Consider the following 72,089-nt stretch of genomic DNA (forward strand, 5'->3'; position numbering starts at 1 on the left):
GGTTGAATATGATAACATTTTATATTAAAACCGTCTTAAATTAGATTAACGCACAACAAAACTATCCATTTTCTAGACAATATTTTTTTAATAGCTTATGATGATTACATGATAATATATATTTAGAATATTTTTTAATTATTAGCAATGCACACATACTTTGTAGATACAATTACTCAACTTAAACTCTTAGAGAAAATAATATTTTCATTCATTACTGAGATCACTTGATGATTTTTAGAAAATTTTTGTTTAACACAAAAACATTTCCCTTTCCCGTAGTGAGAAGATAAATGTTGGAGGAAATTATTGGAAGCAGTACTCCACGAGTAACAATGAACTGGATCAGACTGCAATAATGCAACAAATATTTCCAAAATTGACAAAAAGAAAAAAAAGAATGACTTTGCTGACTCTTGTTCCCTTTTAACAGTGATAAGCTTGAGATTTTGAGGAAGTTTGATTTCGCCCTAAAAATAAAGATGTGTTGTCAAAATTTGCTGGAATAAAGGCAGCGGTGCTGTTGACTTGTTTCATGGAATGGATGTCTTCTAGAAACAATCATCATTGTGTCCTTTAAATAAATAAACAATAAGGCATAGTGAGGAACAGATAACTACTGCATTCCATTTATCTTGTCCTACCCTACCCTACCCTACCCTGCCCTACCCTACATATTGTCTAATACACATGTTTATGCCCTTAATCACCAAATCAAAATAACCCCAAAAAAATCAAGTAATTAAAGTTGGATTTTTACAAAAGTTCAATTCAAAATTGTAAAAGTACAATTTCAATATTAAATTATTTGGGTTTAGTTTTCATCAAAACATTAATTATTTTATATTTTATAATTAAATTAAAACAGAATATAATCATTCAATTCAATTAATATAAATACGTTATATATGTGTCATCGTGTGATGTACATTTTATTAAGAAACTTTAAGTATATGAATGTTAGATGAGTCTGCCTACATATTGTCTAATACACACAGGTTTATGCCATGAAATTCGCTGAACTATTTTACCCACAAAAGTCATTATTTATAAACGTATGGAATAAGTCTTTACTGCCTTTTACATATCTTAATAACTTGTGCAAAATAGTAATAAAAGATTTGTGTCCAACCCTAAACCGTTAAAACTGTGAAATTAAAATTTCTAAATAGATTTTTAAACATAAACAAAAAATGAGGGTTAATATATTATTATTTTTAAATAATATAAGACGATTATAAATCAATATTTGTTCATGATTTTTTTAATCATTGATAACACACATACATTCTACAGACACAATTACTCCAACTCAAAACTTCATAAAAGAATAACAGTCCTGTTAACCGTTATCACTTATGACTCGAGTAGCATAGGGCATGTGAAATAGGACCACCTTATAAGGTTAAATATTCCAAAGTAGCAGATAACAAAATAATATCACAGGAAAACTGTGAAAAAACTGTCAACAAGTGAAATATAATATGAATTTAATGTTTCTTTTCTTGGAGGTACGATAATATTTCATTTTAAAATTTGGTTTTAAGTTATAAAGATAGGTGTCTAATGTCACGGGCCGCAAACTTATAGGTTAGGTGAGCCTACATCAAACTGCCCAGCCTATGAGGCTGCAACCAACACTAAGCAGGCTATCCACACCGTGGTGTCGATACCAACACCCACTATGACACACAAAGGGGCACGAAATACGCGCCCCAAGCAGCCCACAAGGACCACACCGAGATAAAGGTGCACACAATGCCGCACAGGGCCAAGACACACCCGCCCCAAATTGCCCACAAGCATTATCGTCGCACATCAGGAAAAGTCTAGGATCGAGACCGACGCACATCAGGGTGTGTCGAGGGCTCTAGCTGGCACGCAAAGGACACACCAAGGATCGAAGCCAACGCACACCGGGTGTGCGCCTAGAACAGAGACGAGCACACAAATGAGGCCACTTAGGGGTGAGGGCAGCGCACATCGGGGTGCACTGGGGGGCCAAGATCAGCATCAACTTAAGGTCTGTCTACTTAGCAAGGCCTGACATTACTTGAAAAATAAGCCAAATAACATAGTCTTTGTTTGAATAAGACTTAAATATGAGAGTTTTAACTAAAGTAATAGTTTTACATGTAGTTAAACTACGTTTAGTAATTGAATGTAAGGAAATTTCATTATAAAATGAGGTCTCTCAACTTTCAATGAATATAGAGAGTTTTGTGTGAATAAACTTAGACATTCGTGCCAAAAGTTTCTCTACATACGTTTACTTACGTTTTCAATGTTTTCTCATTGTGCTTATCGCTACAACATCAACCGAGCGAGACATTTAAGGGCCGCACGGACCAACTAGCCAATAGTCTAACCCCGTGACACTAATTAATTTATAAGTTTAAGAAATATTTTTAAATATCTTATTATTTATTTTTAAAATTAAAATCTAAATGGCAGAAAAAGAAGAAATGCTTTTGAATTGCCAGTAAATGGTTTTCATTTAGTAATTATGATTTTATTTACTGTGAAACAGTAGAATTGAAGGATTCATATCTTCTTCTTTATGCATCAGCAGCCAAGTACAAAGGCGAAAAAAAAGAGCAGAGCTCTAACTCAACGGCTCTGATTTCTCTAGCAAAACCCACCCTTCATTCATTTTGGTTTTTTTTTCGTTAGTATTGAAAAACATCGCAGATGAGATCAACCTCCAACTCGGTACCATGATGAAGTGAGTCAACACATTTACCAGCACTGATCGGTTTCCCAGCTCCTCCCCGTATAGCCTGAAAAACTTGAATCCAAAGTCAACGGCCTTTGGCATCTCCAGGTAAGCTTACTATCATATACCGCTCGTTTCTCGGGATCCGATAAAGTGCTGTAGGCCGCATGGATCTTCATGAATTCGTCGGCCGATGAGTCTTTCAGATCGATTGCCACCACGTCGGGATGAAAAACCCGCGCCAATCGGCGGTACGCGGCCTTGATTTCTTGGCTCGAAGCGCCGACAGAAATCCCTAGCACCTCGTACAACGACGTGCAAGATGCCATTCCTGGACGGCTAAGATAACCGCTCGAAGTCGAAGCTTTTTGTTGGTTTGAAGTAAAAGTGGCGGTGGCGGAGGAGGCAGCGAGAGTTGGCCGGAGTCTGACACGAGGAGTTGACGGAGGAGAAATTGAATAACCGGGGAGAGAGTTGGAGATGGGAAGGGGAGAGAGCATGGTGTACGAATTTTTCGGTTATAGAACGTCTTTGTTTCGAGAAACCGATGGTGAGGGTTAGGGGAATATATAGGGAGAACAAAAGTAACGGAAGTTTTTCTTTAAGAAAAAGGCATATTTAGTTTTTCTTAATTATGGTTAATTTATTCATTAATAGCAAATTATTGTAAAGCTTATCCGACATTTGGATTGGTCGAATTCTGGTTCCCAGTTAACTCTGCCATATGGCGGTTTTCTTTTATTTTGCTCTTTATTTTTAAGAAAAAAATATTATTCATCATAATTCATGAGTAGAATAGAATAATATATATATATTATAACCTTTTTTATTAAGTAAATAACTACTATATTTTCAAAGAAAATGTTAAGGTTTGATGATATTTGATACATTAATTTTTCAATAAAATTGATTTTTAGATTAATTTTAAAAAAAATTAAATTCACCATTGAAATTCAAGAAGTAACGTTTATTGCATTTAGATTTATGATAACGCAAACTTAATTAATTAAGTTATAGAAAATTTAACCTTAATATAAAAATGTTTTTTTTCCATTTTTTGTTTAATTTTTAAATAAAATAACTAAAAAAATCAAACTTTAAGCATCAGACCAATAGTTTGTATACAAAATTCTTACTATTACACATGGGCGTGTTTAGGTTAGAAAGTTATATTGGTGGGGTTGTTATATTTTTCTGAATTCAGCCTTTAATGAATATGTATATAAGTTAATGTTAGAAAATTATATTTATCGAATTGAAATATAGTTGTTGGAGAAATAAAGTGTTACTGAATCATGAGAAACTTTGTTTGTAAAGAAAAACAAATGGACAGGTAGATAAGATTTACTAGCCTATCATGCTTAAATTTGTTTATTTTTACACATTTAGAGACTACACTAAGCTTTATAGTTTATTCTCCGTTTTCTTTCCTTTTTATATTGATATTGATTACTAATCTAAAACTCGACATTCTTCGAAGACTTTTATATTTATTCAACTTTTGTTTTCATATATTATATTATGTTCTACAGTTGTTGCTTTGTAATTATTTTACCGGACAATAATTTTTTTTTTTGGATTTCATTTTGTGAAAAGAAATTTCTTTTTAAGTTTTTTACATCTTAGATTCGACTGTAACGTTTAGATCAAATCTTGGATATATGAGATATTTGGCTCATGAAATATAAAATTACCTCTAAGAATAGCATTGTATGAAAATGTTAAATATCATCTTTGATTCATTTGAACAAAATATAATATTACCTAAGTTAATATTTTACTAAATTGTCTTTATAATAGATTTTATTAAATAATATTAATTTAAAAGATGTTAATATGAAAGCTTTTAGGACTATTTCAATTGGATTCTATATAAATTTTACATTCAATATAATTTAATATATTAAAAAATTTAGGGGCGAAAACATATTTTTAATAGAAAATATAAAAAAATATTTAAAATATATAAGAATTTAAAATTTTAAGGGGACGACCACCTCCACCCGCCCCCTCTTGGTACATCCCTACTTTTAGTGTTGGATTTTATTTTTTATTCCCATTTGATTCTTCATTATCCTAAAAATTTAAAAATAAACCCTCAAAAAGCCACAAAACGTGTTTCCCATTACTTATTTTTGTCTTTTATCAATTTAGTCATTTAATGTATTATGAAAGTCATTTCATCATGTATCCTTTGTTGTTATTAGTGTTAACATTATTCTTATTGTTAATGTCATTGGATGAGTTTAAAGACGAATGTTTGAAGTATATGGACACGATTTGGAGGTTTAAGGTTCCTGTAAGACAAATGTGAATTGGAAAAATGATGAAATTTATATTCTAAGATGAGCTCCAATATTAAATCGGTAAAAGGAAAACAAGACAACTTAAATAAATAGTAAAGTTATACATATATATAATAAAAAAATATTTAAATTGAATTCAAAATTTAATACAAATATATATATATATATATATATATATATATATATATATATATATATATATATATATATATATACACAATACTTAGGATATCTAGAAATTATTAATTGAGTCAACCATCCAATCATGTTTGCATGTAAGTATGCTTAGTGATCATTTTGTTTATTCTAAAACTTCGGTTACTTTTGGTGTCTTAACTTTTTTAATATTTAAGGTTAGTATTTTAAAAGTTATATAAACGTAATGTGAAAAAATATTTTTTAAAAATTGATTTAAGTTTTAATTATTTATGATTGATGTAAAAAAGTATTTTTAAAAAGATTAAAAATACATTTTAAATATTATATTATAAAATTGAAATGTATTAATATTATTTTTTTCGTTCATATTATTTTACATTCAAAAATATATTTTTGATAAAACAATACATAACATATGATATAATGATGATACATAAGATATTTCTTTTATTCGTTTTGCTCGTGAGAAATCATCAGACTATGCCTTTTACAAACGCATAGATTTTAGGTTACATATGAAAACGTTTTTAACCTCTGATATTAAATTCTATTAAAACAAAAGAGGATATAATGTAATTAATTATAGAAAGAATTTTAGGAATTATGTAATCAATAAAATAAAAAATAAAATAAAATAAAATAAAAATTTAAAGGTGTATTAACAATCAAAATCTTATTTTGAGTCTGACGCCCATCATCTATAGTAATTCAGTAATCGTCAATAGTTCTCATTTATCTCTATCCATCTAGACACTTTAAAGATGATGGAGTGGCGAGTGAACTAGAGCAAACTTAAATATTGATTCATAAAATAAATTTGAATACTTCGACAAACAACTATAAAAGGGAATCTAACTACTAAAAGACTATCGACAATTACAAATCAGATAAGAGCGATGTGAGAATCTCTACACAATCGTATATCTGCTTCAAAGATAAGCAAACAACGTGTTATGAGATAGAAGAAACGTGTCATAATATCATAATAAAGAGTGTTACAAAAATAAAGTTAAAATATGTTAAAAAAGTAAACAAACATGTACAAAATATAATAAAATTAAGAAATCGAACAAATTTTTTTTATTGAAAATTAAAGTGAAAATTGATTAAAATAATAAAAATAAATTTCAACATTTGCTCTAATATTAATTTTGAAAATGCAATCATAGTGGATTTCAACGGTGGTTTCATCGGGTCTAGCATACGCTTGTTTAGCAAAACAATATGTTATTACTCATGAAGAGTGTAGGAAATAGTTGGTCAATGAGGAAGTCATAAATTAATGGACTTACCAAGCTATAGGCTGTAGAGGCAACCAAGGGTCACATATTATATTATACTATAATGTGTACACTTGGTGTATGTACATTGCGCAATTTCTTTTATTTAGTACTAATATTTTAATAATATTACAGACACATCCGAGTTGCCTGTGGCCGTTCAACCATAGCCCAATTTGATCCCCCATTTGGCAACTTCCACATATAATCAAGCCAATATGACAGAGTTTATTTAGTTAATATGAATGATTTTAATAATACTTTGATATTTCATTGAATTTAAATATTCTATTTGATAATATTAAATTTTATATGAATTTTTGTCCTCAACATAAAAAATTAAAGGTTACTTTGGCTTTTAAATATATTTTTTGTTTTTATTTTTAAAAACATTTTTTATTTTTTTAAACTTTATAAAACATGTTTGGTTAATATAAAGGCTTAATATAAAAAAGCATCCAAACTATATGTTTCTTTCATTTAGGTGTCTATTTTTTTCGGTTAATGGTGGATAATGTTACAAACGTTATTATTTTAAGTGCCCCGATCGTGATGGCGTTAAAAAATCTCATTAAATAACACGTGTCATGTTTTGTTAATTTTTTAAATTTTAATTTTAAAAAAACTTAAAATATTATTATATTTAAAAAATTCTAAAATTTTCTAAAGTCACAAAAAAGTCTCAAATCTCTAAAATCCCTAACCCTAACTTTATAATCTCCCTTGTTGACCGTGGCCGCCGCCACCGATGGCGCCATTGTCATCTCCATTTTCGGTCTTCATTATCCTTTTCATCTTTCGCGATGTTGGGTCAGACAAATTTCACGATTTTTTCTTGTCACTCGTATGGTTTAAATTGTGATTGGGGCTCATCAATGATTGTTCGTCGGGTGGAGGCACGGTCGTAGGTAGATTCGGTCGACGACAATGATGGCAACAAAGCACGGCGAGTGGTGTGTATAGGGATTGAAATTAAAGTTTTTAAAATATTGGGGTTTTTTTAGATTTGAGAAAATTTTAGTTTTTTTAAGCATGATAAGTGTATTGATGCATATAAGTGTGCTTTATACTAAATTGTTGTACGGTGTGTAAGAGTTTGAGAATAGCTCTTAAAATTGTCTGAACTATTATGTGTGTATTGATGTGAATAACTTACGATATTTTGTATACACGTTGATGATCTGAGTGTATAATAATAAAATCATATTTAGTATGCATACGTGCATGATATAAAAGTATATGACATTTGTAATGGTTTGATATATAGTATATGAAATTAAAAACATGTTTGCTTTGTTAATTGGACTATATGAATATGCTTAATTTATCTTTGTATATATATGTTACATGTATATATTATGTACAATATATGATTTTTAATATTTTTATAATAATTAATAATTTATTGTTTTACCGTTTATGATATATTTTAGAATTTTTAATAGTGTTTTTAAATGTTTAGTAATTTTAATTTTATTTTTAGCATTTTTATATTTAACTTTTTTTAAAATTTAGACCCTCAAATTCGATAAAAAAAATAAATTAAGTCCATTTGTCACATCATCATCTACTATAGATTGCCATGTAAGCATCATGAATCATCACGTCAGTTTCATAATAATCAACTTTTGATTTCTTTGATCAAAGAGCTACATTATTTTTTTTTCAATTTAAGGGCTACAATGAGCGTAAGAAAAATTCAAGGGTCACATTGATTCTTTTTTGTAAAAATTTGACAGCCTTAAATATTATTAAGCCAAGAAATTTGTTGTTAGAAAAACTTGAACCGTATAAGTTAAATTAAAAACTTAAATATTGTGTTTTTTTTATTTTTCAAAATTTCAAAACATATTTTTTATAAGTAGGTTATGCTTATATTTTATCTAAAGTAAGAAGTCAAGCTGCTACAACAGCCAACCGCACCAGGCTTCAAGTCCCAGCGCAACACAGACCACAACCAGACACACCAGAATCTCAGTCTGGCCAACAAAAAACAAGCACCCCTACAAAATTTCCCATTCAGCACATAATACATATTGATTCTATCACTTCTTAGAAATCATTTTCTAATTTTACAAGTAAACGTATGTTTTTAATGTTTTTTATTTTCTAAAAAATAAAAACTTCTATTTTTCTAGAGCAAAACACATCTTAATGTCTTTTTTTTTTAAGAAATTAGAGGTCAATATTATAATTGTTTAACCATTTTTAAAATTTAAAAAAGTGTTGATTTTCGAGTTTATTATCAAAATAATAAAGAACTTGTATTCCAGTTTTGAATTAATACTTGTCTGGAATTCGATACACGAAGAATCCATTCTCATCCCGATCAAAAAATAATAATAAAAAAAGAATTAGACATATGTATTACGTATACCAGTACCATAGAGAGCCAATGGATGAAGCTGATTATCACTATGATGCCTTTGAGTCCTGCAATTATCAGACCTCGCCGATTGTAGACAATGCTCCAGCACTCGATCCCTACAAATTGGACAATGCAAAGACGGAACCTCAAACCATTCTTCGATACACTCCTTATGGAACATGTGCTTACACCTCGGCAACACCCTCACCTTCTCTCCCTTCACATACTCTTCCAAGCATATAGCGCAGCTTTCGACCTCCGAAGTCGATTCCCCATATACGAGGACGGGAATCTGCTTGAGTTCGCTGTCTACGGACGGCCTAGACACGGTGGGATTCTCGTCCGAAGAGCAGTCCGATCGGCAAAACCGTTTGAAGAGTATGAAAAAGATGATGCTGAGACTTATTGCCGCTACCATGATTGCGAAAACAATGCGGTCGAATCTTATATTTCTGGAATGGTGATTGTAATCAGGTGAGATATGATCTGTGAGCAGAAATCTGTGACTGTATAGAGTGGGGCTATTGGAAGAAGACTCCATTAGAGAGGATAGATGATTCGAAGAAGTGTTGCCACTTAAAAGTAGATTTTAAAAGATTATTAGGCAGGAAACAGCTCATTAATCATTTATAGAAAATTACTCAGCCATGATTATTGATTAATACGACGCGGCGAATTGTGTTTTTCATTGTAATTACAATGACCCAGAAATGGGTTACTATTAACTGATGTTTCTATTTCTGAAAAATGACAATTAATTGTTTAGATATGTCAATTTTGATTCGAACTCTAAAAATCTTAACTAATCAATAAGATTTATTTATAAATATCAACGATTTGAATCCGTCTCATTTAAACCTGTTCACCCTAAATTTAAGCAGAAATTTGAAAAATCTAAAAAAAATTAAACATGTATTACCATAATATATATTGACTCAACCTAAATTAACCCAACCTATTTAAGTGACATTATCTTTAAGTCTTCAGGTGGATTACGGTTCAATGTTTCTAATGAGATGGGATACAAAATACTTCTATGATACTTTTACAACTCTTGATGCCTATAGGTGTAGGGTTTAGGCATAATTTCTTTAATAGTTTGGTTTGGATTATAAGTCAATATTTGTTCTAAATCTTTCTTAATCATTGATAAAGTGCACATACCCTGCAAACGCAGCTGTTCGAACTCAGGATCTTTAGAGAGAATAATATTAACTTTTATCGTTAAGATGGTTCAATGGGTTCGTGTTTAGGTATAAGTTTGAATGAATGAAAGAAAAGATAGTTTATTGATAAAGAAAATTTCCCATCTTTGATCCACATAGGATTGTCGATTGACGAAGACAAATTTTCTTTGATCCATCTAAGCTAATCTTAAATTTTAATTTCTTTTTAATTGATTTCTTAAGGTATTCGTATTGTTTCATTCAAATTCTTATTGACCATAATTGTCAACTTCAACATTAAATTGTAGGTTGGATCTTAGTTGAACAAATTTAAAATATGTATATTAAATTTTAAGTGTGTTTATACTTATAGGTAAAGCTAGGGGCAAGTAGTGGCCTTGACTCTTAAAATGGTGACATTGTTTTCGATTCCCTTTAAAATCATGAATTGTAAGTTGGTGTAATGGTAAATTTGCACCTTGACTCCCCAAAAGAATTATAATTTAATTTGGCCCCTTTTTTCTGCTTGTATACTTATTGCCTAGACAAGTTTTACTTAATATGTTCAAAAAAATAGATAGTTCCATTAAAATTTAATTTTTTAGATAGAAGTCATTAGTTTTATTAAAAATAGAAAATATCTAAATTACAATGAAGGTTTACAATTACAACCAAAAACTGAAACACATAGTATTACATAATCAAATAAAGAAAAAATAATGAATATCAACGGTCGAAGATAAGCACTAAAACTAGTGTCGTCGTTGGTTATAAAGATGAAGAAGAAAAAAGACTAACAGCGACACAAGAAAAAAAAAGAGAAAATAAGGGTATATACGAATAGATTTGACGCATCAGTAAACGAATCACAAAAAAAGATTAAACTATTGAAAGACCACTGATAAATTGCAAATCATAATCGAGCGACGTGAGAAAACTATCTACAAACCTAAATTATGTATTTAAATCCAATCTGACGGTCCAAAGTAGGGAAGATCATCATGATAACAAATAAATGTCGTTTTGATCAGTCGTGACGATGTCAAATCCAGCCATGGGAAAAAGGATAAACGAAAATGAAGACTAAACGACCGAAAATGTTTCGAAAGGCAGAAGAAACGTGCCATAAAGGCAGAATTATTGAAAAAAAAAAATAAAACAACATAATGAAATAAAAAAATAATGAATATTTGCGGTTGACGACCATTACTAAAATTGGTGTCGTCTTTGGTTACAAAGATGAAGAAAAAAATGACAAAATAAAAAAGAGAGAAAACAAGGATTGAAAATCCTCAGTAAAATTTAATGTTATTTCCTTTTTCTTTAAATATTTTATATTTCAGTTGTGTATTTGATGGGTGTAGAAGTATCTAAAATTTGATCAGTATATTTTAAAAATACATACACTCATCTTCAATTTAGCGTTTATTGCTTAAATTCAGTTTAACTTATAGCTGACAGGATGACTTAACTGATATAATATTAATAATTTAAAGGTTTAATTAAAATATTATAATTTGAGATCAATTTAGAATCCATCTCATAGTTTGAGCTGTATGTTGCGATTAATCCTATAACATTTTCAATCAATTAAATTAAAGGGTAAATTACGCATTTAGTACCTAAACTTTCAATTGTTTTAAAAGCATACTTAAACTTAACTTTTTGTTTCATTTTAATACTCGTCGTTAAAAACTTAATGCGTTTAGTACATAAATATCAATTTTGATCTATTTTAGTACCTAAATTTTCAAAAAAATAATCAAAACTTAAATATGATTTTGGTACTAAACGTGTTTTGGTACCTAGACTTTCATTTTTTTTCAAAACTTAACAGCGGGATACTAGCACAAATCAACTTATTTAAGTGGTTAAAGGAATCATTGTTGTTCCTAGAGGTCATGGGTTCGAGCACTAACAACTACAAAGGTGATTGAACGTTCATTATCAAATGGTTGAGAATACTTAGAACATATATTACCTTGTAATTACCTTTAGCTTAATAAAAAAAATAACGAAGGATATTAAAATGAATTTTTTTTTAAGTTTAAATACTAAAATGTATTAAAATTGATAGTTTAAGTATTAAATGTATAGTTTACTCTGAATTAAAAGTCAAATGGATCCTAGGAAATTTACGGTGGTATGCTAACCACTTGAAAATCCTGCCTTTTGTGAATTTAATTAAGTCCAGGCCCCACGAATAGGTTTCGGCACGTGGTCGAGGCTCGTGTAGAACACAAGTTAGTGTTGTCGTGGTTTGCTCTTCGTTCCCCATTTCAGAATTCACCAAAAGAAGAAGAAAAGAGAATTTTGGATCATCAGCTAATTTCTAAAAGAAAACCAGTGTTGAACCCTAGCTTGATTTATATAGCTTTAAATGCGAGCTGATTTAAATCAGCAATGGATCATCATCAATGGAAGCCTAACGATTTCTCTAAAGCTGTGGCTGCAGATTTTGACCCTTCAGACCCAGAACTCAGGTTTTTTCTTTCCTTCTTTGTGTTAAAATTTTCTTCTTTCTTGCTTATTCCACGGTTTAATTTCCATACTTATTTAGTCTTGGTCAACCTTCGATCTCTAAACAACCGAAAGTAATTACTGATTTACTACCGGTATTCTGTGTGTGTTATTTGTTGATTGTGATGGATATCCATTGTTTATTTGGCAGGCAAAGGCAGGATATGGAAGGTAAGGATTCCATATCTGCAAGGAAAGCTCAGAAGGCAGACCGTGAAAAATTGAGGAGGGACAGGCTGAATGAGTAGTTTCTTGAGTTGGGGAACACACTAGGTAAAATTATGGCAATGAATTTACCATTGTTACTAGGAAAACTCGGCCTTTCGAGTAACTAATGTGGTCTCTGGTGCAGTAACAATTTGAGCTGTCTAACTCGAAGTTCGATGCTGTGTCAATAGTTACGGATGCTGTTGCTTTGATGATAAGCAATTTAAAACTTTGAATGCCTATTAACTAGAATTATCATGGTTGAGTTCTGGACATCTACTAAACTTGGCTAAATTAGAAGCTGCTGATAGAAAGTCTTGAAATTTGTTTAACATAGTTAGCAATGTGCGTAAATGCGTAAAACGTTCGGCGAACATAAGCAATTCAGGAAGTGCAGAAACGTTGAAGTTTATTTCGGAAGCTTTTTCTATTTTCTTTAACTGCATTATACTTGATCTCTTGGAAATTGCAGTGTCCAACTCATTTCCTCTAATCCGGATTGATGTCGAGTTCGTTCTTTGTTTCAAAATTTTATTTCCTTAAAGTTGGATGGATACATTTATACTCCTTTACTTGAATTTTCTGATCCTATTTGTCCCTACGTCAAGAGCACTTCTCTTAAGCATAATTATTGTGAATTGCACTGTTTGCTAAATCTTGAGTTTTTGATTTATGAGAATACACAATTTGAACTGCAGACCCGGATAGACCCAAGAATGATAAAGTAACCGTACTCGTGGATACGACCCAAATGCTTAAGGATTTAACAGCCGAAGTCAACAGACTAAAGGCCAAGTGTTCGTCACTTACTGAAGAATCGTGTGAGGTGACATTATCTTAATATTAAAACCTTTAGATTACGGTTTACTTTAGTTGCTTTGTCAATTTCAGTTTCGTTCCAAACATCTGGACTCAGGAAGGAAAATGCTTCTTTAAAAGCTGATATCACAAACTTAAACATTCAGTACCAGCAAAGGCTTAGATTCATGTTCCCATGGACCGGTATTGATCCTTCTGTTGTTGTAGCTCCACCTTATTCATATCCAGTTCCTCTGCCCGTCCCTACAGGTCCATTCGCAATGCGACCCTCACTGCAACTATACCCTGTTTTTGGAAATCATAATCCAGCTGTTGTTGCCAATCCATACTCAACCTTCATGCCATATTCAACCACAGCACCTCCTCCAATGGAACAACCATCATTGCAACGTGCATCGTCTTTCAGTGTTTCCTTCCAAAGGGAATCAATGGATGACTAAAGAGGAAGTACTGCAGACAAATGTGATGGTTCCAACGATGTAGTGACAGAACTTGAACTGAAAATGCCTGGTTCATCAACAAATCAAGTATATTTTGTTATACTATATCCTCAGTTTCGATCTTCTGGGATGCTGAAACATAACCGGATGTCGTATGCAGGATTTGTCGGCTGGAGAAAAGAAAGGCAAGCAAACAGACAAGGAGGAGAGAAGTATGGTGAATCAAATCTCTTCAAGCCAATACCATTCATCTCAAGGTCCTCAGGATAACGCCTCTAACAACATAGACGATATTTCAAAGTGCAACAAGTAAATAACTGTTCGAATTGCTACTCCTGATATATTCCGAGTTCCAAGCATCTTGAGTTCTGCTTGAACATGTATTCTTTGGCATTTGATCTGGAGATCTTCCATTTACGTCTTAAAGCAGAAATTCCGGTAAATGCTTTTTGAACTTGTCTTAAACTATCAGTTCCATCATCTAGGAGTTTGTGAACTGCAAATTCTCAATCGTTAATGCCAGTCAACTATCAGTATCATTTCTCGAGTTCATTCAAAATTAGAACTTCCTTTTCTTTCTTTGTCTGAGTCAAATTATTCTCGATAATGGTATTTTTACGGGGAATGCTCACGTGCGGTAGTTTTAATATACGGCTAAAAAAAACGTTACTGGTTTTGTTATTGTTTAAATAACAAAATCGGTAAAAAATGACCTGAAACATTATTAGGCGCTAAAAATGACCGGTTTTGTTATATTATTGGACGTTTTAACCGGATTTTCGAAAAAATGACCTGAAATATTATTAGGCGCTAAAAAATGATCGAAAATATTAAAAAAATGATGTTTTAGGTAAAAATAATAATTTTACCGGTAATTTTTTACCTACTTTATTATTTAAAAAATAACAAAACCAATAGCGCCTTATTTTAGTCTTATATTAAGGTGTCGCACTGTAGAACCTATTTTTACTGAGTAAAAGGTAAGTTCAGAGCAAAAGAAATCAAAATACATAGAAATTAGAGGTGTAAATGAATAGTGGTCGGCGAACTATTTGTATAATATTTGTTTATTAAGCTAAATAAATAGATATGAACAAAAGTTTGTATGTTTATTTAATAAACGAACAAATACGAACGAATGTTTGCTTGATTAATTTATGTTTACGAACAAACTCATTTATTGGCTCGTTTATAAATTTAATTATGGACTTGTTTATAAGTTTATTTACTCGATTTTAATTTTTCGATTTATTTTTTTACATTTTAAATATTGGAGATATAGACTTAATTGAACATAAGGTGAACTTAGGAGTTTAAATTGTGAAGCTTAAGGAAATTAAGGACTAATGACATCATTTCACTATATTTCTTTGACTTGCAAATAAAAAGATAAAGAGATAATAATGGTTGTAAAACATTAAACGATCATTTTTACGAATGTTAAATGAATAAACATAAACATCTTCAGAAATAAATAAATGAATACTATTAAAAATTTAAAAAAACACAAATCAAATATAAATACCTTCAAAATAAATAAATAAACACGAATATAATTCATTCAGAGTAAATAGAAATCCATTGAACTAGACACTGTACAAATGCTTGTCCCCATACATAGACCCACCTGCCATAGTGGGTGAATGATCTCGGCTATGCAATTATTGCAGTAAAATGACTGGCCACTAGCCCAGCCGCCTTCAACATGCGACAAGTTTGACTAAAAACTTCCCAGTTAGCGGTCATAACCAGCCAAGCTTTCCTTTTCTTTGCCTCCAGATGAGAGAAAGTAGCATGAAGCAGCAAGAAACTTGTCAAATCACATTAATAACGAGGCAATTGCTTGGTAGTTATTAGGCATTGTATTGAATGGAGAAAAGAGACCCCTGCCCACGTGAATGCCAGCGACAATAAAATCTACAGGAGGGACATGCAACGCTGTTGGTTGGATAGCTAGTCATGGAGTTTTGCTGCACTCCTCATCCGCCACAAACTGTGCTCACTGTACTCAACACAAAAGGAGAATGTAATGAGGCAACCAAGCTACTGTTTTAATGTTGATGATAATATTCTCGTCGACGGAGATGAAGAAGTTACTATAAACACTCGACCGGATTCCAATGCACAATGTATTCATCGATAAATTACTCAGTCACATGTTACAAATTTGGAGGGTAAAATACAGAATGACCATATGATATACCTGGAGCTATCTTGCTACCAGAGCCAACATCAAACTCTTATATCCAAGACCTTTCGGCATTGAATTCATTGAAACAGATGCCATCTAACAGAACTCAATAAGTTTCTCTATAATGCTGATGGAGACAGGTAGACCGACAGATGCTCCGCACAGATACAAGCAAAGCACAAAATCTGGAGAAAAAAAAATTCTCCGTTCTCCTTGCTCTATGTTTGTTTCTCCACCGATCAACCCTCACAACATTCTGTTATAAACTATAACTTCCGCCGTTGATCGGATGAACAAGGTACATTCCGTGAACTAATGCTTGCAGTTCGTAAAAGTCGGCGAAATTCTAAAAGGCTTATTTTTCCATCTTTATCGATGTCAGCCTCCTCGAGCAAAGGGTCAATGGAACCTCTTAAGCCCGTGTGCTGCAAAACAATAGCACAATACTAGTAACATTCATCACAAAAAATGTTGATACACCAAGCAATTTACATCCGCTACATGGGAAGCAAGTGCATTCCACAAACATATGAATTCAAGTTTTTTATATATTATAAAATCAAACCTATTGTTTGCTTAATTTTGCAGGGATAAACTTTATGTCCTTTGTTCTGAGATGAAAAAAGATCACCGAATGTGATACTTACCATTCTAAGTTCCTCCGGAGTTATAAACCCATCTCTATCTACATCAAATTTCTCAAAAGCAGCTTGTGAACGCAATTTCCATTTATCACAATCATGTTCCTCCATTTGATTCACATGTAGAGCTGCCGCAACGAACTCGGTGAAATCAACAAGCCCGTCCGTGTTGCTATCAATCTGCAATCATAGGAAATAAACAATTTGACAACAATCAGAACCACCGAGAGGAAAAACTAATTACAACCGAATGACCTCCAGAAGAAAAACAAGAAATCTGTACTCACCGCATGCAGAATCTCAAGGACACCTGATTCCTTCAGCTTCCAAGGAAGATCTTTAGCGAGAGCCTGCACCGTCACCATCTTCATTAGAACAAAAACAAAGAAGCTCAGTGCAACCAAATAGAAGCTATGTAATAGAAAGGTTTACCTGTCTCATCTCTTCAAGACTAATCGAACCATTCTTATCCACATCTATTGCATCAAACTGATCCCGAAGATCAGCTATCTCCTCTTCATTAAGTGTACTGGCCAATGCCTACATGGTCATAATAATTATATTTAACAAGACAAACAATGGAGACAACAATGGCCTCTTATGCACATAAATAATCCACTAATATTCCAAGAGGAAGACAAACTATATTACCCTCAGAGCAAACTGCTTCAATCGACTATACTTCACAAATTGCCGCAGGTTGTTTAGGACAGAGATATCAACAGGAATCTCAGATGCATTTCCTCCTTCTCTAACCCATGGGTGTGCTGGAGAAGTTGGAAACAATCAGAGATTCATTCTCGAAACAATAGAACAATGGAATGATAATTCAATAAGAAAATTTTCTTTACTAGCTAATAGAAAACTTCCCATGTAACATCCATTTCCTTGGAGCTTAAAAAAAAAAGGGAAAAGGCTATATGAAGAGAGATGCAAACACATACATAGGGCCTGAGCAGCTGTCAATCTGGCATGAGGATCCTTCACCAATAACTTTTTCACAAAATCTTTAGCACTATTGCTGATTGTTGGCCATGGTTTACGATGAAAATCAGGCTTGTTCTTCAGAACCTGAGTTTATTGACATTTGCACATGAATTCTCCAGAAAACATTAACATTATATTAATAAATAAAACCAGAAGATAGTATAACTTTGACATATATAAATTGTCAATGGATTTAATAGGCAAAAACATAATTATTCAGGGAACACAAGAAGACAGCTAAAGTAACTAGTAAGACGAACAAAATTTCTAGATTTTTTCCTCATGGATATATGCATAAGAGAGCATAAAGGATTACAAAGAGCATCAATTCATTGAAATGCTCAAGCATAGTAGGAAAATGTACCACACCTCCTTAAATATACCATCCTCCGTCTTATCCCAAAAGGGCCGCTTCCCACAAAGCAAAATGTAGGTAATTACACCAATACTCCAGACATCTGATTCAGGTCCTGACCTTCTTTTCAATACTTCCGGAGCAACATAGTAGGCACTGCCAACAATATCATGAAACCTCTTCCCTGCATATAGTAAGTCAAAGTTAAGGATTGTGTGGATTGGATATTTGCAGCATGAGAATAACTTAGGAAACACGGAGATGGCACACAGGTACAGTAGGACATGGCACACAGGTACAACAGAACATGGCACACAATGATACGACAAATTTTGAAAATAATATTGACATGAAGCAGCAAGATACGAAAAACATTTACATCAAATTTAAATAATATGGACATGACTCAAATGCCACTCACCAGGTCTGATAAAATCTGACAAACCAAAATCTGTAGCCTTAAGAAGTGAATCCTCTTTGGTTGACTTAAAAAGGAAATTCTACAGGCAAGAAAATATAAAGAGAACCATAAGCAAGTGGCGTGACTACCACAAAAAAGAACAAGCCATGTTAATGTAGTTCAGCATACCTCCGGTTTCATGTCACGATGCACCAAGCCATGCAAATGGCACTCGGCGGCAACTTTGAGCATCTGCCGTACAACTATTGCTGCGTCTTTTTCACTATAGCGGCTTCCCTTTCTGATAGAAAATAGTAAGAATATGTTACCACAGGTTGTGACAATATTAAAACATCCGTAGAAGTAAAGTACTAATTAATTACTACATGTTGACCATAAATACAGAAATAGTGTTCAAAGATTAATGAAGCACCCTTACTTGGCCAATATACGGTCCAGCAATTCTCCACCTTCACATAACCTAGCATCAGGCAGAGACAACACATAATATAGTCAAGAGATAGAAGGATTGGTACAAAAGCATATAACCAAGGCAAAGATGTTTGACCAACTAAAAGACAATTTTTTTTTTTTTTTGCAAAACTAAACATCAGAAACAATATTTATAAAACTTACTCCATAACGATGTATACATATGAATCATCCTCAAATGCATTATAAAACTGAACCACATTCTCATGTCCTTTCAAGGCTTCCAAGATCTTAACCTCGCGCTTGACATCCTCAACAGCAACTGGAAGCACCATCTGTACCGCACCACGAAAGCAAAGCACAAGAGAAGTTAAACTTATTGAATTTAGAATAGTTAATTGAGTGCAAATACATCATCTTCTATTCAATATTCTTCTATGCTTCTATTGAATTCACTGTCGGTTAGAATCACAAAAACAATATATTGGATTGCAGGTTGCAGCTTCACATTGAAGCTCAACTAAAATGATAGTCAAATCATGCTATCACAAAATTGCTATTACAAGATCGCCATACTAATGTTATAAAACTGTTATAAGATTGTCGAGCCGAAGAATAATGGATGCAAAATCCTCATAGCTCAACAAGGTTGTAACAGATCCCCCACCTAATTTTACCAAACTTAAGACGATGAGGCTTCTAATTAAGACCAGTCAGAAGGGGGAAAATAACGAACTCTTCACATTGGATTACAAATCAGAGAAGGAAAACGCTCCCACAACCATGTTTCATGTTCAAGAGTCAAGACCAAGCAAATTAACACGTAAAAAAGCATTAAGGAGCGAGAAGTACAAACAAAGGATATAACGAAAAAGAGAAGTGAGTCAAAATGATCCAAAGAACCCCAGAAGCATAAACAAGCAAAGGATTAGAAAAGCATAAAAAAGATACCTTATTTTTCTCAATTTTCTTAACAGCAACACGATCCCCATTGGCTTTGTCTGTGGCAACATACGTGTAGCCAAATTGTCCATGTCCCAACAACTTCCCAATGGTATATCGGTTATCAAAATCTTTGTTGTACCCAAAACCCGTACGCTTCCCGCATGGGATGATCCCAGTTTGTTTCCTGGAACTTGGTTTCCCTTTGACCTTTAAAGGCTGAGAACTCCTCACCTGCTGCTTCTGCTGCTGATCCTGTTGGTGTTTTGGCTTTTGAGATCCTTTCTTCACATTGGTGGTTGCGGAGGATTGATGTTGTCTGCGGTGGTGGGCGGTGGCCTTGCTGCTTGAGCCAATAACTTTGGTGGTGGAGAGACAGGCTCCCATGATACTAATAAAGAAGAAGATACTAAAGGAATGAGCTTTAGAGATAAAATTCCATAGGAAAAAGAATTGGAAATGAAATAAATAGAAAAAGGGGTAAATGGTGAAGTCCCAAAGACAAAGATAATGGCAGAAAGAGAGGAAACAAGGTAGGAAGACGGTAAGGAGGAGAGGGATGATGGTATTTGTGCTGCCTGCGCTGCTATGGTCAAAACAAAAGTGGCTTTTATTTTATTTATAATGATTTTAATTTTATAACTAAAAAGCAACATTATAATGTTTTTTGGGCTAAATTAAGTATATTATGGATAAAGAATTTAAAAATATATAGATAATGGAAACTTATATAGAGAATAGAGTGAATGTTATTTTAATTATTTTAATTTAATTTTAGAAGTAAAATACAAAAAATAAAAAAAATATAAAGAATTAAATATAATTTTTTAGAAACTATCTTTTTAAAGTGAAATTGTTACTTAAAGATTAAATATTGATGATCGAACTATGAATATATTGTAAAATTTTTAAAAATTATAATTTTATGTTCGAATATTTAATTTTAATTTTTTATTAATAATTTTAAATTTTACTTTTTTAACCAGATGAACTTATAAATTCAATTTTTCTTTCAAATATATGTATCATTATTTATAAAACTTTGTTAGTTTAATTTGTAAAATTTTAGTTTAATCTTTCTAATTTTAGTTCCTTTAAGTTTTGGTCCTTGCGATACAAAATGCAACATGCAACTAAACTGATTTTTTGGTAATTGTCATCAATTCTAACAATATCGACACAAGTTAAAAAATAATTTTTATATTAAACTAAACATACAATTTCACTTTTAAAATTTCATTTTGGTTCTCATAATTTTATATTAAACCAAAATTTTATGATATAATTACAGTTCAAACAACAAAATTCAATAGATCTTGCAAACTTGATTTGAACTCAATTACTCGAATTAATTTACTAGAGTCGAGATTTGATATTGACTTGAACATAATGTCTCAAATTTGATCTAAACCCCAAAAAAAAAAATCTAATTTAACCAAAATCAATTCAAATTTTAGTTGGACCAATATGGATCTGAACCGAAAGCAATTTGAACTTAAAGCTATCTAAACCAAAAGTACTTGAATTGAAAACCACCCAAACTTAATTTATCCAAATTCGATCTGAAATCAATATCAATTTATTTTAACTCATCTCTTTTTTAATAACGTGATAAATAATAAAAATGATAAACCTAAAATCTAATTATATATATAATTTATTTTATTTGAAATTTCTTTAATAATGTAATAAATAATAAAATGATAAATCTAATTTCTTTAATTGTTTATTCGATTTAAGTTCGGGTTAATATGTTCTCCTTAAATAATGATTGAATTCGAATGAAATTGAGTGTAAATTATAAGATTGACAAACAAAAAGAAATATTTTTTAAAATAATATATAATTCAATTTATATTTAATTAGACTCATACCCAACCTAAATTGATACGAAGATCCAAAGTTAACCATAACAAAAAATGATTGATTTGATATTGACTCGACCTAAAAATCAATTGATTCGATATTAACCCTACCCAAAAAGCAATTGATTTGATTTTGATCTAAATCGAAAAATGATCGATCCAATATTGATTCGACCTGAGAATCGATCGATCTGATATTGATCCGAATCGATCTAATTTATCTCGAATTAAATCTGAACTCGAAATAACATGACTTGAATCAAACCTAAACTAAATGCAATCTAAACTTAAGATCACCCAACTCGAACGAGTCAATACCTCTAAAATTTAATTCATTAAATTGATAGCTTCTTAAAAGGGATAATTTGAAAATTTATGTTCTAATCCATATACTTTCATTCCCTTTCTATCTTGAAGATGGAGATCTTATATGACCTTTTTTTGAAAGATTATTTTATTATTAAATAATTCAAAATGATTATAAAGTAATGTTTATTTATAATTTATTTATTCTATTATAATGTACCTATTGAAAATGTCACTACTTAAATTTAAAATTTTAAGACTTTTTCTTATCACTAATATCGATCAACGAGTTTTAAAAAATTATTCAATTACCTTGTGCAAATTCAAAACAAAGTACTTTCAACCTATGATTGATTATATTACCTAATACAGAAAAAATCATTCAATTACCTATGATTGATTAAACTATTATTACTAATATTCATTACATTGATGGTGTCAATTAAAACACAATTTTTTTAATAAAATATTATATTTTTAAAGAAAATTTAAATAAAAAAATAAAATAATGCACGATAATAACAATATTTAAATAGTTTATGAAGAAAATAAAGTAAAAAAAATTATGTATGTTTGTGAGTGGTGGGCGTGTGAGTAGTCAAAGTGTCAACATTTAATTTGTAGGGTGATCGATCACCGTCATATATGCATATAGATACAGGCAGCTGCCACTGAATCTCATATATTATATTAATCCGTTCATATTAGTCTGACCTGTCTCTTGGGACAAGATAACCAAAACAGCACCATCATTTTTGCAAGGGGATTCATTAAACGTGGATTACTATTTTTATGAATAATATTTTTTTTATTTTTTTTAAAAAATAATATTTTAAAAAGTTTATTTAAAAAGTAGTATTTTTTTTCAATAAAAACGTGTCAGATAAGAAGCATGTTTTAAAAGGTATATTTTATAGGATATGTTTTTATTGATGTAACGTGTTTTTTATACAATATCTTCAAAGTATGCGTTAGGATGAAAATGAAAATAAAGAGTAAAAAATGTTAAAAAATTGTATAAAGTTTTGTTAAAAATGAAGTAGGTAGTGTCAAAGACATATATTTAGACGAGCACAAACACAAGTTGGTTAGGTGATGGCGTGCATGTATAGATCTTATCTTAAATCACTTAATAAGTATATGTTTAAAAGTCTATATTTAAACACTTGAAAAAATGATATATAATAAACATGTGAGATATGAGAATCTCAAGAGTTTGAGTTATTAAAGACGTGTTTTAAACCTAATGAGACTCATATCAATACAATTGTCAAAGATAATTGTTGTCTTTTGAAATACTCGAAATCATAATATCCAAAACTATCTTTGACTGTCATATTATGAGTTTGATCAAGTTTGAGACTAATCTTTGCCAGTTTCAAATCAACAAGTTTTGATTATGAGAATCTCAAATCCCCATGTTTATTATATATGGTTTTTTCAAATGCTTAAATAAATGCATGCACGTCGTCATTGTCCGGTCACCTCGTATAAATACATTATGTTGATATGTATCGTGCGCGATATTTCTTTTTGAATAAAATTCGTATATTTTTTAATATTTCAGATAAATTATTCTCATTTCTTTCATTATGGTTACAAATGATGCAAGACATTAAAAATCTTGCTAAAAAATGTGTGTCACGTCTAAAATGCACATTTTGAAAAACATTGCAATAAATAATGCTATTTTCTTTTTTTTAAAATAGTTTTGCGGTAGTTATATATACACTTTGTAAACGTAAACATAATAGTTATTTGAATTCAAGACCTAATAATCTCTTAGGTGGCGTTTCGTTCGCTGGAATGTTTATGAGAGAATTGGAATCTGTGAAGGAATTGGAATCTGTCAGGAATTGAAATCCAATTTCATATTCTGTTTGGTTGGCAGAAAATTAAATTGGAATCCAATTTCATATTCTGTTTGGTTCGCAGACATGTCAGATGAATTTGATTTCAGTAATGTAAAATGACATAATTGTCCTTCTTATTTTTTTTGCTTAATTTTAGTTTGTTTTATAAATTACATGTAGCAATATATTATAAAAATTTAAAAAAAATATTAAATTTTAATTTTATTGATTAATTATTCATTTCAATAAATTATAAAAATCATGCTAATAAACATCATAAGTTAAAATCATCCCAATTAGGGATGGTCATGGGTCCCGTTATGTCGAGTTTTTGGTCCACCCGACCTGACTCAACCCGAGAACAAGGGAACCTCCATCTGAGTCCTGACCCGGCCGAAATAAAGTTTCACCGACCCGACCCGAATATATGAATTAGAAACTCGACCCGAAATAATAAAAAAATTATTTTTATTCAATAAAAATAGTGACTTAATTGAAAAAAAATTATATATAGAGGGGTATTATTGTAATTATTCCTAAATATATAAGGTAAAATTATATATTTTTTGGGTCGGGTCAGGTCGGGTATTTTTCACCCTAAACCCGAACCCGACCAGACCCGAATATCACACTTAAAAAAACCAATCCGACCAAAATAAAGTTTCACCCGAATCGACCCAAATATATGAATTAGAAACCCGACCTGACCCGAAATAATAAAAAAATTATTTTTATTTAATAAAAACAATGACTTAATTGAAAAAAATTATATATAGAGGGGTATTATTGTAATTATTCCTAAATATATAAGGTAAAATTATATATATTTTCTGGTCGGGTCGGGTATTTTTCACCCTAAACCCTTACTTGACCCGACCAGAAATCACACTTAAAAAAATCGACCCGACCCGAATATATGAATTAGAAACCCGACCTGAAATAATAAAAAAATATTTTTATTCAATATATGAATAAGTTACTAAAAGATTGATGAGGGTAGTATGGTCAAATTTCAATTCCCTCCAACAAGGGAATTGAATTCCATCATAAAATGGATGGAATTCAATTTCTCTCATTTGATGGAAAGTTGAAGTCGTGAGGGATTCCAATTCCCTTTGAAAACTTGAACCAAACATGAGAAAGTGGTGGAATTGAATTCTAATTCTCCCTAATTCCAAGAGATTCATGCGAACCAAACGCCACCTTAAGGTATCTTCAATAAATTAATATCCAAATTGCTCTTCAATAAATTGGTTAAAAATGGGCATCTCCATCTAATTCGTATCTATATGATATGATTACAAATTTCCCTGGATTAATTCTGTTAGTGAGAATATGGTAGACGACACAAAATGAAGACTTATAATTACTTGTAGTATAAACACATTTTGACTTGATCCTTGTCCTTATAGCTTCCATTTCAAAATTATCCCCTTCTTGCTCTACGAGGGTGACGAATTATGAACCAACACTCAATTTTGTTGTCGGCATGCATATATTCTCCACTTTCTCAATCTCACATGTGAATCAGATTTATATCCCATCTCGCTCCATCTAAAATATTAGTTCAATAAAATATTATAATATTTCATACTTTATTCATGTTCAATTTTATAAATTAAAAAAATAATGTTTAGCCCAAGAGGAGCTAAGGCGCAAAAGGGTTGCTGGCGAGGTGGAACAAGATTGAAAAACAAAGAGATTTCTTTGTTTCCAAAGCTGCCAAACAATTGAAGCAAAGAGGATTTTCCATGGAAGACCAGATACAGAACAAAGTTGAATGGAACCTAAATTGGTCTGAAGCCAAACTGCCAGTGGAGCCGAGAAGAAACAATTTCGAGGATTGGCTCGAGTTATAGGATCCCATACACTGCGAGCAAAAAGGCAATCCCGAAGAATATGAAGACTAGATTCTTCAGCACATCCACAAACAGAACAGGATGAATCTTGAATCAAACCACCAGCACAACGATTTTGATTGGAAAGGATACGATCTCGCTGCACTAACCATAAAAAACAACGAATTCGCTCAGGAACATCAAGCTTCCAAATCTTAGACCACCGAGAGTTTTTGTCGTTCCAATTTGCTTGAGCAAGGAGGCTGTAAGACTTTTTAATGGTAAACTGTCGAGTGGGAGCACCGTTCCAAAAGCAGGTGTCCGTGCCAATAGAAACAGAGGGCGTTGGGGCTAAACTCTCGAGATAACGTTCTCAAACAAATTATTTCACGAGATAATGCTCTCCAAAGATTAATTGCTCAAATAGAGTGAAATCTACAGTGTTGGCTGTAGGTCGCCATGCCTTCCGGGCGACCTACTACGTGGCCAGCCATGCACGTCCCCAAGCATAGGTCGCCATGCCCTCCGGGCGACCTTGTAGGTCGCCGTGCACTCCTTCCTGCTCCTCGCGTGATTCCTCTTGCCCTCGGATGTCCTCGCATAGCTCACTCGGATAGCCTCGGTCGGATGCCCTCGGTCGGATGGCCTCGGATGCCCATTGGAACGTGCATGGCACATGTAATCTCTCTCATAGCTCGTCGGGAAGACATGGCGACCTAGTAGGTCGCCCGGATGGCATGACGACCTACGGCCAACACCGTAGATTTCATCCTATTTGAGCAATTAATATTGAGAGAGCATTATCTCGTGAAATAATTTGTTCGAGAACGTTATCTCGAGAGTTTAGCTGCGCTGGGGTGTTCATCAAAAGCGGCCGAACAGAGGGTAGAAGAAGATGGTGAAGTAAAGGCCAATTCCAAGTACCATTCATAAGACAAAGATCACGCGTCTTATGTGTGGTGTCAATGATGATCCCAGGTTGAGCCCAATGGAGTAGTATACCGACTTGTGGGAGCTAATAGTCTGTCCAGAAATCAACACGATGGCCATCTGCAACCGTCCACGCAACCTGGGAACGATAGGTAGGCCAGATACGATCGAGACTATGCCAAAAAACCAAACAATTCCAACGAGAGATGGAATCTGGGCATTGTTGCACAATCTTATATTTATCCCGAAGAAGCTGAATCCAAGGAGAATGGGGAACTTGGACAAGGGAGTGGCAGATCTTCATTAGGCCTGTAAACGAATTGAACGCACACAAACGGATATATGTTCATGTTCGTTCATTTAATAAATAAACGAACACGAACATAAATGAACAAATATTTTTTTTGTTCATGTTCGTTCATTAAGGAATATAGCTTGTTTATGTTCGTTCATTTAAATAATAAACGAACATAAACGAACAACACAAACACACAAAAACAACTTATTCGAACACAACAAACGAATGTAAAAAAAAGTAAACAACAAGAATAAATACTTAAAATTCATTAATATAACCTGCAACTTTAGAGTTAATTTGTTCGAATACAACAAAAACATACATAAATCATAAATAAATTATATGAACATAATAAAGTCTTAAAGTTAATTTGTTCAACAAAACAATCTTTTTGAAATCCAAACAACTTCAATAATCTTCGTAACATATTCAACTTGCCCTCTGTTCGAACATAAATGAACATAAATGAACGAACATAAACGAAAATATAATCGAACATTCACGAACGTAAATGAGCGAACGAGCCATTTGTTCATGTTCGTTCATTTAATTAAATGAACGCAAAATCTTGTTCATGTTCGTTCATTTAATTAAACGAACACAAAATCTTGTTCATGTTTGTTCATTTAATACATAAACGAACTTCCCACCGCATGATTCATGAACAGTTCGCTGAACGTTCAGTTAATTTACAGGCCTAATATTCATCATGAAAGCAATATTATGAGACCGAATATTGCGAAGGCCCAGACCACCTCTATCAAGAGGCTGACAAACATTGTCCCAATTGACCAAAGGGATACTATTAACAGTTAGAGAAGAGCCCCAAACGAATCTCCGAATGATTTGATCAATTTTGTCACAAAGTCGAGACAGGAGCCGACAAGACTGCATGAGATAAGAATGCTCATAAGGACCAACTTGGCCAAAGTTAATCGACCGGCAAAAGAAAGAGTGCTGGCAGACCAGCAATCAAGCTTGGCATTTATTTTATCAATGAGGAAGTTATAGATGCCATTACCCAAGCCAATGTGACGAACTGGAACACCTAGGTAAATACCAAAATCAGTTATTTCCTGGAAACCGAGACTAGCGCAAATCGCAGATCTGACTTGGGGTAACGTATTGGGCGAGAAGAACACTTGAGTTTTCCGTTTATTGACCGAATGGCCAGAGAAATAGCCAAAAGTGTCAAGGACGTTATCAATAAGCATAACATGTGCAACATCAGCTTTGGCGTATAACACCAAATCATCCGCAAAGAAGAGATGTGAGACAGAAGAACTAGAGCGGGATAAGTGAAACCCAGACCATGTACCAGAATCCACCAAGAGGCTTATATTATGACTCAAATGCTCCATAGTCAAATTAAAAATATAGGGTGATAACAAGGCCCCTTGATGAATACCTTTCTCAGGTTGAAACTGGCAGCTAACAGCACCAGCACACTAGACTTGCATCTTCGCAGTGGAGATACAATGCATAATGAGTCTGGTGAGATCGGGAGGGAGCTTCGCATCAACGAGAGTATCCTGGATGAAATCCCAGCGGAGACTATCAAACTCTTTATGAAGGTCAACTTTAATGGCCATCCAACCAGAACGACCTTTTTTAGTGTGCATAGAGTGAATTGTTGGTTTTTTGGCAAAAGTCCCACATTGGTTGTGTATAAGGAGGAGGGAAAATTCTTTTGTTATAAATAAAGCCCTCCTCCTCCTTAGTTAATCATCCCACAAATATAAACCTTCTTCTATTTTAAAGGCTATTTGTATTCTTTCTCTCTTTGTAATATTTCCTCTATTAGTGAAATATTTTGGTGTTCTCTTTTATGTCTATTTAATAGCTATTGTCGGGTATAGTTGTTGTTAATTATTGTCCTATTAAAATTACTTTTCTTGGTAGTTCTGTCTAAGGAAAGTGGGCCATTGTGACCCCTCCTCTTTCCTGGGAATCTACCTTGGGGTGATTTTTAGTACAATCGTTTTCGCACTAGTCACCTAGATAATAGTTTTCAAGGTGAATTGCTATTGGTGGAAATTAACCCAAATTTCACAACAATTGGTATCAGAGCTCTTGGTTTATTTTAGTATGCTCTGTGGTTGCGGTTTAGGCTGATCTTCCACATCAGAAAAATTTCCTTGGGATAATTGACATTCTGCATTGACAACTATTAAATAGAATTTGTAGCAGAAATGGCAGACGCTTCTTCATCTTCAATTTTGGCAAGAAATGCTGTGACAAATGTTAGATTTGCAGTGGAGATTTTTGATGGCACCGGTCATTTCGGCATGTGGCAAAGCGAGGTTCTAGATGCCCTATTTCAGCAGGGTCTAGACATTGCTATTGAAGGAGAGAAACCAGATGATGTTGAGGAGAAAGAATGGAAGAGGATCAATAGAATGGCATGTGGTACTATTCGATCGTGTCTTTCTAGAGAGCAGAAGTATGCATTTTCTAAGGAAACTTCTGCAAGTAAATTATGGAAGGCACTGGAGGAGAAATTTTTGAAGAAAAGCGGTTAGAACAAACTCTACATGAAAAAGAGATTGTTCCGCTTCAACTATGTACCATGTACCACTATGAATGATCACATTACTAGCTTTAATCAGCTGGTGACTGATCTGATGAATATGTACGTGACTTTTGAAGACGAAGATCTGGCTCTGATGTTGATGGGATCACTTCCTAATGAGTTTGAGTATCTTGAAACTACTTTACTTCATGGGAAGGTTGATGTGTCTTTCAGTGAAGTAACTGCTGCCTTGTATAGTTATGAATTGAGAAAGAAAGACAAACAAGAAAACACAAGTGTCGAAGCAGAAGCTCTTGTTGTTAGAGGCCGTTCCAAGAGTCAGAATAAAGGAAGCAGAGGGAGATCGAAGTCAAAGTCCAGATTGAGCAAAGATGAATGCGCCTTTTGTCGAGAAAAAGGGCACTGGAAGAAAGAATGTCCCAAGCTAAAGAATAAAGGCAAACCTGAGAGGGGGAAGGCTGTCTCAGAATCAAATGTGGTCGAGTATAATGATGGAGATTCAGATTTCGCATTCGCTGCTACGCCATCAACCAGCTGTTCCAGTTCATGGCTGTTAGATTCAGCTTGTAGCCACCATATGACCCCCAATAGAGAATGGTTCTTTGATTTTAAAGAACTAAAAGGTGGAATTGTCTACACAGCAAATAATTCCCCTCTTAACACAGTTGGGATTGGTTCAATTCGCTTGAGGAATCAGGATGGATCAATTAGAACCTTAACAGGTGTCCATTATGTACCAGATTTAATGAGAAATCTCATCTCTGTGGGAACCTTAGAGTCAAAAGGTTTAGAAGTGAGGGCAAAAGATGGGATTATGAGGATTATCTCTGGTGCACTGGTGATAATGAAGGGAATCCGAAAAAGAAACAATGTGTATTACTTTCTGGGTAGTACAATTGTTGGGACAACAGCAGTGGCAGCTTCTACTGATGAACAGGAGTCAGAAGCAACCAGGTTATGGCATATGCGCTTGGGGCATGTTGGTGAAAAATCCTTGAAATTACTAATAGATCAAGGATTATTGAAGGGTGCTCGGGCTTGCAAATTAGCTTTTTGTGAGCATTGCATCAAAGGGAAGAAGACAAAGGTGAAATTTGGAACAGCAATCCATGATACTAAAGGTATTTTGGATTATATTCATTCAGATGTATGGGGGCCTTCCAAGACAACTTCATTGGGAGGAACACACTATTATGTCACCTTTGTTGATGATTTTTCCCGGAGAGTTTGGGTGTATCCAATGAAGACAAAGGATGAGGTGCTAGGATTTTTCCTTAAATGGAAAAAGATGATGGAGACTCAAATAGGCAGAAAAATCAAACGTCTTCGTACAGACAATGGTGGAGAGTACAAAAATGATCCATTTCTGAAAGTCTGTGAAGAGGAAGGTATTGTTAGGCACTTCACTGTCAGAGGTACACCACAACAGAATGGGGTGGCAGAGCGTATGAACCGGACATTAGTGGAGAAGGTTCGATGTATGTTGTCTAATGCTGGGTTAGGCAAAGAATTTTGGGCTGAGGCTTTGGTCTATGCTTGTCACCTTGTCAACCGCTTACCATCGACTGCTATTGGTGGTAAAACACCATTAGAGAAATGGTTTGGGGTACCTGCTATAGATTATGATTCCTTACATGTGTTTGGTTCCACTGCATACTACCATGTTAAGGAGTCAAAGCTGGATCCAAGAGCAAAAAAGGCGATCTTTATGGGGATCACCTCTGGTGTGAAAGGCTATCGTCTTTGGTGTCCAGAAACAAAGAAAATAATCTTCAGCAGGGATGTTACCTTTGATGAATCTACCATGTTGAGAAAGGTGACTTCAGAAAAATTGGAGCAGACAGATGGAACTCCCAAACAGGTGGAGTTTGAAGAAAGCAAATTTGTCCCAACCAGTAAAGAAACTGATGTTGACTCTCCTATGGTAGAAGAAGAGTCAGATGAAGAAGAGGTTCAGACCCAAGAACCTCCACAGCAACATGAATCAATTGCACTCAGAAAGGGAAAGAGGACCATTAGACAACCTGCTCGTTATGCTGATATGGTCTCTTTTGCATCACCAATTGCAATTGATGACATTCCTGCCACTTTTAATGAAGCAGTTCAAAGTTCAGAACATAAAAAGTGGAGGATCGCCATGAATGAAGAAATGCAATCCCTTCAAAAGAATCAGACGTGGAAACTAGCTAGTCTTCCGAAGGGAAAGAAGGCAATTGGGTGCAAGTGTGTATATGCAAAGAAATATGGATTTCCTGACAAAAATAACATCCACTACAAAGCAAGATTGGTGGCTAAAGGCTACACTCAAACGGAGGGAGTTGATTATAATGAAGTATTTTCTCCAGTTGTAAAACATTCCTCCATCAGAATTTTGTTGGCTTTGGTAGCGCAGTTGGATTTGGAACTAGTTCAGATGGATGTAAAAACTGCATTTTTACATGGAGACTTGGATGAGGAAATCTACATGACTCAGCCAGATGGATTCAAAGTTGCTGAAAAAGAAGAGATGGTGTGCAAATTAGAAAAATCGTTGTACGGATTGAAGCAATCTCCAAGGCAGTGGTACAAGCGATTTGACATATTTATGATAGGGCAGAAGTACACAAGAAGCAAATATGATCATTATGTGTATTTACGCAAGCTAGAAGACGGATCCTATATATATCTTCTTCTTTATGTTGATGATATGCTGATAGCTTCCAGGAGTCAGACAGAAATTGTGAAACTAAAGACTCAATTGAACAGGGAGTTTGAGATGAAGAATCTTGGAGAAGCGAAAGATTCTAGGCATGGAGATATCAAGGGATAAGAAATTGGGGAGGCTTTGTTTGTCTCAGAAAGAATATCTGAGGAAGGTACTAAAACGTTTTGGCATAAATGAGATGTCAAAACCAGTTAGTACACCTCTTGCTCCTCATTTCAAGCTCGGTGCATCCATGTCACCTAAGGATGATGCAGAACGGGAATACATGTCAAAAGTTCCGTATGCAAGTGCTGTTGGTAGCTTGATGTATGTAATGGTGTGTACGAGACTCGATATTTCACAGGCAATTGGGGTTGTGAGCAGGTATATGCATGATCCTGGAAAGGAGCATTGGCAAGCTGTGAAATGGATTCTGCGGTATATTCTGAACACCGTAGATGTTGGTTTGGTCTTTCAGCAGGACAAACAAGATGGTCAGTGTGTAGTTGGGTATTGTGATTCAGACTATGCAGGTGATTTGGACAAGCGTCGATCAACTACTGGTTATGTGTTTACATTTGCAAAGGCACCAGTCAGTTGGAAGTCCACCTTACAGTCAACAGTGGCTTTGTCTACTACAGAGGCAGAGTATATGGTAGTTACAGAGGCTGTGAAGGAGGCAATTTGGCTTCAAGGGTTGCTTGGTGAATTGGGAATGGAACAAAAGCACATCAAAGTGCACTGTGATAGTCAGAGTGCTATTCATTTAGCAAAGAACCAGGTTTACCATGCAAGGACGAAGCATATCGATGTTCGATATCACTTTGTACGAGAGATTCTAGAAGAAAGTGGAGTCATAATCCAGAAGATTCGGACCACTGAGAATCCTGCTGATATGTTGACAAAAGTGGTAACTGCGGTCAAGTTTAAACATTGTTTAGACTTGGTCAATATTGTTACAAATTAAAATATTGTTTTTTTTGAAGATGTGTGTGGAATTTGCCAAGGTGGAGATTTGTTGGTTTTTTGGCAAAAGTCCCACATTGGTTGTGTATAAGGAGGAGGGGAAATTCTTTTGTTATAAATAAAGCCCTCCTCCTCCTTAGTTAATCATCCCACAAATATAAACCTTCTTCTATTTTAAAGGCTATTTGTATTCTTTCTCTCTTTGTAATATTTCCTCTATTAGTGAAATATTTTTGTGTTCTCTTTTATGTCTATTTAATAGCTATTGTCGGGTATAGTTGTTGTTAATTATTGTCCTATTAAAATTACTTGTCTTGGTAGTTCTGTCTAAGGAAAGTGGGTTTTAAGAGGAACCATTGTGACCCCTCCTCTTTCCTGGGAATCTATCTTGGGGTGATTTTTAGTACAATCGTTTTCACACTAGTCACCTAGATAATAGTTTTCAAGGTGAATTGCTATTGGTGGAAATTAACCCAAATTTCACAACATGAATCACCTCTCGGTTTATGATAGTGTTCTGAGTAATACTTCGCCCTTTGAGGAAACTGGTTTGATGAGACCCAATCAACGAAGGCATAACAATCTGAAGGCATCGGACAATAATCTTGGTGATTAGTTTATAAGGAACAGAGCAGAGGCTTATTGGTCGAAAACCAACAAAAGACTTCGGACGATTAGTCTTTGGGATAAAAGCCAAGACCGTACGGTTAAGAGTCGGGTCTAAATTTGCTCCCAAAAACACCAAATGAACCATTGCACATACTGAAGCACCCACAATGTTCCAATGCTTCTGATAAAATTGAGCGTGGAGGCCATCAATCCCCGGAGCTTTGAGAGGAGCCATCAAGAAGAGAGCAGCTTTAATTTCATCATTGGTCAAATTGGCATTAAGATGGTGATAATCAACATCAGAAATGGTTGGAAAGTAACCCCGAACTGAGAAGATATTAGAGGGCACGGGGGATGCGGCAAACAAAGCCTCAAAATAGTCAGTAGCCATGTCTCGCAAAAGGTCGGGCTCGTCACAAAGCTCGCCATCAGAATTACAAATCGCAATGGAGGAGTGTTGGCAACGTTTCTGGATTGCCTTAGAGTGAAAAAATTTTGTGTTTCTGTCACCAAAAGAAATCCAGTTAGCCCTAGATTTTTGAAACCAAAGTTGTTCTTCCTGATCAAGAACGAGTTCCAACTCCTGTAAAAGCTTGAATTCAAGCTTAAGCAAACTTTGGGTCCTGCGTTGGTCCAGGCAGCGTTGAACATCGCGTAGACGGGCCATGAGAGTTTTTTTGTTCTTGCCAATCGAACAAAAAATGTCACGGTTCCAAGTAGAGGCAACTGTAGAAAAAGAGGCAATAATCTCAGGCAAGGGAAGGGAGTGGTCCCAGTGGTCCAAAATAAGGCGCTCAAAATCGCTATGGATAGACCATGCGAATAGATAACGAAAAGACAGTTGACGGGTGCCATGAAGAGCGGGAGAAGAAGAGTGTAAAATGGGTCGGTGGTCCGATTTCATACGGAGGAGATGACGCCGAGAGGATTGGGGAAACTTTTCAAACTAGTGAGAGTTACCCAAACAGCAATCCATACGAAGAGAATAGTTGCCTCGGTACCAGGTGAAATCCGGGCCATGGTAATCGAGGTCATGCAGACCGTAATGAAAGACCATATCTTGAAAATCAGAATCAAAAGATGAGGACGAGGCCCACCTTTACGATCTTCAGCAAATAGGGTAGCATTGAAATCCCCGAGTAATATCCAAGGTTTTGAAATATTATCGGATAAGCAATTGGACGTTTTTACCGAAATATCACTTTTAGACCTATTAATTACTTATCACACATCATCTCTCTTAATATTGATCTAATACCTCTTCTGATAAAGTGGTAATAAAGAGAGGATCACTATTGTGTCTTTGCGGGATTTTATCTGAGCTGGCGTCACGTAAGGGAAGGTGTGTATTATCATCTGTGTTTTCGTTGAACCTCTGACATATACGGAAGGCATGGATCATGAAGCACGCATTCTTTGGGAAATGTTGACATTAATGTACACATCATTCCTCGAAGCATTTAAAAAAAAGTTTTAAAAAAGTTATAGGGACTAACATCGTAATTTAATGCATATTAATTCCATGAGTTGAAGAGTATACCGTTTCCCCTTTAATATATATCAACTTCAAAATTTAATTTAGTATAAACCTTAATAATAAATATTAACATAATGTAATTATTTAAATATATCAACATATAAAAAATATTTAATCTTAATTAATATAAACTTTAATAATAAATATTAACATAATGTAATTATTTAAATATATCAACATATAAAAAAATATCTAATCTTAATTAATATAAACCTTAATAATAAATATTAACCTAATGTAATTTAACAATAATGTATAAGTAGATTAATTAGATATAAAGATAAAAAAGTTAAAGAATATATTTTTTAGCTTTTATCTTACATTGTCAACCTAAACACTCCAATATGCCTATATAAGTTAATTCCATGAAGATCTTGAACTAATATGTATTAAATTATGATATTAGTCCCTATATTTTTTTTTTAATTTTTTAAAGCATATTTTTTCTAAAATGATTTTAGGATGATGTAGACTTTGGAAGCATGCCTCTTGAAACACACCTTTTCACGTGGCATCATATCAACATTTCCCATGGAATGCACATTTCATGATCCGCGACTTACGTATGTGTCATAGGTTCAACGAAGGTGAAGATGAGGATCCGCGCCTTCCCTTATGTGGCGTTAGATCGAACAAAATCCCGCGAAGGCACGGATGATGATTCACACTTTGTCAGAAAGGGTGCTAGATTGATAATATTAGAAGAGAGTGTAACTAACAGCTAATTAATAGGTTTGAGGGTGATATTTCGATAAAAACGCCTAGCAAATGAGAGATGACATAAGAGCTTTCCGTTTCTGATGGTTAGGACTACCATAAATCAAGTTGGCAAGGAAAGAGCTGTGGGTTCGCAAATCAGAAATCTTACAATGGATGAATTGAAAATGACAAAGAGACATCAATGGTGACATGATCATACCAACACAACCATATTCCACCTGAGAAGCCACACGCCTCCACTCTGAAAGAATTTGGAAAACCAAGAGCATGGATAACTGAGTCAGCTTTAGAGCGACTAATGCGAGTTTCAAGAAACACAAGCACATCAGGGTTATAATCTAGAAGACACTACCGAGTAACCCGAACAAAATTCCTGCTACTTACCTGGACAATCCAAACAAAAAAGTTCTAAATCCATAAAATAATAAAGAGGGGGAGATAGGTGTGGACCACAAACCACCATTATTCTGTCATTGCCATGCAGCCAGTGTTGGCATCCACGAAAGAGCCTTCAGGGAGATCAAGAGCCATATTTGTGGTAAGAATAGTCGAGTGATCCAAATGCAACTGATCAAGTTGTTGCACAGAGGGATCCGGTGGTCGTGGAGGAAATGAGCAGCCAAGGGGAGAGGAATAATCGGCGGAGCATCGGCAGGCAAAACAACGGCATCATGCTTCGCGGGATTAAGTACAACAGACGTCGCACTATGTATGGTCGATCGATTAGAGCTGGCTGCAAAGAGGGAGGCGGAGCAGACTGGATGTTCATATTTCGAGCACCAAGAATGGTCATCGAGGTCTTGCGTAGGGAGGTAGACAGCTTTCCTTTTTGCTTAGACTTATCAACATGACAGATAGAGCTTTCCTTTACCGTAGATGGTTGCCGGGAGCGTTCATGACTCACAGGCTGGCGCGCGGTGGATGTCACAGGTGTGATGCTGGGATTCACTTCAACAAGGCCAGTTATGGAGGGGTTATCAAGGATAGTATTAATAGGGTTTTCAACCACATAAATAAGAGCAAACGTAGTGGGTGCAATGAGAGTTTCCAGTGTGGGAGCTGTAACCACAATTTTTTTCCTTCCCTGACGCCGCTGCTTCTTCTCAACAAGCATCCAGACGCCATAGGGTTCATCGGAGGCAACAGAGACCACCAGTGTGGGATCGGTTTGGTTGGGTGGCACACTCTCAGAAGAAGGACGAGCTGTCTTAGGGCAATAATCACTGGCATGGCCATAAATACCGCAACTGAAGCAGACAACCAGGAGTGATTCATATTCAACAACATGGAGATTTCTAATGGTGATTTTAGAAACAAAAGGTTTAGTCAAATTGATGGTAACCGCCATTCGCGCAAAGCGCCCACGGCGTCCATTATCCGTTTGGTAATTGATATTAATGACAAAGCCAATCCTATCCCCAATTGCTTCGATCAAACTTCACTTATACCACGTGATGGGAAGACCCGGGAGCCTGACCTAGGCCATGACACGAGAAGTTTGAGCCTGTGAAGGGTTAAAGTCCATCGACCAAGGCTCGATGGTGAGGTAGTGACCAAAGATGGTGCACGGTCCATCGGTGAGAACATGGAGATAGTCCTTGAGGAAAATTTGGCGAGGAAGAAGTTATGTTCAATATCAATGAGTTTAAAGGGGTGCAAGGGCTTCCAAAGGCTAAGGATTCTGGTATGAAGAGAGTTGCAACTTGTAAGACAGATGTCTCCCCAAGACTTTGATAACCAAAGTAAGATCCATACTCTTCGTGGCAAGCGATTGGATCCGATCAGAAAAATTAATGTAAGGGACTCCATCACTCTCACCTACTTCAATATCTTCATCAAGGAGATCAACATCGTCGTCATCAAGGTGGAAAAGCTCCTCAGGCGCCTCAATTGTAGTTTCACCAAGAACAATATCTCGGTAGAAAACAACAGGTTTCGGAGAGGGAGGCTGATCATGTTCCATATCGATGGAATAATCTGGTATTGGGGGAGGATCAGGGGGGTCCTCATCCCGCAGGCGTTATTTCTTGGGGTGGCGTGGGTCATCGGGCGGCAGGGTATCGTTTTGCTCATTAGGTCAACTTCTTATTAGGTTTTCATGATACTCATATTTATTTTTTTATATTTTTTTGTGTCATGAGTTATAGATTTATTAAGAGTAACATAATAAAAAAAATAGAAAACTAAATATCCACTAACCTAAAGAGTCGAAAATTACAGCCCATTATCCAATTGTGACAGTTAAAAATAGCTAGCCGAATATCTGACTCAAAAATATGAATATTTTAAATTAGATAATTTTGAATACTCCTACTCATATGCGTTGCTTTTGAAAAATATCATTATATGTGTTTAAACAATCGGTGCAATAATAGAACTATGATAATAAGCCCTTAAATTATTTTTTTGATAATAAGCCCTTATAATTTCAATAATAATAATAATAATAATAAGCCCTTAAATTATATGCGTTTGAAAAATCAATGACTTAATTTTATAATAAGTCCTTAAATTATATTTTTTTATATGATTTACTACTGTTAACGCTTGGCCTCATTGTTGTACGTGAAAAGGTTATCGGTGGGCAACAATTGAATCATCTCATCTTCCTTTTCTTTCTCTATCTCCTCACTATCAAACACCAAACTCTACATTAATTAAACTAAAATAATATAATACATTTAAACACATTAAAATCAATTATTTTTAAATTATTATTATAATAGTAACGTATGAATCAAATTAAGATCCAGTCAACGGTTTATTTTTACCTTTCCGGTTTCAAAGCTTCTTCTTGATTAATTTAGATCAACCCGCGTCGTGTATTTAATTTTGGTGGGTAAGTCTTCCAATAGGGATTTTCTATATATACAATGACTCGAACTCGAAACATTACTTAAACAATATCAAGTTACTTATCACTTGAACCAACCCTTGTTAGTCAACTACTTATTATTATTATTTAGAAAAAAAACTTATTAGGTAAGATGTTCGCTTTTTAATTAGCATGACGAAATGTACATGAAAAAAACTAATGTTATGAGTTAGTGCACCAAAATGTGATTACCATAAATAACTCAATGAAATATCAAATATAAATGAATTTAATCTCAGTAGAAAAAATATTTATTTTTTAGAAATTTTAAGTTCGAATAACTATATCTACAAAATATATATACATTATTATTGACTAATATTTTTTGAATAAATACCATCTTATAACTATCTCATACTATTAAAAATATCAAATACAAATATGCATGTGAAATAGTGACTAGTGAGAAAGTTGGTGGGGAGCACGTATGCATAGCATCAAGTTTATTAAAGTTAATGTTATAAATGGATAAACACATCAGTTTTTTTAATCTAATTTTTTATTCCCACTCTCTTCTTTTTAAATTTCTTTAAAGGGGATATAAGGTACACACCTTTTTTTTCACCCTCTCGATTCTTTAGGATTTTGTATTGATTAATCCAGATCGACCTGTATTGTACATCTGATTTTAGTGAATAAATTTCCTGACGAAGATTTTTGACATAACTAAGACTTCAAACTCGAAACATGCTTAAATGATATTAAGTTATTACCATTTGAACCAGTTCTTGTTGATACAACAATGCTTTAGTTTAACTAATTACATGTTAATAATTAAAAAGTGCAACTCAATTAGAATTTTGTATTACTTAATTAAGATTTCAAATAAATATATGATACTGTTTGTCGTAACCGTCTTCCTGTTGGGCCCCGGAATTGGGCTTCGACTTAGGAAAATGGATTGGAGTCGCCACCGATTATTTATTTAAAAATAAATAGGTTAATCGGATACCTTATATCCTACCTGATCTGCGTCTTACCAAAGATATGTCGGATTCGAGAGTCGGTTACAGCCAAGGAAGGATTAGCACCCTTGAACTGCCCTTTCGGTACTATGTAATTTCCAGTTGTCTTTAATTAAGAGAATTGAAAGTTAAATTAAAAGGTAAAACATCGATCTGAACTACTTACCCTTGATTGATTGAAATTCCCTTAACAATAAAGACGTTAAAGAACGAAAATAGAAAAAATGAAAAAATAAAGGAAACAAGAATGAAGATAAAAATAGAGAAAAAAAAAGGGTTAATAAGCAGAGTAAAATAAATAAATGAAATATTAATAATCTACATACAACCAAGGAATAAATAAATACAATGAATAAAAAGATGATCATCAAAGAAATAAAAACAAAGTAAAGAAAAAGGTAATCGAATAAAAACGTTTGAAATGTACACATAATAATAATAGATATATAAATAAACTATTATAAGTATATATATATATATACATATATATTAAAATATAGCATTAAGCAAAAATAATCAATGAAGAAAAAAATAGTATACGTATATAATAATAATAACGTAAATATATATATATATATATATATATATATATAAATTAGTAAAAAGAAGATAATAGTAATAGTTATATTAAAAAAATAATATATACATATATAATAATTTGTAAACACAACAAAAAGTAAAAATATAAAAGTAAAATATGAAATACGTATATATATATATAAAGTAATAATATTAAAAATAATAATAATAATTATTATAAAAAAACAAAAATAAAAAACAAAGTAACATGACTAAATTGAAAGAAAACCCTGATTGAAGGTCGAATTCAAAAGAAAATGGGGTTTAAAAAAATCGGATTTGGGGGTAAAATGGAAGTTTTAGAAATCGGAGGGTCACAAAGCATAGTTTACCCTTAATACAACAGAAACACGCAGATCCCCTCATTTAAGCCAACCAAACGTTTTAAAATTCATTTCATTCTCATCTCTCGCTGAAATGTCCCTCCTTCCCCTCTCTTCATCCTCTCCTCTGTTCATCGAGGATGAAGAACATAGCCGTGGGTCTCGATGAACCCAGAACACGGCCACCGTACGCCGCCTCGCCGCCGCCGTTGATCGGCGACGTCCGTCGGTCATCGGCGGCAAAAGTCAAAAAGTTTAGTTTTTTTCGAGAGATTTCGACGTGCTCGTTCCAAAAACGAAAACAGTTTTCTCAAAAACCAGGCCTCATGGGGGTAGATCTAAGCTCAAAGGCTCCGAAAAACATTCTATCCCCACATGTTCATCGGCATTTTTAGCATTTCTTGAATGAAAAGAGAAAAAAAACAAAGGAAGGTGAAGCAACAAACGACCATACAAGACGACCACCAAAAGGTAAGAATTTTACCTACTGTTCTTTCGAAAAATTTGCAAAAGAAAGACTCCGATTTCGCTCTATATGGCTAGTAATTTTCTGCTTGTATTTCGTATCCTAGTAAGATTTCTGTGGTAATCTTTTATGTACTGTGGATTTTTGCCTGTAATCTCTGCTCTTTATTGCCTCAACTGTGTACCCCCTTGTAATCTTTGGTATTCGTAGGATCCCCCCGTTACAATGGATGATTGCCTCTATTTATAATGAAAAAAAACCTATTTTTAAATTACACTTTTGAATCCTAATGGAACTCTAATGCTGGATTATTGCTTTGGTTGATGATGATGGTTGTGACTCTTGCGCCGGATGACTCGGGGACCGTTGGAGAGGTATGCAAGTTGTGGTGTCCTCGAGCGGCTGGAAATAAGGGATGCGTGGCTGCTGGTGAGGGGCGTGCTAGGGTTTGGAAGCATCAGAAACGAACTTGTTGGGCCCGGGTCACTTGGGCCATTTTATTTGCGTGTAATGGGCCTGTAAATATGATAAAACAATTTGTAAACATATACGTTAAATAATCATATATAAATGTGTGACGAAATTATGTGTCTACAGCTGCCCCTCTTTGCTCATTATCGTGTAACGAAAGTGGAGCAAAGATTACAAGACACAAATTTTGTCTATATCAAAACATCCTCTGTCGTAGAGTTGAAATCCGATGTTGAAACTGGTTTGTCAATTCGAATCGCGAAATGACTCCCTCGTCGTGAGGCCGAGTTGAACTGGAAGTTTATGAGCACAATATCCTTCGTCGAGAAACTGAAATTGAACTCAAAGCTTTAGGTGAGTGGCCTCTGAATCGTCTTCTGGATCAAGATACTTCGTCGTGAAGGTGGAACTTGAACTGAAGACTTTGGTGTTGACGCTACAGATGACTCATTCGTAGTGAAGTTGGATCGATCTGTTTGTGAAGTTGATATTGTATATGGGCTCCTTCGTCGTGAACTTGAGCCTGAGAATTGGAAATCCTTTGTCGTGAAATTGAAATCCAAGTATTGTTCCGAGTCCAATATCCTCCGCTGTGAAGTTGAAACTGGTTCTGGAACTGGGAAATTGTTTGTTGACAACTAACGGTCCCTCGTCGTGAAGTTGAACTTGTGTGTCCGGAGTCCAATATCATTCGTTGTGAAGTTGAAATTGGCTCTGAAATTGAGAAGTTGTCGGTTGACAGTCAGCGGTCCCTTCGTCGTGAAGTTGAACTTGTACTGTCTTGAGTCCAATATCCTTCGTTGTGAAGTTGAAATTGGCTCTGAAATTGAGAAATGTTTGTTTACAACCAGCGGTCCCTTCGTCGTGAAGTTGAACTTGCGTTGTCTGGAGTCCAATATCCTTCGTTGTGAAGTTGAAATTGGCTCTGAAATTGAGAAATGTTTGTTGACAACCAGCGGTCCCTTCGTCGTGAAGTTGAACTTGCGTTGTCTGGAGTCCAATATCCTTCGTTGTGAAGTTGAAATTGGCTCTGAAATTGAGAAATGTTTGTTGACAACCAGCGGTCCCTTCTTCGTGAAGTTGAACTTGCGTTGTCTGGAGTCCAATATCCTTCACTGTGAAGTTGAAATTGGCTCTGGGTAAAACCTGCAAAGATATGCATATATGCGATGGTATGGATGTCATGCTCTTAGGTATGCCTAAAATGTATGGGCAACATATGTTATTCTGGGCTCTGGAGAGAAATCTTGATTTCCGGTGGCCTGTCATTGTTGACTCTTGATTTTGAGAGCTTGAAGTTCCGATTTCTAATCTTGAATTCTTCAAATGTTTGAATCTGATGTGCACATTTCGGTTTTTTTTTCTTTTCTTGGAGATGCTCCTCAACCATCTCAAGCATGTGCATGAGCCTTGATCGGCTTCTGGGTACCTGTACTTTTCAATGAATCTTTGTACAGTAATATGCGATCATCTTTCATAAAAAATAAATAAACCATTAGGTTTAAATCTAATTCAAGATGCTCAAAAGGAATTGGAGGAAAGATGGTCTTAATTCATAAGGGAGGAGAAGAACAGATAATACATGGCAAACATTCTAGAAAACGAATACACAATGATGTGTAAATGAACGTCTTAGATCTCGATAATGTGGGCACTTCTGAGCTGATAAGTCGTTTGGTGACCTTGAATGCAGCCTTTGCCAAAGGATTTTTGAAAATGCGACAACGTTTGGGAGAGTGTGACATTTCTCCGATTTATTGAGTTTGTAGAAGATTCATGTGCCGGGATGTTTCCACTGTTAATATCCCCTTTCCGGGTTTTCAACTTGGACTCATCCTTGGTTGCAAGACGCCCTTTGCGGGTTTTCATCTTGAACCCACCTTATTTTCTCTTCTTTTATTCTCTTTTCCTCTTTTTCTTTTTTTCTTTTCTCAATTTAGGGCGCCCTTTTGGGTTTTCACCCTAAACGTTTTTTTTCTTTTTTTTAACTTAGGACGCCCTCTCGGGTTTTCATCCTAAGCGAAGTATTTCTTGACTGCGTCCGAGTTGATGGGATGTGGCAGTTCAGGTCCGTCCATTTCAGCCAGGACGAGGGCTCCTCCGGAGAAAGCCTTTTTCACGACATAAGGTCCTTCCCAATTTGGCGTCCATTTTCCTCGGACATCTTTCTAGACTGGCCAAATTCTTTTTAGCACCAGATCTCCCTCGCGGAATATTCTTGGGCGCACCTTTTTGTCATGTGCTCGGATCATTCGTTTCTGATAGATTTGACCATGATGAATGGCTTTCAGTCTTTTTTCATCTATCAGATTAAGCTGATCATATCTGTATTGTGCCCACTCTGCATCATCCAGTTTGACTTCTGACAAGACCCTGAGAGACGGAATCTTGACTTCAATGGGTAGCACTGCTTCCATTCCATAGGCTAGTGAAAATAGAGTTACCCCAGTTGAAGTTCGTACCGAGGTTCGATAAGCGAACAAAGCAAAAGGCAACTTCTCATGCCAGTCTTTGTAAGTTTCAGTTGTTTTCTCCATATTCTTAATATTTTTGTTGCTGCTTTCTACTGCTCCGTTCATCTTGGTCTGTAAGCAGTGGAATTGTGATGTTTTATGTTGAACTGTTCGCAAGCAGCACTCATCATCTTGTTGTTCAAGTTTGTTGCGTTATCGGTGATAATCCTTTCAGGTAGACCATACCGACATATAATTTCTTTCTTCAGAAACTTGCAAATAGTGGATTGAGTGACACTGGCGTGACGCAGCCTCTACCCATTTCGTGAAATAGTCAATTGCTACGAGAATGAAACGGTGACCATTCGAAGCCTTCGGATGGATTTGCCCGATAACGTCCATGCCCCACGCAGAGAAAGGCCATGGTGACGTCATTACATGAAGCGGATGGGGTGGAACATTTATCTTGTCTCCATAAATCTGACATTTATGACATCTCCTAGCATAGTTGATGCAATCGCTTTCCGAGGACCAAAATATCCGCATCTCATTATTTGTCTTGACATCATATGCCCATTTGCATGTGCTCCACAAACTCCATCATGTACTTCTTCCACTATCATTTTTGCCTCTTCAGCATCGACGCACCTTAACAGAACTTGGTTATGGCTTTTCTTGTATAAAACCTCTCCGTCAAGGACGTATCCAGCTGCCAACCTTCTAAGGGTTCTCTTATCGATTTCGGTGGCTTTCTCTGGATAACTCCGATGCTTGATATACTGCAGAATGTCGTAGTACCAAGGCTTAGTATCTTTCACTTCTTCAATTTGGTAACAATGAGCTGGGTACTCATACGACTGCATGTTGATTGGCATCATTCAGACTCCCCACCAACCCTGAATGCGGCTGCCAATGTAGCTAAAGCGTCAGCCATATGATTTTCTTCTCTAGGTACGTAGTGGAAGGTGACTTCGTCGAACTCTTCGAGTAGATCCAACACTAGTCTCCGGTATTCTAATAGTTTTATATCCTTAGTTTCCCATTCTCCTCGGAGCTGATAGATTACTAAGGCTGAGTCTCCATACACCCGTAAAGTCTTTATATTTTGTCCCAGTGCAGCCCGAATTCCCAAGACACATGCTTCATATTCTGCCATGTTATTGGTACAATCAAAGTTCAGTCTGCTGGTAAACGGGTAGTGACTCCCTTCTGGGGAGACTAGGATTGCCCCGATGCCATGTCCTAGTGCATTTGATGCCCATCGAAGTGCATTCTCCAGGAACTGTCCGCTGAAGTGCTGCTTCCTCTAAAGATACGGCCATTAAGTCTTCGTCTGGGAAATCAAAGTCCAGCGACATAGCTCTCATCAGTTCTGCTTGCCAAAAAATCGGATATGGCGCTGCCTTTTACCGCTTTTTGGCTCACGTATTCGATGTCAAATTCAGACAAAAGCATCTGCCATCGGGCTAACCTTCCGGATAGAGCAGGTACACCCATCATGTATTTTAGTGGGTCTAACTTGGAAATCAGCCAAGTGGTGTGATACAACATGTTGTCGAAGTCTTTTTGTAGCCCATATCAGGGCACAACAAACCTTCAATAGGAGGATATCGGACCTCGCAATAGGTGAACTTCTGCTTAAGTAGTAGATGGCTCTTTCCTTCTTCCCAGACTCGTCGTGTTGACCCAGGACACACCCCCATGGAGCTCTCGAATATAGATAGATCAAAAACAGAGGTTTCCTGGGATAGGGGACATCAGGACAGGTGCGTGGGACAGGTACTCTTTTACCTTCTCAAATGCAATTTGACAGTTTTCATCCCATGTTCCAGGGCTGTTTTTTCGGAGAAGGCGAAAGATCGGATCACACTTGTCAGTTAGCTGAGATATAAATCGGGCTATGTAATTCAATCTTCCTAAAAAACCTCGGACCTCCTTTTGTGTTCGCGGAGGAGGTAGACTCTGGATGGCCTTAACCTTATCAGATCACCTCAATGCCTTTTCTGCTGACTATAAAGCCTAATAGTTTCCCGGATGTCACCCGAAGGTACACTTGCTAGGGTTCAGTCGTAATCGGAATTTCCTCAATCTTTGGAAGAGCTTCTCAGATTCTCGACATGTTCATTCTCGGTCTGTGCCTTGACAATCATGTCGTCGACATAAACCTCGATCTCTGGTGCATCATGTCATGGAATAAGGTCACCATAGCTCTTTATATGTTGCCCCAGCATTCTTAATCCGAAAGGCATCACTTTGTAACAGAAAGTTCCACATTGTGACGAAAGTGGTCTTCTCCATGTCTTCGGGATGCATCTTGATTGTTGTACCCCGAAAATCCATCCATGAACGAAAAGTATGCGTTGCCACCCACTCCGGGTATTTGGCTACTTGGAGAAAACCGGCATCAAATTGCTTCTTGACTTCTTCCTTGATCTTAAGGAGCATTTCTGGTCGCATTCTTCTAAGTTTTTGCTGCACAGGCTTGAATTCTGGTTTGATTGGCAGTTTGTGAACTACCATATCAGTGTCTAGTCCCGGCATGTCTTGATACGACCAAGCGAACACATCTCCGTACTCCTGAAGTAAGACTATCAGGTTTTTTTGCTTCAGTCGAAAGAGTTGTGCCGATTTTAACCTCCTTTCGATCTTCCTCAGTGCCCAAATTTAAGATTTCGATCGCCTCCTCATGTGGCAGTATTTGCTTTTCTTCTTTTTTCTATCATTCTCAACAATTCAGTAGGCAAGTTGTACTCCTCTTGATTATCGCATTCATCAAATTCCCCAAGACAAATGGTTGATTCAAAATCCACTTCTGGATCAGTGCCCACATTATCGTTATCTGGGAACCTGAAAGGAAGAAGATATACATGTGTGAGAGGATAATATCCCACACAGAACGGTCAAGAACTAAATTTGAGAGTAACTAGAAATGAAGTACTGGAATGAAGGAGATAGAGAATGAATTCAAAAATAAAAGAAAAGTTTGTTTGCCATGGAAAAGAAAAATGCATCTTTTATTAAACTTAAACCAAATGTTTATTTACCCTTACAAAAGATCACCTATTGCCCCGGGTATAGGCAAATAGGGATAGTTCGAATATTACTCTGAAAGATTTCTGTAAACCACAGGTAGTTCTTCCACCGACCAACTGCTAGGTACAAACCCATGTGGCAGAGGGCAATATCCTGGATCTATCTCCGTTGTCAACATCTTCTGTGGTCACGGCATTAACGTTCAGATCTTCCAGAGCCGTTTCTAACTCGGATATGGTGGTCTCAAACACATAACCACCTGACTTGAATGTTCTGAAGAGCGGCGGGAATGTCATAGGCTTCAATTGGAGCTCGTCTTCAGTCAATCTGGCCAATCTTCTCTCCCGGTTCTTTTGGATCTCCTTTCTCTTTTCATGATAACTGGGCTGAAAACCGAGCCCAAATTGGTCTAATTTTGAGATAGGAATGACAGGATTGATCATCCCTTGCAAATATTTCCCAAAACCTTTCCCGGTTCTGGCGCCTTGGCCCAGGGTTTGCTTGATCTCCATCCTTGTGCATTTGGAGAGTCGAGGTCTTAGGATTCTCTTTCCTTCCGCCACGAATGTGGCATTCACAAACTCCAAGGAGCGGAACGAACATTCTACTGCTTCCTCGTCTACTTCGATGTATGGAGCCTCCGTGGTCACGCTTGCCACGATATCTTCCTCAGCGTTGATAATTACTAAGGCCCCGTCAATGACAAATTTAACTTTCTGGTGCAACGTGGAGGGTACTGCACCTGCTTGATGAATCCACGACCTTCCTAAAAGACAACTATAGGATGGCATGATATCCATCACAAGGAACTCAACATCATAGGTGGCTGGTCCGATGGTCAATTGTACCTCAATCTTTCCGATTACCTCTCTTTTGGTCCCATCAAATGCTCGGACCACATTCTGACAAGCTCTATGAGAGGTATCTATTGGTAGCCTCTTCAATGTAATCGAAGGCATCACGTTTAGGGCTGAACCATTATCGATTAAGACACTTGGTAAAGCGTGCCCCTTACAGTAGGTAGTAATGTGTAACGCCTTCGTTCGGCCTCTTCCTTCTGATGGAATCATCATCTGAAAACGAGATGAGATTATCAGCTTGATATTGTTCACCAGTCGATCCATGCTGAGGTATGTTTGTGGCACGAACGTTTGATTAAGGACATTCAACGCTTGTCGGTATGCTTCCGAGCTTAAAAATAGTGCTAGCATTGAAGTACTGTAGGTAAGTTGTGGAGCTGTTCTACAATGTTGTACTCGCTATGCTTCAAGATCTTGAGGAACTCTTTAGCTTCTTCCTCCTTATAGGTTTGACAACTAGTACATCTTCTTTGAACGGTTCCAGTGGTCTTTGCCCCACTTTACTATTACCTCCTCTGGAAGTACACCTGACACTCGTACTTCCATGGCACTTGCCGATTGTCCTTATATTGAAAAGGTCGCGGTGCGGAGATTACCACCTTGGCTGGTGTTGTCACTGTCATGCTTTCCTTAGAGGTAATTATCAAAGGACTACCCCTACCAAATTTTCTATCTGATGATTCTCCGGTGGTACAAACATCTGCTTCCAAAGAATCTTGAATTTCTTCGTAAAACTCCAGCTCCTTTCGATCCATCATGAGCTGGACTAACAATCTGAACTCTGGGCAATCTTGCACTTTATGCCCTTCTTTGTTGTGGTAACAATAATGGTTACCATCTTCATTTTCTGTCGTATCTAGATATGGTGCAAGAAATCCTGCCTTTACCATTGGCTCCATACCCAAGCCAAAGGAGATTTAATTTCCGAAAACTTGATTTAATTCTCCTTCCCCCTTCAGTAGTAATGGTATTGATTCCTGTCTCCTGATGATTGGGCAAGGGATTCTGGGTGACGTTTGGTGCTCCGGAGTTGAAAGTGATCCAATTCTTGTTTCTCATTCTTTGCACAAGTCTCTTAAATGCGATACAACTTTCAATCGAATGCCCCTGCAAACCGCCATGGTATTCGCAGTGAGCGCTCTCGTCATACCATTTCGGGTAAGGGGGATTTATTGGATTCATAGGATAAGGCGACACTGCATGAGTGTCGAAGAGCTGTTGGTATAATTCTTTATACGTAATGGGAATGGGGTTAAACTGCTCCATTTCCCTTTCTCTTCTTGGTTCTCTCTGGTTCTGTCTGGAAGTACCGGATGGTACAGCTGCTGTGGAATTTGAGCTTGAGATCGTAACCCCCTTGCTGACACTGTAGGTGTTTAGATTGTTGATCTCTCGCTCTTTGTTCTTGGGAGGTTTTTTACTGGAGTCTCCTCCCTCAATATTTCCTTGTTTAATGGCCAACTCGATCATTTCACCGGCCATGACTAAATCTGAGAAGCTTCCCGACGTGATTGCTACCAAGTGCCCGAAGTAAGGTGCCTTCAAGGTCTGTACAAACAGCTTTCTTGTTTCCTTCATCCAAGGGTGGATGAACTTGCACAGATAAATCCCTCCATCTATGTGCGTACTGTCGGAAACTCTCATTGTGTTCTTTCTAGGCTTTGTAACATGACCCGGTCTGGTCTCATATCGTTGATATGCTTATACTGCTCCAAGAAAGACTTGGCTAAGTCTTTCACGTCTTGATATGAGTCCGGCTAAGCTGGTTGTACCACCGAATAGCTGAACGGACAAGCTCTCTGAAAGCAATGGATCAGGAGTTGGTCATTCCGCCATATCTGTCATCTTTCGACAGAACATAGTGATGGGCTGAAGGGCAACTGTTCCGTCGAACTTCTCAAACTCAGGAATTTTAAACTTGGTGGAAGTACCAAGTCTGAAACTAGGCTGCTCCATTGCGTCCATAATAATCATGGTCTCCCTGGACCATCTTTATTTGATCTTCTAATATTTTTATCTTTCTTCCATCTTTTTGGCTTTATCTTCTCATCAAAGTCTGGGACATGATAATCATCCGGATGATCATCGGGAGATTGTAGAAGTTTGTATCTTCACAGCAGGTGCAACTTTTGCTTTGGTAACGAATGAGTCTCGGGTAGTGCGCTTTCCCTTTAGTAGCAGATACGTCCCCGGGTAATATTCCGGGTGAGATAACCACTTGCGGGGTGGGTGGTATGGCCACTCCCTCGGAAGAAATGCCCCCTGATGCACTAGCTGCTGTAGACCCGACAATTGGCTACGATTTGGTCGACCAAGGACTCCTGATTTTTCTTGATGGATCAAGAGTACTTTCACTGTTCTGAGCCATTTATCTTCTAGTTCCTTTTGAAGTCTTGCCATGTGCTCTTCGATCTTCTCCATTCTGGCTTCCATTTGTCTTTTTTTTGCTCGAGTATTTGCGGGTGATGTGTATCTGATGCTTGTGGTGGTAAGCTCGGTGTCTGAGACATGTTCTGTTAGTTAATACGAATGTAAAAACATGGAAAAAAACAAATAAACAGACATGAAATATAAAATGCAAGAAATGCAATGCATGATGTATGCAATTGGAGGCATTGATCCGAAAAGTGTTCATTATTATAAATAACCCTTGTTCAGACAAAATGTCTTATCTTTTAAGAGACATAAAAACAGATTAAAGGTACCTTCGGACTAATCCTCTAGACCCGAACAGCTTCGAGTAGGTTGACAAGTCTTCTGCCTTCATCTGTCACTATTGGAATGCCTTGTCGAACCACACCAGCTTCCCTTGCTAGGCCGTGAAGATGACGGGCTTTTTGCACTTGATCCAGGAAATCGGATGGTTGCGTCTCGGGCCCCTCACCCTTCGCTGTGCTTGTTCCCAACGGAAACGCCATTGTAATCCTCCGTCGAAAGGCACTATCTGAAGCTCGTTTGCTTGCCTCTTGAACCCATCTACAATAGCTTCTAACTCAGCTATTGTCTTGCTATCTTTCTCATGTGTCTTTCTAAGTCAGCTATCCGAACTCTCAAGCGCTGGTTCTGATATTGACTATCCGCCAGCGTCTTTGGGCAGTCTTCATCTGTTCCTTCCAAGCTTTCTCATCAGGCCCTCAACTTCCTTTTCAGGCTATGAGCTTCGTCTTTCCAGTATTCAGAGGTTATCTTCAACTTGGAGTTATCCTTGACCTTATCTGATACCCTTTCTCAAGTCGAGCTCAAAACGGACTCTTTTTGTTCTTTTTCCAATTTTTCTGCCCGATCTTTCTGAGAGTCAGCATCAAGCTTCCACTGATAACGTTTCAGCTTCAAGTTCCTTTATCCTTTGCTTCAGCTCATATTCACGGCTTCAAACTCGGTCTGGCTATCTCGAGTTCAGAAGGGACATGCCTGAGATGTCTTCCATGGTCGGGTCATCACAGTCTGGCACAGGGATGTTGTCATTCTTCTTAATCCGCCACTCCACATAATCCGGAGTGAGCATGCTTCTGGCAGCTACAACATCCATCCGGAATACTTTCCTCCACGAATCGGCTGCTTCTTTGATCATCTTCTATAGCTGTCGCCGTGATACTCAAACTCTGACCTAGCCAACCCGCACGTTGCTGGGACAAAACTGACGTGCTCCATATTGTCTAAGTGTTAATACATAATCCGGAGTGAGCATGCTTCTGGCAGCTACAACATCCATCCGGAATACTTTCCTCCACGAATCGGCTGCTTCTTTGATCATCTTCTTATAGCTGTCGCCGTGATACTCAAACTCTGACCTAGCCAACCCGCACGTTTGGGACAAACTGACGTGCTCCATATTGTCTAAGTGTTAATAGCGGAGCATACCCGACTGCTCCCTAATCCAAGTAAGGTCACAGTGTCGGAGTCACCACATCGAAAAAGAACATCACTGAGGAATAACCAAGGGGCTCTCCAGACAATATCTCGGTCTTGAAGATGCGTAAAGACCTTCATCCATTTTTCTTTGAAGCGCCTTCATGCCATTTAAGGTAATGAATTCACCTAGAGGTGAATAGGTGGTGCTGAAACGGCGGTAGGCAACCCCGTCAGTCTTCCAGAAGTGGCTGTGAATCCAGACCTGAAGGAGCTGAATGCACCCGGTGAATCTTCCTCCGCCAGTTTCGGCAATGGTTGAGCGATCGAAAGGTCTCGGCCAAGATGGCTGGTGCTGGGTTAACTCGTTTAGAAAGTTGCTCAAATAGTTCCACCACGGCAGCGTCAATGCACCCAAAGCCTTCGGAAATATGATCAAACCGTACAGACCCAGTGCAAAAGGTCTATAGTCTTCCATTCATCAGGGTGGTTTTTCATTAGTTGCTTTATATGGATCCACTCGATTCCTTCCCCGCTACCTTTGTGCCGGAGTCGATCAGTCACCCACTTTCATCAACCCCTGCAATCTTGGCCAGTCCGTTCTTGAAGGGCTGACTCTTGATATGTTTAATATATGCCCTCTCTAGTTTGATGCTTTCGCAGTGCAGTAGAGTAGTATACTCTTCGATAGTAGGCACCATGTCTTCCTGGTTAAAGGTGAAACAACTATATCCAGGGTTCCAGAATTGAATTAATGCTCGGAGTAAGGGCTCATCAGCCTTGACATGGAGCAAGAGGGCGATATCACCATATCGTTGACTGAACTTCTGCTTTCTGTCATTCTTCCAACTGTCCCAAATGTTTCGCAGCTCTTGGACATTATTCTGTTTCAGGCTGACAGCGGCATAACTAACCAGTTCTGACACATAGTTTCCCTGAAGACTGTCTCCCTTCTCTTTCTGAGCCTTCTCAGACCATAGTCGTGCCTCAGCGTTTTCAATCTCTTGTATTACAACAACTTTGTCCATTAATTCGAATTATTTTGTGTATAACAAACGCTTTTTAGGGATCAATAGCCTCTTGTAATGATGCAAATGCTAGAAAACAAACACAAAGGCAAAAACGTTAGTAAAATAAAAATACAAAATAAAAAAAATGACGGAAGGAAAAAAAAACATGGTCAGGGTAAAAATATCCTAAGTTTTGGAACGTGGTTTAGGGGTAGGCTCTAATTCTTCATGGTCTCCTGGTTTAGGTTTAAAAAAACGGTACCCGAGTTCTCCTTGTCGGTGCCCCCTTGGGCTTGCCAGACCCTTAGTCCTGAAACCCATCACAGGCTTATGTGGACTAAGTTAAACTCGAGGGGACACATTCCCTTATGCCCGCACGGTGAATAAATTCACACGAAGACATAAGATATATGAATCCCGAAGGCTACTTGCTAGGCCCGCACGGTGAATAAATTCACACGAAGGCGTCGCTTTCACCCCCACTTAAAATAGGAATTGGAGCTCGGGTATAGAGCCTTAGATGAAAAAAAAACTTTGAAGTCTGAAATCATGAGAAAACGATTAGTCCAACTATTTACTCGAAAATATAATCAAAAGTAAGTAAAAAGGATCGAAATATTACCTTAAAATTTAAACTTACCATTTTCGTCAAAAAGACAACTGGAAATTACCTTAGCCTGACTCACTTACCTGTCCCCAGCGGAGTCGCCAAGCTGTCGTAACCGTCTTCCTGTTGGGCCCCGGAATTGGGCTTCGACTTAGGAAAATGGATTGGAGTTGCCACCGATTATTTATTTAAAAATAAATAGGTTAATCGGATACCTTATATCCTACCTGATCTGCGTCTTACCAAAGATATGTCGGATTCGGGAGTCGGTTACAGCCAAGGAAGGATTAGCTCCCTTGAACTGCCCTTTCGGTACTATGTAATTTCCAGTTGTCTTTAATTAAGAGAATAGAAAAAAAAAGGTAAAACAGATAAAATAAATAAATGATATTAAATCTACATAAACCAACGAAAATAAAAAATGAAAAATAAAGAAACAAAGAAATAAAAAAGAGAAAAAAGGTAATCGAATAAAAAATAAATGAACATAATAATAATAGAATAAATAAATACAATAATAAAAATATATATAAATTAAATATAGCATAAGAAAAATAATCAATAAAAAAAAATGTACATAAATAATAATAATAACGTAAATATATATATATATATATATATATATAAATTAGTAAAAAGAAGATATAGTAATATTTATATATATAAAATAATATAATATAATATATAATAATTTAATAAACACAAAAAGTAAAAAAAAAGTAAATATGAAATACGTATATATATATATAAAGTAATAATATTAAAAATAATAATAATTATTATTATAAAAAAATAAAAATAAAAAAACAAAGTAACATGACTAAATTGAAAGAAAACCCTGATTGAAGGTCGAATTCAAAAGAAAATGGGGTTTAAAAAAATCGGATTTGGGGGGTAAAATGGAAGTTTTAGAAATCGGAGGGTCACAAAGCATAGTTTACCCTTAATACAACAGAAACACGCAGATCCCCTCTTAAGCCAACCAAACGTTTTAAAATTCATTTCATTCTCATCTCTCGCTGAAATGTCCCTCCTTCCCCTCTCTTCATCCTCTCCTCTGTTCATCGAGGATGAAGAACACAGCCGTGGGTCTCGATGAACCCAGAACACGGCCACCGTACGCCGCCTCGCCGTCGCCGTTGATCGGCGACGTCCGTCGGTCATCGGCGACAAAAGTCAAAAAGTTTAGTTTTTTTCGAGAGATTTCGACGTGCTCGTTCCAAAAACGAAAACAGTTTTCTCAAAAACCAGGCCTCATGGGGGTAGATCTAAGCTCAAAGGCTCCGAAAAACATTCTATCCCCACATGTTCATCGGCATTTTTAGCATTTCTTGAGTGAAAAGAGAAAAAAACAAAGGAAGGTGAAGCAACAAACGACCATACAAGACGACCACCAAAAGGTAAGAATTTTACCTACTGTTCTTTCGAAAAATTTGCAAAAGAAAGACTCCGATTTCGCTCTATATGGCTAGTAATTTTCTGCTTGTATTTCGTATCCTAGTAAGATTTCTGTGGTAATCTTTTATGTACTGTGGATTTTGCCTGTAATCTGCTCTTTATTGCCTCAACTGTGTACCCTTGTAATCTTTGGTATTCGTAGGATCCCCGTACAATGGATGATTGCCTCTTTTATAATGAAAAAAACCTATTTTAAATTACACTTTTGAATCCTAATGGAACTCTAATGCTGGATTATTGCTTTGGTTGATGATGATGGTTGTGACTCTTGCGCCGGATGACTCGGGGACCGTTGGAGAGGTATGCAAGCTGTGGTGTCCTCGAGCGGCTGGAAATAAGGGATGCGTGGCTGTTGGTGAGGGGCGTGCTAGGGTTTGGAAGCATCAGAAACGAACTTGTTGGGCCCGGGTCACTTGGGCCATTTTATTTGCGTGTAATGGGCCTGTAAATATGATAAAACAATTTGTAAACATATACGTTAAATAATCATATATAAATGTGTGACGAAATTATGTGTCTACACTGTTCATATATAATTTCAATTTGATTTAAATAATTATTACTTTTAAATTTATAAATCATAAATAGTACATTAATCACTAAAATGGCTTGAATTTCAATTCATGAAATAATGATGAGCAGATCTTTCGAATGCCAAGTCAAGGTGTAAAGTTTGGTATTATTGGTTTTGTTAAATTAATGGTGAAAATAGGAAATAATGATTTGGCAGTCCAAATTCATATGCAATATGAAAGGAAAAGGGGGCAAGGCACAACGTGAATCGCTTGGAAGAACACAATGAACATGTGCCAATTTCATTTCTCACAATAAGGACACCCATTTTATGAGGTACCATTTTGTTATTCTGTACCAAATGCGGATATTCTAAAATCAAAGTTCACAACAGCTGGAAAACAGATATCAAAGTAGGAATCCATGTCGAATTAGATATTATATATATTTTAATAGTTTAGGGCGGATAAAAAGCATAAAATAAGTATACCAAAAAAAAAAAGGCATAAAATCATTACAATAATGATATGGAAAAACAAATTATTCGTATAGTGACCGGCCTAATTTATTTTTCTCAAATAAGATCATTTTTGTAGTGTATAATGGAAAATACACGTCTTTATAAAGACTCATGAAAAACTCGATATCTTCTACATGGAGTTTGGGAAGACGAAGAAGACAAGAACGAGAACTAATGCGAGAAGACGTCGTCTCTTTCGTGCGTCTTTTTTTTGGATAATTAAGATTTTTATTACCCAAATGAGCAGTGTTCTGCTACAAAACAATGATCAATGGAAAATCAACCTAAAAACATGAACAACCTATTCACAAAACAGAGTATAGGTTATTCAATACTCTAATTCTTACAAATAATAATATTAACACTATCAAGTCTATTAATATTCCGACCTCTTAGTTGAATTCCGACAATCGTCTTGATAGCTTTAAGAATTTCAGCTGCATTTATGGAGTTTCCTTTGAACAACCTTATGTTTCGTTCCTCCAATAGAGAATAAAGAAATGCACACCATGCAAGTTTCAAAATAGTGATAAGTAGGGATTTACCTTTCCAAGCATGAGAAATCGATGCTAACAAGTTGTTCCAGGATAAAGAAGTTGATCTTAATCCGGAGAGATGCAGAATGGCCTTCCAAAGGGAATCCGCCAATGGACATTTTAGGAATAGGTGGTCTCTTATCTCCCGATCCTCATTGCACAGAACACATAAGCCATCGGTTATAATGCCCATTTGTTGAAGCCTATTCCTAGTGGGTAGTCTGTCCAAGATAGCCATCCAAGCAATCATGTTGTGTTTTGGTATGTGGAAAGGAAACCAAATTAGATTATGCCAATTAACTTTGTCTATTTTTACTCTAATCTCATCCCATATGGCGCGAGTCGTCATTGCTCCTGTTAAAAAAACAATTTGTGCTTCTCTTTTAAGGTTTAACAATTTTCTGAAGCTCCAACTAGCATTAGTTCCACCTTCGGAATGCCAGATGATCTGTGCGACTTTTGATTGACACGGTAACATTCATCCTATTTAAAAAATAGTTTCTTCAACACCCAATATCAATAAACCTCTGCACCTAGCATTAAGGATTCTGCGTAGCGACGATCTCACACCATCATTCACATCCTCACATTCGACGCTAAGGACCTCCCAAAAAGACTCTCGCTCAACGGTAAACACCTCTGTAGAAAGCATCAATAACCTTTTTTTCTAACACTTATACAAAGAAGACAAGCCTTCCAGATTGATCATATGCTATTAAGCGTTAAGATTTCTTACCTCGAAAACTCTCAAAGCAAACCTACTTAGAATCGTCCCTAAAGAAAGTTGGAATGCCTTCACACGTAAAGTCGAGAGTCCCTGCACGTAAAAGCCCCACGACCAAAATTAGAAAAGACTTCTCCATTACGATGTCACGTTGAGATTTCTTACTTCATAGGGACTAGAAAGACTCCATTTGTAATTAAAATCGAAGTATTTAAATACATTCAAACGAAATCTCCAACGGAAGTGTTGAGAATTTTCAACTCTGCTAGAAATCACACAAATAGGTACCTCACCGTCCAAACAGCATCAAAACACTTCCGAGCAATGCCAACCTTTCCACTATCACTACAACAAAATGGGTTTATAGCGGCATTTTTAGCGGAGTTTTTTTAACAAACGCCACAAAATAACAAATTTTACGGCATTTTAAGCAAAAACGCTGCTAAATACTCGTATTTTAGTGGCGTTTTTGGAAAAATGCCGTAAGAGATTCATATTGTAATGACATTTTTTGAATAAACGCTGTAATTTATCAATACATTAGTGGTGTTTGTATACAAACGCCGCTAAAGACTCGTACTTTAGTGGCGTTTTTATACAAACGTCGCTAAAAACTCATAGCAAGTTTACAATTTCTAAGTCCTGCGCCCCTTTAACCCTTTTTCATTTTTTACCCTTCACCTATTTTTTCATTCCCGCCGTTTACCCAAACCCATATGTGGCTTCTTCGTCGAATCTGCGGCTTCTTCACCGATCTCACTTTCTTTTAGTCGAAACTGCTCAAGGCCAAGTCTCCGTCATAATATATATGGTCTATACATGCCTTTACTTATGTCCGGTTTTATGGCTTGCTGAGTTGATTTCAACTTGTGTTCTTTTGTTGCTTATGTGCACTGGATAATTCATTGATACGAAATTGCTTTCCAGATCTTAGTTCCCTCTTATTTTTCAGTGATTCTATATAACTGGATTTTGTAATATAGCTCCAACGTTATCTGCTTCTTTAATAGTTAGGTTTTCAAACTTTAATTCATTGTTTATTTTGCAGAGAGATTTACGAGCTTATTTGAAAGGAAAATGAGCATTGCAACCAATAATAACTCTGCGGCTTGCACTATATATTGTAAGGGTTGTTACGGTATTATTGTAGTTTGGACTTTATAAACTATTGCTTTAGTAAGCCATATTGAACGATGGCTATTTTCCTTTTCATAAATGGGCATATTGATTTTAACTTCGATTTGAGAGTAACAAATAATTTTAAATGAGTAGGTACTCTGTTACATGGTCTCTATCTTTTCAGGAATATCTTTACGCAAATCTAAAATCCAAATTATGATAGCATAGTAACAGATAATTTCATTCCTGTTTTCTTCCAGTGTCTGGACTTTCCGGAATGGCGTAAACTGCTCAAGGCCAGTTCTCCGTTGGAATGGGGCTGTTGGCAGGGTCCACCATCATGCTTCTCACGGTGATATGGGGATCTTGTGTTGTCGTCGGCAGGTATGATCTCCATGATTCATTCGCAGTCGATATAATGAATACGAAAGGGTTTAGCTTAACAGATACACGACTTTGCTTAACATTGTTCTTTGTTAGTTAGTGCTGTAAGTGGTTGAGGGTTGTGTTACCATGCATTGTGTCCTGCAATGGCCAAAAACATGTGGCTCAAGTAGTCTGAAATTTAGATGTATCATTTTAAATTTCTGTAACCGGAAATGGAAGTTTGTCGGATTTTGCAGAGACGGGTGTTAGCACTGATATTTGGACATGCTATGCTGCCAGCATAATGGCTATATCAGTTATCCCATTTCTTATTGTCCAACTACCACAAGTTCTCAATTCAACTTCACTAAGCCGTTTTGATTGCAATTATTATTTCGATATCGATGTTGGTATCATATTGCGTTTATCAGGTTAATATCCTTTTCCATAAAGGAATTCCATCATGATCATGTCCCAATATTTTTTTTTAACGTTCTTATTATTATGTGTGTATTTTGCAGGTGTTTCAGCCTTGGATCCAGAGAAGACGACTTGCTTTCGTGAAGCACAAGCATGTCATATCGGGAATTTTAAGGCACTTGAAGATGCATACTCTGGGAAGGCTTCTTATTGATGACGGGGAACCCAACACAGAGATCATAAAGAAGTGAGTTTTGATTGATTCTTGAAAAATACACGCTTCAAATTTTGATTCGAGAAAAACTTACTCTTCCCCGTTTATCGTACAGTTAACATTTATGTTATTTTCTCATGTTAAGTAATGACTAATGAGAGCGTTTACCATACAGGTTGTTTTAAGCATGTATTAAAGATGTTGGTCTGCTGTAGGTAGCTTGGGAGCATGAACAGTTCTCACGACTGAGAGTTACTGTAGCCACTCTTTCGGAAATATCTGTTACTCCTGAACTCCTAGAAGGCACTGGAGGTCTGTTTGATAGTAGGTAATATTTCAGACTCGAGCCCTTATTATCCAATAGCCATAGTGTGCATTTGTGTTTGAGACTAGTTACAGAGAGCTTTGACTATCTTGCAGACAATTTGTGAATGTAATTGCAATCACTAGAGGTGTGAAGTTAGTTGCTGGAAGTCTCGCTGTAAGATTAAATGATATACAAGTGTATATTGATTTAATGTTTTTTTAATAGCATTCTGTGATAAAATAAGTGTCACAATGAATAAGCATAAAAAATGGAAATCTATCTTGCAATATTTATGAAAACCTGCTACCTTTTGGAAGGCAATGTGTCTGATCTCTACAAAGCAGTGCCAAATGAGATAGTGACATGAATAACTTATCGTGTGATGCACTTGTGTGGAGTGTTACAGATTTGTGTGTATAAACATAGAAGTGAAAATTTCTCTGTGCATATTTATTTGATATATTGGTTGTGAGTTTTAGTTTGTTGTGATATGTTCTCAATTTTGAAATTAAATGTAATGCTTATGTTTAGTTGCTTACTTTCTCTATAATATAGGCAATTAACATTTGAAATTGATAATCCAGAGTCCACCATCTTAGGTGTTATTATTGTTTATTCTAGTTAACAATGTTGAACTATATTATATTTTAAGTTAATGTAAACTTTGATTTATTATTATGGATTTCAAGTTTCTTGTTATGGATTTCAAGTTTGTTGTTATGGATGTCAAGTTTATTGGATAATGCTACATGTTAAATTTAGTTAACAAAAGAGTAGAAAACAACATTTGAAAATTTAGTTTTAATTCACGACGTTTGTATAAAAAAGTCACTAAATACATAGTCAATACCGGTGTTTTTGAAAAACGCCACTAAAGTTCTAGATCTTTTGCGGTATTTATATAAAAACACCACTATATACGTAGTCAATAGTAGTATTTATTCACAAACGCCACTATATGATATAACATTTAGCGGCATTTTTGGAAACAAACGCCACTATATATCAGAACATTTAGCGGCGTTTTTGGGACAAAACTCTATAAAAGAAAAGACAAAGAGCGGTGTTTGGAAAAACCGCCGCTAAATATCATAACCTTTAGCGGCGTTTGTAAAAAAAGGCCACTAAAACATAACCTTTAGTTGCGTTTGTGAACGACAAACGCCGCTACCTTTTGCGGCGTTTGTTTTAGTGACACTTTTTGCAGCGTTTGTTTTTGCACCACAAAGGTTTTTAGCAGCGACTGAAAAACACCGCTAAAAACCTATTTTGCTATAGTGTATGCCCTTTAAGCGTTGAATATTCTCATACTATATCAGGGGGCATAGAGACAACTCCATCCAAAGTTAAAAAGCTTTGAACATAAATATCTACACAACTCTAATCTAACAAACCCGCAAGCCTACACAAAGTATTGGGATGTCTCCATTCCAACACCAAAATGTCCTCGCCCTAATTTCACCACGACAAAAAGACCTACAACCATAAATCAGACTTATTTGAAGGCACCAAGTTTTATTATCTCATGGAGTAACCTTCATTGCCTATGGCAACGTCGAGACAAGAACATGTTCTCACTCTATTCCCCAAATAATATGACATCGTCCACGGTAAGGGTCACCCACTGAGTAAGGTACTAGGTGCCGCAAATAAAACCACTATCTGCAAAAATCTTTATCCAAGAAATCTAAAACCTCCACTCTAAAGTAGTGTCGAGATACGGATATCCTTTAGTGTATTCCGAGGATGTTCATACCTCTTGAATAACCCTCAAGAGAAAAATATCCTCTGTTTCTACAAGAGATGATCACCTCTCCACTGACGTTAAGACGCCTTTATTCGTTGTATGAGATTCCCCATAACTTGTCACACTAACTCTTCTATATTCCACTGAGATGTAAGTGTTGAATCAAACTCTCTTAAAAGGAAAGGCGAGGCACCCCAGTCCTAAAAATGACATGGTCAAGGTACCTCGAATTTCACCGGCCACGACGTTTTTCTCAAACCAGAAGGAGTGAACTGCCTACGATAGAGAAAACACATTCTCTTTCATAATATAGGGTCAAACCCTTTTATGACATTTCCCTCGATTAAGGGGGCAACTTGTTATACCTTCGAAGATGATCTTCGGTAACCCCTAAGTCTCAGACTAGCCTATATCCCCTAAACTCAAACTTTTGATCAACTACAACGTATACAAGACCTCTAATATACAAGCCCTCTAATTATCCCACTTGGTGCGCCAAAACAAAACCCAAAGTTTTATTACCATACTATCTAGCTTGACGGTATACAAATAACCATGATGACCTTACGATTGAGACACACACTAAAGACCTCTATAAATACTCCCAATCAAGACTGAAAAAGAGGATAAACCGTCCATAACCAATCGATCCTTTTTCTTCTTCCTTATGATAATTCTCTTTCTTCCTCTTTTAAACATCGGCCAACGACCGTTTCTCATTGATTACGGCTCTCTGCCTGAACCAAAGGGAATGAACCATTAATAACCGATAAGTCAATCTTATTCCCATCAATAATTAGACGAGTCTATCTTATTTCATCTACAAACATATTTTTACATATCTTATAATTGATGCTCATGGTCATGGGGATTTTGAAAAGTCATGCTCCGACCTTTAAATCACTTGGTCACAAAAGAGTATTGGGTATTTAAGGGGTTGTCTCAGGAAAGGCGGACTAATTTATGGCTAATATGCGGCGTTACCAGAAACATATTAAGGTACTTAACAAAGTCGGTTTAACGTTACCGGAAATATTGAGTAATAATAATGTTGTAGGTGGAAATCATGAAGAAATATTAAAAACCTTGGCAACCGACAAACTTAGCTTGTCGGTATGTATCGATACAATTAAAATATGTATTGATACATAACAATATATCAGGTAAAAATATGACAAAATTGATTCAATATGACAAAACCGGTAAAGCGCTTCCGAATATGTTGAAAGTATAGATTCCATTGAAATAAGTATCGACACTTTTGGAATTTAAGAGAAAAGCGACATAGCGCCTATAGAGTATCGATACGTTATAAACATGTATCGATACATAACAATATAACAGGTAAAAATATGATAAAACCGGTTTCATAATGACAAAACCGGTAAAGCGCTACCGGATATGTTGAAAATATTGATTCCATTTAAATAAGTATTGACACTTTTAGAATTTAAAAGAAAAGTAGTAATAGCGCCTATAAAGTATCGATACTTTAAAAAATGTATCGATACATAACAATATAACAAGTAAAAATATGACAAAACCAATTTCATTATGAAAAAATCGGTAAAAAGCTATCGGATATGTTGAAAGTATCGATTCCATTCAAATAAGTATCGACACTTTTGGAATTTAAAAGAAAAGCAGTAATAGCGCCTATAAAGTATCGATACTTTATAAAAATGTATCAATACATAACAATATAACAGGTAAAAATATGACAGAACTGGTTTCATCATGACAAAACCGGTAAAGCGCTACTGGATATGTTGAATGTATCGACACTTTAATAAGTATACGTAAGAAATTATTGATACTTTTAAAAGAAATAGGTAAATATTCTATCGAAAGTATTGAGACCTGACATAAAAGTATTGAGATTTGGGTAATTGTATCGATTAAATATAAATAACATATCCAGTTAAAATATAAAAGGCATAGCTAAATTTCCTCTGAAATTAGATAAAACACGACAGAGTTTTTGAAATCGAAGCATAATTGTTGTTGCATTTCAGAATGCATTTTTAAAGCGAAGTTTGTTTGTTTGTTGCTGCAGTCAAATCGAGAAGTACGTTGTCGAAACCCTAGTTTTTTATTATTACAATAATCGAAAATAGGGGTTTTATGTGTTTGGGGTTTTCAAAGTAAAGAAGCATTTGGGACCGATTACAGGTAGAAAGTGATATTATAGGTAGATGATAAATATCGATATTTTTATTAAATATTATAGGTAGAAAATGATATTGTAGGTTGTATAAATGTATCGATACTTGGAGTATTGAGTGTTCTCATTAGTTTGAAGAAAATAGGGATTAAGGTTTCATTTGGGGATTTCAAATTGAAGCCAAGAAGGATTTGGGACCGATTATATAATATTATAGGTAGAAAATAAATATGTATAATGTATCGATACTTGTAGTAGTGGCCATTCAAATTCTTTTGAAGGAAATCATTTTACTACAAGAGTAGTTATCTTCTTATCGATATTTGTATATTGAATAAAGTGTATGTAACCATTATTTGATTTTGATTTGCGTAAACTGATATATAAAGGAAAAATTGTAATATCCCAAAATCGGGGGCTAGTGACTAAAATAGAAATTTGAAACTTTGAGGTCTGATTTTGAAAGATTTAAAAGTTCAAGGACTAAATTAGAATATTTAGTGGATGATTATTGGTAATTATTCAAGGAAATAAAGGGTAAAATGGTCATTTGACCAGAAAGATTTTTATCTTTCTTTATTTAGGCTATAAATCACCTGGGAATGAGAGAAAGATTAGTCCAGAGACTTCTCTAGCTTTCTTCTTCCTTTCCACCATGAAGCCAAGCTAAAGGTGAGTTTTCTTGTTGATTAAATTCTTGATGAATTTAAGGTTGCTTATTGATCATTAGATAATAACTAAGGTTAAGGAAATCTTAGGTTATCTTAAAGTCAAAGGATGATGAAGTTAGGGGAGATTAAAGATTAGGAGTTATAGAATGAAATCTTGGAATAATGTTCATAATAAGAATTGGAAGTTGGATTTGACTTGTCATCAAGCTAATTAAGAAGTATGAGGTGTTAGAATTAAATTTAGAACATGTTGCAAAGTAAGTGTAATTCTTGAATTACATATGAAGGATAAGATTTGAAGGTTAAAGAAGTTATTATTGAGTAGAAATGAGTTGTAATAATATGTAGATGAACTAAGAATATGTAAAGGAAGGAAATAAGAAGTGTTGGGTTGGAAAGAAAGAATTCTCGTACATAAAAATGTAATTTCTGGGCTAGGGGTATCGGTACCCATTCAACAGGTACCGATACCCTCTCAAACAAAAAGAATTATAGAATGTAATGAGGGTACCGATACCTCAAGGGGTGTATCGATACCCCTTAAAGGAAAAAAATGAATATTGGTTTATTAAGCTTGTTTAAGTTGTTAGTATCGAATTGCAAGGTGTAGGCATCTAATAATTGCCTTAAATGTATAATTATGTCGATACAGAGCATGAACAAGTTTCGGAACCATTGACAAGTAAGATCGATCAGGGGAAAAGATAAGAGATCGATATTGACTAATGAGGCCAGATGAGTGCATACTAGTGACATGTAGTGTTTAATGGAAATAAGACCTGCGATGAGTCTATTTCCTAGAGTAATATGCATGAAGTCATGAACATGATTATATGTTTGTTATGATTATATCTGTTATATGTAATTATATGTATTACATTAATTGTATGTATGCATGACTAAAGATATTGATATGCTTTGTATATGCTATATGATTTGTGTAAAATACTATAATGTAGTAATGGAAGAGCATGAAATAATTTATGTAATGATATGCTTATAAGAGACAAGTTATATAAATTACGTGCTACGGATAAAATAATCAATCCTAGGTTTTGTGAATCATAAGAATGTAATATAAACTATATATATAGGTGACTATGAGAAGAATTAAGAGAACAAAATATAAACCAGAAGATAATAAATTATGAGGCTATAAAAATAGTATATGAATTAGAGGATATGAGCATAAATAATGATACATAAGTGATATAGGGAAGATTTATACTTAAAGAAAATTATGGTATAGAAGTTATAAAGTGAAGAACTACAAAGCTTTATGAAAGAGTATTGTAGAAGTCATGGAAATTGAACTAAATAAATAGATTAAACTAGTGTATATATAATTTATGTGAGTGAAAGGTGAAGTGAGATAAGATGAGTAGAAATTATTTATAAGATAGAATGAGACTATTTGAACCTGTAGTATAAACTCTATAAAGGAAGACCTAGGTAAAATCATTATATGATACAAGTATAGAGCATTACTATGTAAACTACATTAAAGAGTATATATAAGTACATGCATAAGTTTATAGGCTATTGATAGGACATATAAGATTATATAACTATGTGATAATATGAAAAAGTGAACTAAGTTAAATGATGTTGAACCCTATGAGTAGAAGTTATGTGATTATAAGTGATATGGTTACATGATCACAAGATATGATACATGACATGAGATATGATATGTGATATATGAAAGTGAATTATATAAATATGAGAAATGATATGAAAGAGAATGCCCATGTAATGTGAAATGAGAGCTAGGGGTATAGTTGGCATGCCAAGAGTCAAGGGTTCATAGGTCCTTCAGGACATACAGAGGTCCTTTGGGATATACATAGGTCATTCGGGATAATTTCATATGCCACTCAGTGGATCTTTATACGAGCTGTGGTGACAGCATATGTGTGCACAACCTCAAAGTACTCACATATATTAAGTTCTCACATATATACATAAGCTAATAAAGTGATAACCATGAATACAATATATGTGATATATATATATATATGCTTTGTGATATGAATTGTATAACGTGATATATGTGTGTTATGGGTTACAGTATGTCTTGTATGATATACATGAATATATGTTAATGCTTATGTGAATAAGAAGAAATGATTTATATGAGGATATACAAATCTGTTATAAGATATATGACATGAATATAAGAGATCAAATGAACAAGAGATAAGAGATATGAAGGATAATATTATATGAATTACATGATGATGTGTGTATTGCTTGGGTAAATAAATCATATGTTGATTAAAAGAATATATATAAAAGGATATGATTATAAGATATAAAAGGATAAGAATATTGATAGTGAAATAAGGTTAGAGATGGAATTAGTGTGTAATATGTATATATGTATATTACATTACATATAATGTGGTATTGTTTTGATGTGGCATCATGAGAGGATATGTTCATGTATGTTTATATAGTTAGAGTTCTTTTATAAGTTTAATGCCTCACTAAGTCATAAACTTAGCGTGTGATTATTTCACACGTAGGTTACAGAAGCAAGAAGAGATGCTAAGAGGAGTAAGACATGTCAACATCTTCCTTATGAATATCGGATCAGAAACATATTAAATATATGTATTTTGTTTTATAAAATGTAGTTAACATGAAGTTTAAAAATTTGAATAATATAAGCTCTGATATGTTTTGTAAAACCCATTTATGTTAATTAATATAAAATATTCATTTTATCAAATAATGAGTTGGATTTTCATCCACATATAAAGGAAAATGTTTTGAAAAGTCAATGTGACACCTCGGACTCGGATCCGGGTCAAATACGGGTTGGAGTGTTACATTTAATGGTATCAGAGCTAAGGTTTAGCCGATTCTAGGATTAAACCGAAGGTAAAAGAGTTTTAAAATGTGTACATGCCAACCCAGAGTGAAAAATTTCTGATCTGATAATGTAAGGAGTGTACTATCTGGCTAATAGAATAAGATTAGTTAAATATAGTAAAAATTCGATTGTGAGAGTTTCGAAAGAAGTGAGAGGTAATAAACCTGATGGTGATAGCAATTCACCTGCCCTGGCCAGGCAGGATGAAGAGTGGACACCTCAGGAAGTGCCTCGTAAGATCAAAAGTTGATTTCAGAAAGTTGAAATCATATTTGAATAGTGATAGAAAGTTTTCACTGTTTTGAATCGGGAAAAGTGATATGGAGTAGTTTTGTTATTTTGTGGATAAGATAGAATATGGTGAACAAGTGTCACCATAAGAGCATTAAAGATCAAATGATGCAGTGAGAATTAGTAGAAGAGTTCAAGAATAAGTTTATTATTGACAAGCGTATAATATATATATATATATAAAGTCAGAGCTTATGAGTTTGAAATGAAGAGATAATATCGTGTATAAGTAAGAGAGTGGATATAATAAAGGTTTGCATTCTAGATGGAGAGAGTTAGCGTTAGCTAACTAGAGTATGTGATGAAATGTATTGGAAGTATAAGATTCTAAGATATTGTCAGGTTAAGATAACCAAATATGAAGTGGATTTGAATGCAGTTGTATATTTTGATCATAGTAATGTGATATAGTGAAGGAAGTGAGGATTTGTATGGTTGAGTAAAGTTAAGGATTGATAAGAAGAGTTTAAGAATGGAAATATCAGTGATCAGTTTATAAGACAAAGAAAGTTTGAATATGAGTTTGAACAATGAAAATTACATGGTGTATGAGAATGAATATAGATGTGATAAGTTAAGTAAACTATTGTTGAGATAATTCTGATTGGAAAGGGTGTATACGATTAATTGATTAGGGCATGTGCCCTAGATTGAACAGTTGTTATGGACTAGCTGCAAGAGTAAAGGTGATAGAGTTATAAGATTGGAAGAAAAGATAAAGTGAGTTAATCAAGTATGATATGGATCTGGATATGGTTATGCATTTTGATTATATAGATATGATGAAGGGAATGATATGAGTATTTACATGTTTTAAAGGGAGTTTTGAGGGGAAAAACATAAGTACAAGAGATGATTAAGAATGATGTTATGTATAAGTAAAGTTGACTATCAAAGTCATGAAATTGTGATAAGGAATGACAGTTAAGGATAAATATATGTAATATAAAATAGCATGGGAGTATGAAGGACATGATATGGTTAAATTATGAATAAGACGATACTTATTATAAAAAGGATAAATGGATAAAGAAATGAAAAAGATTCAGTTTAAAGGATCATATATGATAAAGGTTATATGGAAGTGTAGATGATAAGTTTGATATGGAAGTAAGAAAATGGTACAAGGTGATGTGAAAAGATTGTTTGATTCTGTAAAATATATGTTTAATCACATTTGAAGAAGAGTTAATGTTGTGTTTTTGGTTAAATGATGATGAAATAAGAATTTGGGCTATTGTTATAAGGTAATTAAAGATAGATTTATGATATTGAGTGATGGAAATGAATGTTATTGTCTAAGTGATGATTGCCATTATATGAATTTTAGAAAGGACAAAGGAAAATACAGAATTGAATAAGAGAAAATACATGAATTGATTGAGGTTACTGGTTATTGTGTATATGATAAGTGACCGTAGATGAATGTATAAAGGAAAAAGGTAGTTGAAGAACTAAAGGAAGAAAAGATTAAGTAAAGGAAGCAACATGAGAACATTAGAAGATATGTTCTTATTGGTATGTGCAATGAAAATTCGAGGACGAATTTTCTTTAAATGATGGGAGATTTGTAATATTCCAAAATCGGCGGTTAGTGACTAAAATAGAAATTTAAAACTTTGAGGTCTGATTTTGAAAGATTTAAAAGTTTAAGGACTAAATTAGAATATTTAGTGGATGATTGTTGGTAATTATTCAAGGAAATAAAGGGTAAAATGGTTATTTGACTAGAAAGATTTTTATCTTTCTTTATTTAGGCTATAAATCACCTGGGAATGAGAGAAAGATTACTCCAGAGACTTCTCCAGCTTTCTTCTTCCTCTCCACCGTGAAGGCAAGCTAAAGGTGAGTTTTCTTGTTGATTAAATTCTTGATGAATTTAAGGTTACTTATTGAACATTAGATAATAACTAAGGTTAAGGAAAGCTTAGGTTATCTTAAAGTCAAAGGATGATGAAGTTAGGGGAGATTAAAGATTAGGAGTTATAGAATGAAATCTTGGAATAGTGTTCATAATAAGAATTGGAAGTTGGATTTGATTTTTCATCAAGATAATTAAGAAGTATGAGGTGTTAGAATTAAATTTAGAACATGTTGCAAAGTAAGTGTAATTCTTGAATTACATATGAAGGATAAGATTTGGAGGTTAAAGAAGTTATTATTGAGTAGAAATGAGATGTAATAACATGTAGATGAACTAATAATATATAAAGAAAGGAAATAGGAAGTGTTGGGTTGGAAAGGAAGAATTCTCGTTCATAAAAATGTGATTTCTAGGCTAGGGGTATCGGTACCCATTCAACAAGTACCGATACCCTCTCAAACGAAAAGAATTACATAATGTAATGAGGGTACCGATACCTCAAGGGGTGTATCAATACCCCCTAAAGGAAAAAAATGAATATTGGTTTATTAAGCTTGTTTAAGTTGTTAGTATCGAATTGCAAGGTGTAGACATCTAATAATTGCCTTAAATGTATAATTATATCAATACAGAGCCTGAACGAGTTTCGGAACCATGGACAAGTAAGATCGATCAGGGGAAAAGATAAGATATTGATATTGACTAGTGAGGCCAGGTGAGTGCATACTAATGACATATAGTGTTTAATGGAAATAAGACTTTTGATGAGTCTATTTCCTACAGTAATTTGCATGAAGTCATGAACATGATTATGTGTTTGTTATGATTATATGTGCTATATGTAATTATATGTATTACATTAATTGTATGTATGCATGACTAAAGATATTGATATGCTTTGTATATGTTATATAATTTGTGTAAAATATTATAATGTAGTAATGGAATAACATGAAATAATTTATGTAATGATATGATTATAAGAGACAAGTTATATAAATTATATGCTACCAATAAAATAATCAATCCTAGGTTTTGTGAATCATAAGAATGTAATATAAACTATATATATAGGTGACTATGAGAAGAATTAAGAGAACAAAATATAAACCAGAAGATAATAAATTATGAGGCTATAAAAATAGTATATGAATTAGAGATATGAACATAAATAATGATACATAAGTGATATAAAGAAGATTTATACTTAAAGAAAATTATGGTATAGTAGTTATAAAGTGAAGAACTACAAAGCTTTATGAAAGAGTATTGTAGAAGTCATGGAAATTGAACTAAATAAATAGATTATTTATGTGAGTGAAAGGTGAAGTGAAATAAGATGAGTAGAAATTATTTATAAGATAGAATAAGACTATTTGAACCTGTCGTATGAACTCTATAAAGGAAGACCTAGGTAAAATCATTATATGAAACAAGTATAGATCATTACTATGTAAATTACATTAAAGATTATATATAAGTACATGCGTAAGTTTATAGGTTATTGATAGGACATATAAGATTATATAACTGTATGATAATATGAAAAAGTGAACTAAGTTAAATGATGTTGAACCCTATGAGTAGAAGTTATGTGATTATAAGTGACATGGTTACATAATCACAAGATATGATACATGACATGAGATATAATAAGTGAAATATGAAAGTGAACCATATGTTTATATGAATATGGGAAATGATATGAAAGAGAATGCCCATGTAATGTGAAATGAGAGCTAGGGGTTTAGTTGTCATGCCAAGAGTCGAGGGTTCAGAGGTCCTTCGGGACATACATAGGTCATTCAGGATAATTTCACATGCCACTCAGTGGATCTTTATACGAGATGTGGTGACAGCATATGTGTGCACAAGCTTAAAGTACTCGCATATCTTTAGTTCTCACATGTATACATGGGCTAATGAAGTGATAACCATGAATACAATGTATATGCTATATATATATATATATGCTTTGTGATATGAACTGTATGACGTGATATATGTGTGTTATGGGTTACTGTATCTCTTGTATGATATACATGAATATATGTTAATGCATATGTGAATAAGAAGAAATGATTTATATGAGGATATAAGAATCTGTTATAAGATATATGACATGAATATAAGAGATCAAATGAACAAGAGATATGAAGGATATATTGTATGAATTACATGATGATGTGTGTATTGCTTGGGTAAATAAATCATATGTTGATTAAAAGAATAGATATAAAAAGATATGATTATAAGATATAAAAGGATAAGAATATTGATAGTGAAATAAGGTTAGAGATGGAATTAGTGTGTAATATGTATATTACATTACATATAATGTGATATTGTTTTAATGTGGCATCATGAGAGGATTTGTTCATGCATGTTTATATAGTTAGAGTTCTTTTATAAGTTTAATGCCTCACTAAGTCATAGAATTAGCATGTGATTGTTTCACACGTAGGTTACAGAAGCGAGAAGAGAAGCTAAGAGGAGCAAGACATGTCAACATCTTCCTTACGAATATCGGATCAGAAACATATTAAATATATGTATTTTGTTTTATAGAATTTAGTTGACATGGAGTTTAAAAATTTGAATGATATAAGCTCTGATATGTTTTGTAAAACCCATTTATGTCAATTAATGTAAAATATTCATTTTATCGAATAGTGAGTTGGATTTCCATCCACATGTAAAGGAAAATGTTTTGAAAAGTCAATGTGACACCTCGGAATC

General features: G+C 35.1%; 4 protein-coding genes, 2 long non-coding RNA genes and 1 pseudogene across 6 annotated transcripts; 3 read left to right on the plus strand and 4 right to left on the minus strand.

Annotated features, from left to right (window-relative positions):
• Positions 1-2,581: 2,581 nt before the first annotated feature.
• On the minus strand, positions 2,582-3,256 carry LOC120196602 (chaperone protein dnaJ 11, chloroplastic-like). Its single transcript, XM_039198369.1, has one exon. It carries the CDS (start codon positions 3,214-3,216, stop codon positions 2,740-2,742), a length of 477 nt encoding a protein of 158 aa, XP_039054300.1. The 5' UTR covers positions 3,217-3,256; the 3' UTR covers positions 2,582-2,739.
• Positions 3,257-8,815: 5,559 nt separating this feature from the next.
• On the minus strand, positions 8,816-9,370 carry LOC120196910 (RING-H2 finger protein ATL74-like). Its single transcript, XM_039198589.1, has one exon. It carries the CDS (start codon positions 9,368-9,370, stop codon positions 8,816-8,818), a length of 555 nt encoding a protein of 184 aa, XP_039054520.1.
• A 2,944-nt stretch (positions 9,371-12,314) lies between these two features.
• Positions 12,315-14,535, plus strand: LOC120196676 (annotated as a pseudogene).
• A 1,623-nt stretch (positions 14,536-16,158) lies between these two features.
• On the minus strand, positions 16,159-20,471 carry LOC120196943 (calcium-dependent protein kinase 28-like). The gene is made up of 12 exons (XM_039198614.1): positions 19,939-20,471; positions 19,192-19,322; positions 18,995-19,036; positions 18,745-18,856; positions 18,577-18,655; positions 18,170-18,339; positions 17,758-17,884; positions 17,465-17,580; positions 17,246-17,353; positions 17,101-17,163; positions 16,820-16,993; positions 16,159-16,597 (listed from the first exon to the last, which is right to left on the minus strand). Exons 1-12 carry the CDS (start codon positions 20,314-20,316, stop codon positions 16,439-16,441), a joined length of 1,659 nt encoding a protein of 552 aa, XP_039054545.1. The 5' UTR covers positions 20,317-20,471; the 3' UTR covers positions 16,159-16,438.
• LOC120196944 lies at positions 16,490-30,747 on the plus strand. Its single transcript, XR_005523225.1, has 3 exons — positions 16,490-16,621; positions 29,021-29,026; positions 30,734-30,747. It is a non-coding gene; the product is annotated as an uncharacterized LOC120196944 (long non-coding RNA).
• Positions 30,748-56,328: 25,581 nt separating this feature from the next.
• LOC120196912 lies at positions 56,329-56,934 on the minus strand. Its single transcript, XM_039198590.1, has 2 exons — positions 56,439-56,934; positions 56,329-56,333 (listed from the first exon to the last, which is right to left on the minus strand). Exons 1-2 carry the CDS (start codon positions 56,932-56,934, stop codon positions 56,329-56,331), a joined length of 501 nt encoding a protein of 166 aa, XP_039054521.1.
• A 2,231-nt stretch (positions 56,935-59,165) lies between these two features.
• Positions 59,166-59,452, plus strand: LOC120196483. Its single transcript, XR_005523176.1, has 2 exons — positions 59,166-59,225; positions 59,316-59,452. It is a non-coding gene; the product is annotated as an uncharacterized LOC120196483 (long non-coding RNA).
• The last annotated feature ends 12,637 nt before the right edge of the window (positions 59,453-72,089 follow it).

This window comes from Hibiscus syriacus, unplaced genomic scaffold, assembly GCF_006381635.1.
Source record: "Hibiscus syriacus cultivar Baekdansim isolate YM2019G1 unplaced genomic scaffold, ASM638163v2 tig00117034_pilon, whole genome shotgun sequence".
Taxonomy (NCBI): domain Eukaryota; kingdom Viridiplantae; phylum Streptophyta; class Magnoliopsida; order Malvales; family Malvaceae; genus Hibiscus; species Hibiscus syriacus.

Coding starts and splice junctions, on each gene's coding strand:
- LOC120196602 (XM_039198369.1), bottom strand. CDS start 3,216: ATGCTCTCTCCCCTTCCCATCTCCAACTCTCTCCCCGGTTATTCAATT.
- LOC120196943 (XM_039198614.1), bottom strand. CDS start 20,316: ATGGGAGCCTGTCTCTCCACCACCAAAGTTATTGGCTCAAGCAGCAAG. Junction 18,340..18,576: donor GTCAGATTTTATCAGACCTG/GTGAGTGGCATT, acceptor TACTATATGCAG/GGAAGAGGTTTCATGATATT. Junction 16,994..17,100: donor TCCTTGAGATTCTGCATGCG/GTGAGTACAGAT, acceptor CTATGATTGCAG/ATTGATAGCAACACGGACGG.
- LOC120196912 (XM_039198590.1), bottom strand. CDS start 56,934: ATGACGACTCGCGCCATATGGGATGAGATTAGAGTAAAAATAGACAAA.
- LOC120196910 (XM_039198589.1), bottom strand. CDS start 9,370: ATGGAGTCTTCTTCCAATAGCCCCACTCTATACAGTCACAGATTTCTG.